The sequence below is a fragment of the Staurois parvus genome, unplaced genomic scaffold, assembly GCF_062004578.1.
Source record: "Staurois parvus isolate SC_StPar_1 unplaced genomic scaffold, SC_StPar_1.0 ptg000450l, whole genome shotgun sequence".
Classification (NCBI taxonomy): domain Eukaryota; kingdom Metazoa; phylum Chordata; class Amphibia; order Anura; family Ranidae; genus Staurois; species Staurois parvus.
In genome coordinates, this window is record NW_028318246.1 from 3300798 (window position 1) to 3372886 (window position 72089).

Genomic DNA, 72089 nt, shown 5'->3' on the forward strand with positions numbered 1-72089 from the left:
TTTTTTTTAGGATTGACTGGACAACTGCTTTAAACATTTAAAGTCATGTAATTGCTGTGGTTGTAGACACATATTGGGGTTGATTTACTAAAACTAAAGAGTGCAAAATTTGGTGCAGCTCTGCATAGAAACTATTCAGCTTCCAGGTTTTATTGTCAAAGCTTAATTGAACAAGCTGAAGATTGATGCTAATTGGCTACCGTTCACAGCTGCACCAGATTTTGCACTCTGCAGTTCTAGTAAATCAACCCCACTGTACAGGGTCATTTGCAGCATTGTGTCGTTGACACTTTTGTTAGCATGTTGGTTATTGTTTATAATTGTAGGAGTGCAGAACTGGATCCTTTTGGCTTCACTTTTGGTAAAACGTGGTTACAATAGATTGCTAACACTTTGCCCTGTCTATGGCATCCTGGTACAAGGCAGGTGTTCTTGCATCTTTTGTGCAAATTGCTCAGTGTAAGTAGTCACAAAAATGGTAAGTGGTTGTACAAAAATATCATATCCCAGAGTTGATTGCTGTAAAAAAATGTCCTGCTTATTTTTGTGAAAAAGAAAAGGTCTGTCAAGAGAAAATATTTTGCGTGCGTCGGTGTCAGTGTCAGTTTCTTGCCATTAGCGGTACGTGTGTATCACACCTTAGCTAAGCCTTACCTTTACAAATCTAAAACAAAAATTCCCACCTCACTTACCAGCCAGGCTGAGAGTCTCCCAAGTTGGAGCCCCTATAGCAATGGATAGATTAAGAGCTGGTGTGCCTAGAGGGAGCCCATCCCCCCCTCAAGGTACTGGGACACACGGGACATCCAGCAAAGACACAATGGCAGCTGAAGGTATCTTGTGTGTTCTTGCATAGATTCAACCAACTATACAGACAAATGCAACCACCCCATTCTATAACTAGCCTTTGTATAATAACATAAACTTCACTTGTCAAACATATACACGAAGAAGTCCCCCATACCTATGAAAAGCGATAAAATTAGTGAAAAATAAATCCAATATAGTGACATATAATATAAAATTCACTTATCATACATACAGTTGCAAGAAAAAGTATGTGAACCCCTTGGGATTACGTGGAGTTTTGCATGAATTGGGCATAAAATGTGCTCTGAACGTCATCTAAGTCACAACAATAGAAGAACACAGTCTGCTGAACATAATACTACACAAACATTAGATGTTGCCATTGTTTAATTGCACATAACATGTAAACATTCACAGTGTAGGGAGGAAAAAGTATGTGAACCTTTGGACTTAATAACTGGTTGACCCTCCTTTGGCAGCAATAACCTCAACCAAACGTTTCCTGTAGTTGCAGATCAGACCTGCACAACGATCTGGAGTCATTTTGGACCACTCCTCTTCACAAAACTGTTTCAGTGTAGCAATATTCTTGGGATGTCTGGTGTGAATCACTCTCTTAAGGTCATGCCACAGCATTTCAATGGGGTTGAGGTCAGGACTGACTGGGTCACTCCAGAAGGCGTATTCTGTGCTGTTGCAGCCATTGTTTTGTTGAATTACTTGTATGCTTTGGGTCATTGTCCTGTTGCATCACCCATCCTCTGCGGAGCTTCAGTTGGCGGACAGATGGTCGTACGTTTTCCTGCAAAATGTCTTGATAAACTCTGGAATTCATTTTCCCATCAATGACAACAATCCGTCCAGGACCTGAGGCAGCAAAGCAGCCCCAAACCATGATGCTCCCTCCGCCATGTTTTACAGTGGGGATGAGGTTTTGATGTTGGTGTGCTGTGCCTTTTTTTCTCCACACATAGTGTTGTGTGTTCTTCCCAAACAACTCAATCTTGGTTTCATCTGTCCACAGTATATTTTGCCAGTAGTGCTGTGGAACATCCAGGTGCTCTTTTGCAAACTTCAAACGTGCTGCAATATTCTTTTTGGACAGCAATGGCTTCCTCCGTGGTGTCCTCCCATGTACTCCATTCTTGTTTAATGTTTTCTTTATTGTAGATGTGTCAACAAAAATGTTAGCATGTGCCAGAGATTTCTGTAGGTCTTTAGCTGACACTCTGGGATTCTTCTTTACCTCATGCAGCATTCTGCGCTGTGCTCTTGCAGTCATTTTTACAGGACGACCACGCCTAGGGAGAGTAGCAACAGTGCTAAACTTTCTCCATTTGTAGACAGTCTGTCTTACCATGGACACATGAACATCATCGCTTTTGGAGATACTTTTGTAACCCTTTCCAGCTTCATGCAAGTCAACAATTCTCGATCGTAGGTCTTCTGAGAGCTCTTTTCTGCGTGGCATGGTTCACATCAGACAGTGCTTCTTGAAACCAGTAAACCCAAAACAGGTGTGTGTTTTTTAAGGGCAGGACAGCTGGCAGCAACACATCCAATATCATCGCACTGATTGGAGTCAAGGTTGGCTCACTCCTGGCTCCAATTAGCTCTGGGAGAAGTCATTAAGCTAGGGCCTCACATACTTATTCCTCCCTGCACTGTGAATGTTTACATGTTATGTGCAATTAAACCATGGCAACATCTAATGTTTGTGTAGTATTATGTTCAGCAGACTGTGTTCTTCTATTGTTGTGACTTAGATGACATTCAGAGCACATTTTATGCCCAATTCATGCAAAACTCCACGTAATCCCAAGGGGTTCACATACTTTTTCTTGCAACTGTAATCACATAGCCCCTAGAAGACGTCTTTTGATGACAAAACACGTCAGAAAAAGCCTCTCTCTGACGTCATCGTGCTGTCGGCCATCTTGGAAATGGTTCTTTTGAATGCTTTACAGCACTCTATAGTTTGTAAGTAGGATTTTATTTTGCACAAATAAAGGATTGTCAAACTTACTGCACTATGAAAGGCATGTTTTTTATTTTATGATATTATTTGGCATCGTTTTGGAGTCCTTATTTTGATTTAAGAGGCTTGGGATATTCCTGATTCAGGTATGGCATGGAGAACTGGATGATATCCTATATTGCAATGCTGGTTGAGACCCCTTATAGTTAAGTGGTCTTGGTTTCTGGTAAGCCTCCATTCATTTATTTGGTGGTGGTGCACATATTGATGAATATGTGGAGAATTAGAACCTATGACATCAATATTATATTCACAATATTGAAATACAGTTTCACTATTGGTCGTGGAACTTTATATCCATACGGACTGTATTGCGTGTTCATATGGACTATACGTCACTGTTTGTTTGTTTTCTGCTGATTTGATCACATTTTTCTTTGGCATATGTAATTTCATAGTGATTATGTATGATAAGTGAATTATATGTCACTATAATGAATTTATTTTTCACTAATTGTATCGATTTCATAGGTATGAGGGACTTCATAGTGTATATGTTTGCCAAGTGAAGTTTATATTATTATTATACATAGCGCAGTATTTTATTTAATAAGGTTTTAGAAGAGTGAATATCCTCTTTAATATTTGCAGCTTTGTATGATAGAGGTGCTGGGAATTTTCGCAGTTTGATCTGTCTACTATAAATCATCTATTACCCCCATTTTGCAGGAGGTTTTCAACGGAATATGGGGAGGGGGTTCTTATCTTCCACCAAGCCCATATCAAATTAATAGCAAAAAAAGGTAAAGACCCCTCTAGGCAGGGTCCTATTGTACAAACTCCTATTTAAATATAGACTCTAAGCTTCTATTCAAAATTATAGAGTTTCGACTCGCATCTATACTGCCGTCGCTGATACATCCCTCCCAGGTAGGCTTTGTAAAGCGTTGCTCAGCATCATCTAACATCAGAAAGGACATAACTGTCTTAGAATATGCAAGGACACATCTGTCAGAGGACCTGGCTATCATAACACTGGACGCCGAAAATGCTTTTGACAATGTGAGCTTTCAATGATTCTTCTTGGTCCTCAACCGGTTGGGTTTCAAGGGGGCCTATACTCTTCTCCATCAGCTAGAGTTGTAGAAGCAGGACATATCTCAGATCCCATAAAGCTTTATAAAGGCACACGTCTTTCCCCTTCAATTTTGCCATCAAACCCTTATCCCCCATGATATTATTTGGCATCGTTTTGGAGTCCTTATTTTGATTTAAGAGGCTTGGGATATTCCTGATTCAGGTATGGCATGGAGAACTGGATGATATCCTATATTGCAATGCTGGTTGAGACCCCTTATAGTTAAGTGGTCTTGGTTTCTGGTAAGCCTCCATTCATTTATTTGGTGGTGGTGCACATATTGATGAATATGTGGAGAATTAGAACCTATGACATCAATATTATATTCACAATATTGAAATACAGTTTCACTATTGGTCGTGGAACTTTATATCCATACGGACTGTATTGCGTGTTCATATGGACTATACGTCACTGTTTGTTTGTTTTCTGCTGATTTGATCACATTTTTCTTTGGCATATGTAATTTCATAGTGATTATGTATGATAAGTGAATTATATGTCACTATAATGAATTTATTTTTCACTAATTGTATCGATTTCATAGGTATGAGGGACTTCATAGTGTATATGTTTGCCAAGTGAAGTTTATATTATTATTATACATAGCGCAGTATTTTATTTAATAAGGTTTTAGAAGAGTGAATATCCTCTTTAATATTTGCAGCTTTGTATGATAGAGGTGCTGGGAATTTTCGCAGTTTGATCTGTCTACTATAAATCATCTATTACCCCCATTTTGCAGGAGGTTTTCAACGGAATATGGGGAGGGGGTTCTTATCTTCCACCAAGCCCATATCAAATTAATAGCAAAAAAAGGTAAAGACCCCTCTAGGCAGGGTCCTATTGTACAAACTCCTATTTAAATATAGACTCTAAGCTTCTATTCAAAATTATAGAGTTTCGACTCGCATCTATACTGCCGTCGCTGATACATCCCTCCCAGGTAGGCTTTGTAAAGCGTTGCTCAGCATCATCTAACATCAGAAAGGACATAACTGTCTTAGAATATGCAAGGACACATCTGTCAGAGGACCTGGCTATCATAACACTGGACGCCGAAAATGCTTTTGACAATGTGAGCTTTCAATGATTCTTCTTGGTCCTCAACCGGTTGGGTTTCAAGGGGGCCTATACTCTTCTCCATCAGCTAGAGTTGTAGAAGCAGGACATATCTCAGATCCCATAAAGCTTTATAAAGGCACACGTCTTTCCCCTTCAATTTTGCCATCAAACCCTTATCCCCATTTACAAAGCCCCCTGATCAGAACTCTCCATAATGTAGAAGGAGCTCCAAATAGCATTATTTGCAGATGATATCCTACTTTTTACTTCACCATAGAGCAGATATTTACCTCCTTCCTTCAGTGCTCAACATTACGCATACATTTCTGCAAGAGTGAGGTTCTCTCTCTCAACAGGAATAAATCTCTATCTTGGCTAGGTGTGAAAATAGGTACGGAACGATCTTCACTATACCATCTGAATTACCCACCATTATTCAAGAAAATTACAAATTAATTGAAAACATGGATGGAGCTCGCCCTTTCGCTCTTTGGGAGATGTCATCTTTTTAAGATGGTCAGTTTTGCGTGCCTGCTCTATCCCCTAAAAACCATACCACTCCTACTTTGACATAAGGACATTCAAATAATCAATAAAGCTCTTCTTGCTTTTTTTATGGCTCATGAAAAATCCTAGAATTGCTTTATGGAAACTGCATCTACCACAGTGCAAGGGGGTGTTGACCTCCCTAGAATAAGAGTGTACAACCTTTCTTGTCTTTTACAGCTAGGACTAGACCGAATAACTCAGGCCATCCTGCATAGCTCTACCTTACCACTACTACCCTCTCATTTATGACACAACTTGCTGACACAGCAGTTGCCTGGAGAGGGTCTAGGAAGATTCTAGGACTTTCACCGTTTATTTCCCAACACCTATCTATATGCGGAAATTCAATGTTCCCTCAAAGCCCTCAATACAAAGCCTTTCACCTCTGGCAAACAAAAGGTCTGACTCAAGTTGCTTTCATGTACCAGACAGACCCAGATACTTAAAATCATTTTCATCCCTGGTCTCAAAGTACGTCTTATCAAATCATCAAGTCTTTTTTGTTTTTCAAATATCAGACTTCATCAACAAGACCTGTCCTGCCAAGAACAAAAGATTCCAAGTCTCCTTCATGGACCATCTTCTTGAAAATAAGCAATATTCAATTTTAGACATATACTGCCTCTGAACTCATGTGCAAAGCCATTAAAAGATTTGATCAGGCAATACTGGAACAAAAACTTTCCTGTCCCAGATCTCTCAGACATTCTACTGGGAGGACTTAACAAAATTTGTAAGCTGTGGTCATAAATGGAAAACTAGGGGAGATGCAATTCAAGCAATTGCACAGAGCTTTTTTCTGTATAATTTCTCACATCCCTCACCTCAAGACCACCTACTGTATGTCTGCTCTATAAAACTGCCAAGCTCAGTTAATATCACCTATTTTGGTGCTGCCCCTTGATCTCATCCTTCTGGGACTCAGTTCTAACATTCATCTATAGAGCACTTCACAGGCATCTCCCAAAAGATCATTTACTTCTCCTATTTGGGTCCACAGCCACAATGTGTGCATATGATGACACTCTCTCAACTCAACTTCAGGAAAGCCCCCAGTGGATCCAACTCTCCCTATTGATGGCAAGAAAATCAATACTTAAATGATGGACTGCTGCAGAGGCCCCTAACATCTCGAATTTCAAGAGAGAGTTGAAACTTCTACTGTACAGAGCAAAATTGGATCTATTGCCCTCTAATAATTTATTATCTAAACACTTCAAAAACTGGTGTCAGGCTTTCATGGAATCAACTCTCTCGGCTTTGGAGAAATCATCTATTAACTCTCCTTCTTTCATTTATGAGGAGTGGTATACTAACCCACACAGTCAAAAAATATGAGCATCTCCTCAGTTTTTTTGAAAAATGAACAAATAAATTAATTAATCACCCTTACTAGCCTCACCCCCTCGCTGTGGGCTACATCCAGGTACTTTTTTTATGCCCCAAGGAAGCTTCTCCCCTTCATTCTCTACTGCTCTTCTTTATTTCTGTCTCTTTCTTTTTCTATATACTCTATTTGAATATTTGTAGACACCTTGAGCTCAAGGTATCCAGACACCTATGTCCTTTGTTGACCATTGCTGGTAGGCCTTTAGGCCTGTACTTTTCCAGTTGTGTATTAGTTAAACCTGTTGTGCTAGTCAAACAGTTGTCATAGGTTAGATGGGAGGTGTATTCTCCTGTTACCTGTCATTTGTCATCTAACTAAGATTGGGATCCAGATGAGGTACCATCCATGTTTCAATGATTGTTAAATTGATATGTAAGTTAATTATGTATCCGTATATTATACGAAACCACCTATTGCTAAAGCTGCTCATCAGCATGTTTTGTTGTAGTGGTGAGCACACCACCTCTCTCCATAGGTCTTGAGCTATATTGCGCTCTGTTTTAATACCACTACTTGAGATTTTATTTATGTCACTTATAATTTTCTCAATAAACATACAAAGTTACAAAAATCATTGGGGGATTAGCGCTGAGCAAACCTTTGGCGCTATATACATACTGTATAATAATAATAATAAAAATTATAATGTCACAGTCTGACACTGATTTTTGTAACTTTGTATGTTTTTTGAGAAAATTTCAATGAAAAAAAAGAAAGAAATCTACCTTTATTTATTTATGATGGTAAAAACAGTATTTCTGTCATTTTCATTAGAAACGTTGTTAACTAGCTGTAGTTGTTATAATGTAATCTTATTAATTGTGTCAGTTTTTAATAGTTTTATTTTCTCATTTTTGAACAAGAGCACTTTTGTTTATTGCTGGTTATCTCCCTATACAGTACACTGAAATTCACGCTTGCTGCACTTTTGTACCAAAATGAAGATCTTCCTGTTCTTTAGATATAGTCTGACTGAACTTGTTTAATAGGAAAATGAAGATTTCTTATTCTGAAAATGACTAGCAGTGTGACCATACATCGGAATATACTCAAGGGGGGAAAAAATCATTGTGCATGGAAGAAGATATTAAAACAAACTTCAATGTTAATTTTGCTGATAAAGATATTGCTTTGCGTGCGTCTCTCCTGGACCCTCGTTCATTATGCAAGACAGCAAAATATGAAGCGAGTAAGTGCGGACTGAGAGATGTAATGATTTCCCACACCTGCTCATCTGCGGCCAATTTAATTAACACTCTAAGGAGGTTTGTCAAGAGTAATCAAAAACAGTGTCACTTATAAAATCGTGGCAAGAAATCAATAGTTTTCATCAGAAGAAGGTATGGCCTGTCCTTACCCAACCATTTAATTACTTCATTCCAATAAACAAAAACTGCACATTTTAATGGCTTGGTTCTGTCCATTGATTTGTGCATCCAGACAAAGGGGGGCTGTTTAACCCTCCAGGGGCCACTGCTTTCACAGAAGCAGTTATAGGATAACTTAGGCGTGGTGTTATAAGAGAGGTTAGATAAACCGCCACAGGGAACAATTACAACAACATGGAACACATCACTTTAAGGGAATAGCTACACAAGCAAAAGGATTCATACTCATCAGTCCTGGCAATACTTATCTCAGGAAGGTAGGAGTGTCTTTCTTAAATCACTTGGACAGAGGCGGAGCTTTTGCAAGGGGTGGAGTTATTCACATCTGTGCAAATAGTAATTCAGGCGGAAGAATTTGCACCTTTCAGTCCTGGCAATAAGGCAATGTGTACTTCAAGAAGGTGGGAGTGTCTATCCTAATGCACTTGGACAGAGCATGCGTTATTACAAGCAGTGTTTTTATTTAACTGCAGAGCAGTTAGAGCAAAATTAAGTCTAGAGGATCCCCATTTGTTTAATGTATGTATTCAATATAAATCCTTAAATGCATCTTATAACAACCTTTTTATTAGCCTTGTATAGTCCTCTGTACAGCAGGACTCTGGCTGGGGGATAGATTGGCAGCACTGGAAGTCAGGTTTTACTCCATATCACAGTAGTGTTAACACTGGGGGCTTGCTGTTGGGAGGAAAGGACTTCACCTGTAAGCTGATGTGGGGGACGGTCCTTGACCATGTTGTATAGACTTCAATGCAGTGATCAAGGACCTAACTGTGCTGTCTGCCAGGAGACCCTGGAGCCCTGGAGCACTAGCTGAATTACAAGCCTGACTAAACATAATTACAAATCTTATTTATTTCACTTGTGAACAACTACTTTGCTACAGTTCCACTTTCTACAAAATCGTTTACTATTGTATATGTCTGGTATAAATATTAAAGTACTACTAAATACTTTGCAGTGTTTGAAAGAAGTAACCAAGAAAGATTTTTCAGAATAGTTACACTTAATAAAAACAGCTAAACCAAAATGAAACTTTTAATAAAGCTGCATCTATTAGTTGTTACAGTTGGTGTGAAGACAAGCGCATACGTTTAAGAAAACGTTGCCCATTGTAAAACTTTCTTTTATTATTCAACATCAGCTATTATGCTTAAGAGCACCCCAAAGCACCTTGCTGATGGACATCCATTAAAGTACAACCCATGGAAACTCACTAATGCGTGGTGCGATGCCAGAAATGGCGCATGCACCATTTTTGGTGAGTTATGGAGTATGGTCAGCATATTCATTTTGTCATAATGTGTATCAAAAATGTGTGTGTTAAAGAATATATTACTTCAACATTTCATATTCCGTATAAGTGTCTCTTGCACCATGTAGTTGTGTAAAAACTACATTTGTGTGAAATACCTAGTGATCTTGCCATTGCCCCTGCTCTACTATTTCAAACTGACCACTCTTGGCATTCAGCATAGAAGAACATCCATCTCAGCATGGTGAGATTTCTGGCTCTGCTGGGAGCACAGCCTGCCTGTTCTTCAATGGCCAAGACATGTGCTGACACCCCCGCCCCCTCCGCACAACCATTTACTGGGAAGATCAGTGTACTTCTGTTTCTTCACCCCTTGCTTTTTAAGCTCCTTATGCAGCTGAGAACAGAGATTATGTGATCACTTATAAAGAAAGAAATAAAAAGGTACATAATAATTTTATATATATATACACTGCTCAAAAAAATTAAAGGAACACTTTTTAATCAAAGTATAGCATCAAGTCAATTAAACTCCTGGGATATTGATCTGGTCAGTTAACTAGTAGTGGGGGTCGTTAATCAGTTTCAGCTGCTTTGGTGTTAATGAAATTAACAACAGGTGCACTAGATGGGCAACAATGAGACGCCCTCCAAAACAGGAATGGTTTTACAAGTGGAGGCCACTGACATTTTTTTGCCTACTCCTCTTTTCTGGCTGTTTTTCACTAGTTTTGCATTTGGCTAGGGTCAGTGTCATTACTGGTAGCATGAGGCGATACCTGGACCCTACAGAGGTTGCACAGGCAGTCCAACTCCTCCAGGATGGCACATCAATACGTGCCATTGCCAGGTTTGCTGTGTCTCCCAGCACAGTCTCAAGAGCATGTAGGAGATTCCAGGGGACAGACAGTTACTCTAGAAGAGCTGGACAGGGCCGTAGAAGGTCCTTAACCCATCAGAAGGACCGGTATCTGCTCCTTTGTACAAGGAGGAACAGGATGAGCACTGCCAGAGCCCTACAAAATTACCTCCAGCAGGTCGCTGGTGTGAATGTCTGAGCAAACAATCAGAAAAAGACTTCATAAGGGTGGCCTGAGGGCCCGATGTCCTTTAGTGGTCCCTGTGCTCACTGTCCGGCACCATAGAGCTCAATTGGCATTTGTCATGGAACACCAGAATTGGCAGGTCCGCCACTGGTGCTTTTCACAGATGAAAGCAGGTTCACCCTGAGCACATGTGACAGACGTGAAAGGGTCTGAAGAAGCCGTGGAGAATGTTATGCTGCCTGTAACATCGTTCAGCATGACCATTTTGGTAATGGGTCAGTGATAGCCTGGGGAGGCATATCCATGGAGGGACACACAGACCTCTACAGGCTAGACAACGGCACCCTGCCTGTAATTAGGTACCGGGATGAAATCCTTGGACCCATTGTCAGACTCTACGCTGGTGCAGTGGGTCCTGGGTTCCTCCTGGTGCACGACAATGCCCGGTCTCATGTGGCAAGGGTATGCAGGCAGTTCCTGGAAGATGAAGGAATTGATACAATTGAATAGCTCCCATGCTCTTCTGACCTAAATGCAACAGAACACCTCTGAAATATCATGTTTTGGTCCATACGACAACGCCAGGTTGCACCTCAGACTGTCCAGGAGCTCAGTGATGCTGTCAGGGATCGCGGCTCCAGGGTCGGGGATCGCGGCTCCAGGGTCGGGGATCGCGGCTACTCCCTTCGCGCATGCGCACTGGCGGCAGATCACGCCGGGACACAGGCACTAGGTCCCGGTGAGCCGCGGCTGACAGGACTTCGCGCATGCGCAGTAGGAGCCGCGGGCGCGCCTCAGGCGTCCAATGACAGCCGGGGGCGCGTCCTGGCCGGCCAATGGCAGTGCAGGGCGCACTATTTAAAGATGCCCTGCACTGTCACAGATTGCCGCAAGGTCTATCTGTGATCCTGAGTTCCTGCATCTGTTCTAGTGACCCTGATTGACCCTGACTACGCTGCCTTCTCCTGTGATTGACCCGGATTGCCCTGACTACGCTGCCTTCTCCTGTGATTGACTCGGATTGCCCTGACTACTCTAACTTCTCCTATTCTGACCCCCGGCTTGCCTGACCATTCTACGGACTGACTTACCCTGCTGATCCTGCTTGTGACCTGACTACTCTTTGCCCGCCGATTCGGTACCTCGCGTACCCCCACGGAACCACGGTCCATTACCACCCTGCTGGGGCCGCCATCCTCTTCACATCTGGCTCTCCCGGTACCTGCATACGTCCCCGGAGGCTTCCTCAGCCACTGGTGGGCCTGCTCAGAGGTTGTGACCTGGCCCGGGTCTGTTACAAGTCCATCCCCACAATCAGGGGCCCTGGTGAAAGCACAGCCCGGGCTTAGACCCCACGCTCTGGGTAGGTCTGTCAGTTGGCAGCCTGAGGCACCACCTGGTGGATCATAACAGATGCCCTGGTCCTGATCTGGAAGGAAATACCCCAGGACATCATCCATCATCTCATTAAGAGCATGCCCCGACATTGTCAGGCATGCATACATGCACTTGGGGGCCATACAAACTACTGAGTACCATTTTGCGTTGCTACAATGATATTTCAGCAAAATGGACTAGCCTGCTGCATAATTTTTTTCACTTTGATTTTCGGGGTGTCTTTGAATTCAGTTCTCTGTAGGTTGATCATTTTAATTTCCATCAAACAATGGGCATCCTTACGTTCCTAACACATTGCCCAGTCCATATCAGTATAGATATCCAGCATGATATGTTTCCCCATTGAGATCTGATGTGTTTTCAAAGTGTTCCTTTAATTTTTATGAGCAGTGTATTTACACTACTGGTCACTTTATTAGGTACACCTTGTTAGTTCCAAGAAAATATCCCCCACACCAGTACACCACCACCACCAGCCTGAACCGTTTATACAAGGCAGGATGGATCCATGCTTTCACGTTGTTTATGCCAAATTCTGACCCTACCACCTGAATGTCGCAGCAACCAGTCTGCCCATTCTCCTCTGACATTAACAAGGCATTTTCTTTCACACAACTGCAGCTCACTGGATATTTTCTCTTTTTTGGAGTATTCTCTGTAAATCCTAGAGATGGTTGTACGTGAAAATCCCTGCAGGTCAGCAGTTTTTTAAATATTCAAAGTAACTTTAATCCCCTTTCTTCCCCATTCTGATGCTCATTTTGAACTTCAGCAAGTCGTCTTCACTATGTCTAGATGCCTAAATGCATTGCGTTGCTGCCATGTGATTGGCTGATTAGCAATTTGTGTTACCAAGCAATTGAACAGGTGTACCTAATAAAGTGGCCGGCGAGTGTATATGCAATACAGTTAGAGTGTAGAGTTTCCATTAATTTATGCCCATCTTTGAGGTGATTTATAATTTACGTATCAGCCAGTAATTTATTATTAATTTACACTGCTTCTATGACAACATATGTGCTCAGGTAAATGCTACAACATTAGCAAATATAATAAGTTATTACATGATACATCATCGTCAATCTTCTGCAAGCTCATCAGCTATAGTCAGTCCCACCCCATGTATAGTCTCTGGGGGCTTATACATAAAATCTGTAATCTCAGTACTGATACTAATAAAAGCATGGAGGATGTTTCTCTATTTAATTAAAGTGTTGTGTGACCAGCCTGATGACGAGTATAGCAAAACACAATGTATAAAATACATATACATAATTCTGATGTGTATTTTTCTAATTTCACATACAGTATGCAGAAGTGTTAGGATGTTGAAGAATAATATGATAACTACTAATATTCTTTTACATGCCCTTCTTTTTCTTTCTTATGCATTTTTGTTTTATTACCGCTGTTATGTATCTTCTCTAATGTATTTCAATAGACCTTTCTATTAAACAGTACCTAATGTAGAATGTTATATGACACATTTTATTGTTTATCTCTGCAAGTGTAATGTTTCCATTGTTTTATTGATGCTACATATTCTTTTTAGGCAGGCCATAGATGATGCAATGCTTTTGGTTGCAGGAAAGAAAATTGCTCAATCCACTATCAACACAGTCAGTGTTGATAGGGGAACCCCTCCAGTGGAGGTATTGTGTTTTCCTGTGGGGGGAAAGGGGGGGAGCTGTCCCTGCCAGGAGAATAGAGTGACTATTGCTAATGGCTATAGCCACTGTCAAAATCTGACAGGCTGGTAGTACCCAAGTTGTACAACAATCAAATTGCTGCTGATCTGGCCAAGATTAGAACCACCAATGGCTGGCTAAACACAGGGAAATAAATTGTGGTCCATGGCCCAAAATACTTTCTACCTACTAATTTAAACCATGAACCCTTTGGCCTCTATAGCAATAGTTATCCACTAATATCAAGGCACTATCACAAAATGAGCAGTCATAATCAAAAGCACCAGAGAAAACCTTACCAATGCAGAGATGTTACCTGGGAGAGCAATGTATAGGGTGATAAGTGGTATGTGTTGCAGAAAAAAGGGGCATGGCTTAACCAGGGGCGGACTGACAACTCATGGGGCCCCCGGGCAATAGGGGATCATGGGGCCCCTGTATCCTTGCCCACACTCAAACCACACCCAAAAAAGCCTACGAAAGTACCAGGGGCATATCATGGGGCCCCCTACTGACCCGGGCCCTTGGGCAGTGCCTGAGTTCCCAAATGGTCTGTCTGCCCCTGGGCTTAACGCACCGCATAGAAATATAACTTTTAGCCCAGTTCAGGGTTCCAACTCAACCCCTTCCACGTCCACAGAGAACCCACCTCTTTTTATTTTTTATTTTATAGATTTTTAATACCTACCATTTTCCAATATTTTCAAGCCAGTCAAATGATGCTCAGATTCTTCTTCCTCTTCTGATATTCTCTGCTGATGGCCAGTCCTAAATGCAGAGAGCAGCACTGATATTTTCAAGTGTTCTTCTGACCAACGAGTTGAGTAAGCTGCAAAAAACCTACACAGTAAACACAATTGATCAGGATATAAATTCCCTGTTCAGTTAGCCCACCATCCCATATTCTTATAAGCTCTGATGAAGGAAGATTGTCTTGACCACCAAAACCCCTTGGCTACCTTTGTTTGTGACAGTTAAAGATCCAACTGGACTGTTTACCTCAGCCTGGCGCTCTCTTAATTCTACTCTTCTCTGGGGACTGCATTGGGGTTCATTGGGTACTGTGGGCTGACTTACGCCAAATCATTATACCAAACTTCAGTTGGATTACCAACACAAGCTAGGGTACAGTGCTCAACCTACATTCATTCTAGCAATAAAAACCTGACAGATGTTCTAAACCATCCCCACTCTATGTAAAGCTATAAAAAATGTTATAGCTTTAAATCAGCAGATAAATCCCAGCACCATTTTAAGTTCAAATTTGTATGCATGAAGCATATTTTAAAATATAACTATATCAACTCCATCTGTAGGCAGTATCATCTTTCCATAAGCTACGCGGTGGGAAGGCTAACGCTTTTCTGTGGACATGCACACTTCCTCAGAGCTCTGACTACATATCCTTGCTGCCTACAAACAGTGAAATCTGTACTGACTTCACCTCCTGAAACTTCTCCTTTCGGCACCTCTGCAGTTCAGAAGGCAGGCTCTGTTAAATGTGTGGCACCACAATCCCTACTCATAGAGCATAGTGAATACATGTCACAGAATTCGAGGAAGTAAAAAGATAAAAGAACATTGCACAGGATTGTGACCGGAATAAAAAAAAAACAACAGCTGCAAAAGTGACTGCAGAGCTCAAGCTGCTGAAGAGGATGGATCCAACTATGGTGTTTAGACCTTGAAACATAGTGGTAAACTTGCGTTGACAAGTTATTACCAGGAGGAGATTGTAGCAAGCATTTGTTTTATTCCAAGACATGGCTAAAGAAATAAATTAAGTTGATATGTGTCTACTCTGGATTTGTGGAAGCCGAATTCAGCACCAGTCTGAGTGGACAGGGTTTAGGAGATAAAGAACCTAGAGTCTTAAGACGATCAGCAGCTCAGTGCATCATCTGCTGCCAGAAGGTGGTAGTGAATGGACAGGTCCAGAAGATGTCAAAAAAGTGGCCACCCTCTGCCACACACCATCAGCATGCAGAGAAGAGGGTTGGGTTACATTTTTGGAGTCAGTGAGGGGTGAAAAGCAGTTGTTCCTGTACTGTATCCACCTCCTGAAACTCCTCCTCTCAGCACCTCTGTAGTTCAGAAGGCAGATTCTGTGAAATGTGTGACACAACATTCCCTACTCACAGAGCATAGTGAGTACATGTCACAGAATTCAAGGAAGTAAAGAGACAAAAGGACATTGCACAGGATTGTGACTCAGAATAAGAAAACAACTGCTGCAAAAGTGACTACTGAGCTCAGTCTTCACGGGACTGAGATTGAGCTCTGCAGTCACGTTTGCAGTAGTTGTTTTCTTATTTCAGGCCACAATCCTGCTCCATGTCCTTTTGTCTCTTTCGGTCAGTTGACTATATCGATCATGCTTATGCTTATCAGACGTTTTCCCGGAAACTGTATATGCCATCATAACCTTTGATGGTGCACCTCGTAACACAGCAAATACATTGGCAACTTCAGTAAGAGGCACCAGTGAAGCAGGCACCAACAATTTCCCCTCTTTGAAGCTCAGTAAGCTTTGACATGACTCCGTATTACTAGCAGCACGCACAGTGACAACGAAAGTGAGGATTCCCACCTGTTAGCTAGATGTTTCATCACACAGCGGAAGCAAAAGAATGTTACATAACTTCCCTTTGATGCGTTTCGTCATCCAACTTAGTCATAAAGGATCCTTTATGACTAAGTCGGATGATGAAACGCATCAAAGGGAAGTGACGTCAGACGCACATGAGAACAGGAAGTGGGGCGGCGGCCATTTTAGTAGTGGCAAAAGCACACCAAGCTATCTGGAGATTGCAGAGGATTGTTAAAAGGTCTGATATTACTGGATTAATGTGGTTTTAAGGCGTGTATATTGTGAGTACACTGAATAAAGATATTACATGGTACAGTGGCGGTATTACACTATTATATTCCCCATATATTTTGGCAACTTGGTGGAGTATGGTGTAAGGAGGAGTATGGAGCTGACTTGCTGATGGATCCTGAGGATAGAAGGAGAGAGGGATAACCATAAGGATCCTTTTCAAGGGCTATAGAACTTCCATTGCTATTTGGATAAGGCTTAATTATTTTGTTGCTCTGTTAAGGGTATTTATTCCTTACTTTAATAGAAGTGAACACGGTTTTTCACTTGTGTGGCACAACGCATGTTTCACTTATACACTTGCACTCTAATCACTATAGAGGATTCACAAATGTTTTTTTTTTTGGAGTGCATTCACTCAAAGTTTATTTATGTAAAGGGATAATACACTATGTTTTTTCTTTTCTTTTTCTTTGAGGTGATTTTCATCGTGCAAGCCTGTGGGAGGCTCTAATATTGAGATTACTGTGTGGAATCACATATGTGACAACTACAAACACTGGGGTTATAGTTTTGGACTTTAGAATTTTGGACATATTTAGATTTTTTTTTGGATTTTGTATGTTTTGAATTTATTATTTATATTGAGTGGCATTTTTTAATTAATAATTTAACAACTTCAAGGGTGAAGGTGGATTTATGCTACTGGGGTATATTTAATTATTTATTTAGTATATTGTCCGTGGTTTGGAGTGGTATTAATAATATTTATAAAGCGCCAACAGTTCGCTCAGCGCTGTACATTACAATGGGGGACAATACATGAGACAGTACAATAACAATACAATGCGATACACGAGGGGTTCAAGGGCCCTGCTCCTTGGAGCTTACAATCTAGGAGGGAGGGGATAGTGGTACAGGAAGAAATGGCTGTGGGGGATGGAGTGGTAGGAAGAGTGGAGGAGGGCGGCAATTAGCAGGGGGTGGGGTAGGCTTCCCTGAAGAGGTGGGTTTTCAGGGAAGCCTAAAGAAGAGGAGAGTAGGTGATAGTCTGATGGATTGGGGTAGGGAGTTCCAGAGGATGGGTGACGCCCTGGAGAAGTCCTGGAGGCGGGCATGGGAGGAGGAGACGAGGGAACTAGAGAGAAGGAGGTCTTGTGAGGAGCAGAGAGTGCGTGTTGGGTGGTACTTGGATATTAGATCGGTGATGTAGTCTGGGGCAGTATGATGGACATCTCTGTACGTCGGTGTTAGGATTTTGAATTTGATCCGTTGGGCAATCGGAAGCCAGTGGAGGGATTGGCAGAGGGGGGTGGCAGAAACGGAGCGGTTGGTAAGGTGGATGAGTCTGGCTGCCGTATTCCGTATAGGGGACGGAAGCCGGACTATAGGGGATCGAGGAGGTTGTTGTGGTTGAAGTGGGAGCTTAGGCGATTGTTGACTAAGCACTCGAGGAGTTTGGATGTAAATGGCAGCAGGGAGATGGATCTAAGGTTGTTCGGGTCATTGGGGTCCAGGGAGGGCTTTTTAAGTATGGGGGTGATGTGCGCGTGCTTCAGAGGGGAGGGGAATGCGCCGGAAGAGAGGGAGAGATTAAAGATGTGGGTGAGGGAGCTTAGGATGGAGAAGGAGGGAGGTCGTAGGAGTTGTGAGGGGATAGGGTCGAGGGGGCAGGTGGTGAGGCGGGCATTAGAGAAGATCTTGGTGACCTCCTCAATGGTAGTAAGGTCGAAGTAGTGGAGTGTTGAGGGGGCTTCAGTGTGAGGAATGTTAGGTGGGGTGGAGGTGAGAACAGTGGTGAGGCCGAGGGAGAGGGGTGATGAGGGGGTTGCTGTGTGAGAGGGGACGGGTGGGGAGGAAGTTTGAGCAGCTGCGATGTCCCTGCGAATAGTGTCAATCTTGTTTTTGAAGTGATTGGCAATCTCAAGGGTGGTGAGTGAGGTGCTGGGTGGAGGTGGGGGCGGAGAGAGTAGAGAATTAAAGGTGGAGAAGAGCCAGCGAGGATTGGAGGAAAGGGTCTTGATGAGGGTCAGAAAGAAGGCTTGTTTGGCAGCGTGGAGGGAGGAGGTGTAGGTGTGGAAGGCAGATTTATAGTGGGTGAAGGCTAGTTGGGATCTGGTTTTGCGGCATAGTCGCTCCAGCGCATGACTGCATCGTTTGAGAGCTTTGGTGTGGTCAGTCTGCCAGGGCTGGAGCGGTCGGGATATGATGTTTCTTGTGGTTAAAAGCGCTAGCGAGTCAAGGGCAGCTGACAGCGAGTTGTTGTAGGCACTCATGGCACTCATGGCCAGGTCGGGGCAGGGCAGGGGAAGGATGCTGTCGTAGAGTTGATCAGCTGCAGAGTGGAGAGGGGCAGGGTTCAGTTTGCGGAGGTTTCGGCTGGTAGTAGCATGACATTTGGAGGGGTAGGCGTTAGAGGACGAGGAGACAGAGAAGGTAATAAGGTTGTGGTCAGAGAGAGGGAAGGGGGTGTTTGTGAGGTTGTGGGGAGCACAGAGATGGGAGAAGACAAGGTCCAGGATATTCCCGTCGGAGTGGGTGGTGGATTGTATGCACTGTGCGAGTGAAAATGTGGAGGTTAAGTGGAGGAATTGTGATGTGGCCGGGTTGTCGATGTTGACAGGGATGTTGAAATCCCCAAGGATGATGGTGGGTAGCTCGGAGGAGAGAAAGAAGGGTAGCCAGGTGGAAAAGTCATCAAGGAAGCGGGATACGGGTCCAGGAGGTCGGTAGATTACAGCAATCCTCAGGGGGGTTGGGGAGACTAGTCGGATGCAGTCTCATGGAGCTATTGTGTTTTCCCATCCACAGGAATGTGAGGAGAACACAGTGATTACTGCTAGCAGCTATAACCGCAATAATCGCATGCTAAAAATCCAACATGCTGGCTATACCCAAGTCAAGCAATGGATCAACTTGGATACAATCAGCCTGTTGATAGATGGATTGAACCTTGGCTGGTCCCTGCTGAAGTTATCACATTCCTTCTGTTCTCAGCTGCATAGAGTGTTGGGGGTGGAAAAACAGCAGGACACTGGTCTTCCCAGTGAATGGCTGTGCGGGGGGGAGGGGGAGCATGTCAGCACAAGCGTGATCATTGGAAGAGAGAAGACACAGTTCCCAGGACAGCTAGAGAACTGACTATGCTGAGCTCTCATGCCTAGTGTAGTCAATTTTTAATAAGAAAAAGAGGGACTGGCAGGAACACCAGGGATTTCACACAGATATACAAATATATGGTATAGCAGGCACATATCAGTTATATGAAATGTTGGGTTTACATAATCTTTGAAGCATAATCAAGTATGTCGATGATGATCACAGAAGAATCAGGGAAAAATTACCTTTAAAGGCTAAGGCAAGCCAAGGATCATGCAATTTTCTTTCCTGTGTTGATGGGGGAATCCCATGCACAGGGACACTGGAAGAGCACAGTGATTACTGTTAGTGGCTATAACCCCTGGCAATAATCGCATGCTGCATATCCAACATGCTGGTTGTATCCAAGTCGATCAATGGATCAACTTGGGTGCAATCAGCCTGACTATAGATGGACTGAACCTTGGCTGGTCCTTGCTGAACTGACCGAGATTTGATCCATCTATGGCCATTTTAAGAGTCTTTTAATTCGTTGGACAGTTCGTTAGCGGAGGAGAGTGTATCCAACTATGGAGCTCAGATCCTGAAACTTAGTGGGAAACAAGTTGTTACCAGGAGGAGATTGTAGGAAGCATTTGTTTTGTTCTTTCTTGGACAACAGTAAATATCAAACTAAAGGTGCAATGCCCATGCTAGGCTTACTGTATATGTAGCAGCAGTTTATGTGCAGGAGTTAGTGCCCAGTCATACGGTGCAATTTGCAAACTGAAATCGCACCTGAAATCGCATCTAATGAATATGAATGTCAGTGTCTTAACATGTGCGATTTGCTGCAGCGTGATATCTAAAGTAGTTCTTGCAGTACTTTTTCTGCAGTTTTGTTGCAATTTCACATACATAAATATAATGGAAATTGCACTGCAAATTGCAAAAAAAGTAACAATAAAGTCTTCAGAAATCGCACCTCAAGTCACACTGAAGTTGCACACAAATCGTGCTCTTTTAAATCACAGCGGTGTGACTGGTGACTTAGTCATCAGTGACTTTTGTAGATTTGTGATTATTTAAAGAGTTTATTCACACTATGCATTGCATTAACATGAGTTGAGGTGCATTTCATCAAGGCAGCCCATTAAATTAAATGGGCTGGTGGTACGAAAATACATACTTGGACCTTTTTTTTAATTCTGCGCACAACACACAAATTGTTCATGTATGTGTCTAAAATGTAGAAAACAATCACTATAGTTACTGCTCTTAGTGCCACCCTCTTATATGCTTTACAGTACAATAAAATGAGCATTGTACTGTATGTTCCTACAACACATATACTGTATGTGAATAGGCCCTACATGACGTAGTCATCTGAAATAGAATTGTAAGCAGAGAACTAAGGAACAACGATTCTGCTGCAAAGCAAATTTTAATATCTTGACAACTGTGACTTAGTAATGGAGCTATCAGTGTATTCATTACTGTTTAAATGATAAATTCATTATTATCAATTTAATCTATGCTGAAGCAGTTTGAGAACAGCTTTAGAAAAGGAAACACTGCACAGATATCATAGTAAAAGTTATTCTTTCAGACAGATTAACCAATTGACTTATGGGAAAATTTAATTATCTAAAAGGAAAACCAAATATAATTTTATTTCTGGAGTTTAAAAACAAATTATATAGTACTAAAATTGTAGGCATTTTATTCTCTATAATCTTGTGATTAATAATTTAACCTCTTGACAGCCAGATGTTAGGCCTGCACATTATAAAGCACTGCCAAGAACTGCTCTTCAATTTGGTACCGAAAAGGTTATCCATCCTCTTTAAAGGAGCTTGGAGAAAATTGTAAGTCATTTTGATTCAGCATAAGTCCCCTCTTTGCTGTTATTTCATGCACTGATTCCTATGCAGAGCTGTGATTTATAGTGAACCACTGACCTCTGAAAAGCAGAGACTGGGATGGGTGACTGGTTTTGAATGGTGACACTGGCAGTTGACAAAATGCCCCAAGCAAAATGAATTTACTCCCAGTTTCCTCAATCATCAACAGACAACCACCCACCATCACAACGGCGACCCCCTCCCCTTTTTCTCAGATGACCCCCCAACTGACTTCTCCTTAACAAGATCAGCCTGCCAGCTTCTGCAAAATTTACAGCGTACTGTCGAAGTGTGTCCTACGCAATGTACTGTCACCCTCACTCAATCACAGCAGAGATGGATGAAAACTGGCAATGTCCACTGTGAAAGGATTGCTACAACTATATTTGTCTACTAATACAAGCTCACGTAAACTTTACTTTAATGGAATAGTATGTATGCTTATGTACAGTATAAGCTACATATAAATAGATATATGTGTATGTGGATATATACAGTATATACATATTATATATATATTTATACTGTAGTATTCAGGGGTATAGCTCCTCAGGACCATGTGCAAAGCCGTTTGTCTTAAACATAAAACAAGTGTTTATTTTTCTTTAAATGCAAGCAAAGCGGCAACATGGAAATCACCTAACTCCAGAAAATATAACAGAAAAGTCTGCTTATCTTCAGCACAAACAGCAAAAAGAAAGTTAATAGACAGGATTTACCCCAAGGTTAGTACAGTCCAACTCTGGCAGCTCCCAACACACATGCAGCACTCAAACAGGTCTTTCACAAAACTCCTACTCCCCACACCTGATATTCAGAGGTTCTCATTTTATCTGCTGCTTCCTGGAGGCTGCTTAACTTGGTAGGGACTGGAGTCCCCGTAGTCAGGAGTGGAGGTTCTTTTCCCAACAGAATGCCACTCCGAACCTCCAAACTTCCGGTTGCAGAATATGTCTCTGCTAATTCCAAGAGAACTGCGAGTCAGTCCTTTACATGAATAATCCCAGAATACCTCACCCATGAGTACACATCTTTTTTCCCCTTAAAGGAATCATAACCCAAATATTGGTGCCACATAGCACCCATCCAAGACACATCGTTGGCGTCCTGTACAATATATATATATATATATAATATTGCTCAAAAAAATTAAAGGAGCACTTTTTAATCAGAGTATAGCATCAAGTCAATTAAACTCCTGGGATATTTATCTGGTCAGTTAACAAGCAGAGGGGGTTGTTAATCAGTTTCAGCTGCTTTGGTGTTAATGAAATTAACAACAGGTGCAGTAGATGGGCAACAATGATATGACCCCCAAAACAGAAATGGTTTTACAGGTGGAGGCCACTGACATGTTTTCCCCTTCTCATCTTTTCTGATTGCTTTTCACTAGTTTTGCTTTTGGCTATGGTCAGTATCACTACTGGTAGCATGAGGAGATACCTGGATCCTACAGAGGTTGCACAGGCAGTCCAACTGCTCCAGGAAGGTACATCAATACAGTACATGCCATTGCCAGAAGGTTTGCTGTGTCTCCCAGCACAGTCTTAAAAGCATGGAGGAGATTTCAGGCAGTTATTCTAGGAAAGCTGGACAGGGCCGTAGAAGGTCCTTAATCCATCAGCAGGACTGGTATCTACTCCTTTGTTCAAGGAGGAACAGGATGAGCACTGCCAGAGGCCTATAAAATGACCTCCAGCAGGCCACTGGTGTAAATGTCTCTGACCAAATAATCAGAAACAGACTTCATGAGGGTGGCCTGGGGGCCTTGTCCTCACTGCCCGGCACCATAGAGCTCGATTGGCATTTGCTATTGAACACCAGACTTGGCAGGTCCTCCACTGGTGCCCTGTGCTTTTCACAGATGAGAATAGGTTGACCCTGAGCACATGTGACAGACGTTAAAGAGTCTGGAGAAGCCATGGAGAACATTATGCTGCCTGTAACATTGTTCAGCATGACCGTTTTGGTGGTGGGTCAGTGATGGTCTGGGGAGGCATATCCATAGAGGGACGCACAGACCTATACCTCTACAGGCTAGATAATGGTGCCCTGATTGCCATTAGGTAATGGGATGAAATCCTTGGACCCATTGTCAGACCCCACACTGGAGGCATATCTATGGAGGGACACACAGAGCTCTACAGGCTAGACAACAGCATCCTGACTGTCATTAGGTACCGGGATGAAAACCTTGGACCCATTGTCAGACCCCACTGGTGCAGTGGGTCCTGGATTCCTCCTGATGCATGACAATGCCGTTCTCATGTGGCGAGAGTATGCAGGCAGTTTCTGGAGGCTAAAGGAATTGATACCATTCAATGGCCCCCACATTTGCCTGACCTAGATCCAATAGAACACCTCTGGGATATCATGTTTCAGTCTATCCGACGCCACCATTTTGCAGCTCAAACTGTCCAGGAGCTCAGTGATGCCTTGGTCCAGATCTGGGAGGAAATTTCAGCAAAATGGACTAGCCTGCTACATCGTTTTTTCACTTTGAATTCAGCCCTTTGTAGGTTGATCATTTTCACTGCCATCAAACGATGGGGCATCCTTACGTTCCTAACACATTACACAGTCCATATCAGTATAGATATCCAGCATGATATTTTTCTTCCCCATTGAGATCTGATGTGTTTTCAAAGTGTTCCTTTAATTTTTTGAGCAGTGTGTATATATACATACCTAAATTAAATCAATATTTGGTGTGATCATCCTTTGGCTTTAAACCAGCTTCAATTCTTAGATTTGCACACTTCTTGTACACGTGCACTAATTCAGGGATTTTGTAGGACTGCAGTCCAGTGTATGATTAATCCATTATACTAAGCAGGTAGATTGAAACACAGTTTTTAACTGAATACAGAAACAGCTGTGTAGGAGGCTTAAAACTGAGTGAGGAACAGCAAGACTAAAGTGAGGTTGTGGAAGACAGTTTCATGTCAAAAGTGATACACCATAGCAAGACTGAGCACAGCATTAAGACACAATGTAGTTATACTGCATGGTCAAGGTCTCTCCCAGGCAAAGATTTCAAAGCAGACTAGGGTTACAAGATGTGCTGTTCAAGCTCTTTTGAAGAAGCACAAAGAAACAGGCAACGTTGAGGACCATAGGCACAGTGGTAGGCCAAGGAAACTTAATGCAGCAGAAGGACACATCATGCTTATTTCCCTTTGACACTGGAAGACGTTCAGCAGTGCCATCAGCACAAAACTGAAGGAAACCAGTGGGACCCAGGTACACTCACCTAGTGAAGGAATAAAACAAGAGCGCACTGACCTAGCGCCATATCCCAGATAACTGTTTTTGGTCATACTTCCCCTCTGGGTAACAGGGGTGCACTTTCTTTTGCACTCCTGTGAACCAGAATCAGTCGACAGCTGTCTAAAGCACACTTTCAGCTGACATCACAGAGCTGTGCCAAGCTCTTAGAAGGATCCCAACTATATTGTTGGGATCCACCCAGTTACCGGATTGACAGCTGCCTCCAGCTCTCAGGGTGTGACTGAAAGCCGAACCCAGCTGTACCCACCTCTCTGCAGCCTGGTGCTCCAGTGAGCAGTGGGGAGGCAGAGTGGAGAGCAGTGACTAACAGTCACTGCTCTCTGCTCTGAGAAGACCAAGCACTGAGCAATAAACTTGGTCTTAGAGCTGATGTAAGAAAGCCGCAGTATCACTCAGATGTGACAGCATAGCAGTGAGTATATATGTTTGGTTTTTTTAGGCATCTGTTTACAAGAGAAATTCTTGACTGAAGGACCTGTGGAACGTTTTGCCGAATGGTTCACAAAATATCGGCGTTTTTGTGGTGAAATTGGTCCCATAGGAATGAATGGCGGAATGTTCAAAACTAGAATGGGAGCTTACAAAAGCTAGAGTGTGAGCTGAAAAATCAGGACATGATTTCTAAACTGCCATCACTCCCTCATTTTCAAGCCCACATACACAAATCTTATATCAAAACGTTCAGCTATCCCTGCTGCCACTAAAAATGTCCACGGGTAAGCCATAGTCCTGATAGTTTTTACAATATGACCATTTGTTTGCAACTCACGCCACCCATTGACATTCATTGAAACTCCACTCTTGCCACCTCAAATTTGAAGGGCAATTTCTAAACTGCGACTGTGCCTACATTTTTAATATTTCAGAGACATACTATGCATCAAAATGTAGGTCTGGGTCTTGTGATTCTCACAATATAAAGCTCTTCAGTATAGGATTTATAATTTTTAAACTACAACCGTTTGAAGTGAGCAAGAGTTGGAGCAGTTTTTTTTTAACCGCTCTTCTCTGCCCTTGCTGTAGAGTGAGTTGCCATAGGAACCCAGGTGTGTGAGCAGGCAGCAGAGTGGCAAGCCACTCCACCCAGTTACTCTGCCCACTCCAGTTGTAGACTACTGGTGGAGGCAAGAACACTTCATACAATTTTCCCAGAAATTGTAGCTTTTCTAGTTGCTGTATGTTGTTGATCTTGTTCCGGATTAGATTCCAGGTCACTGATAGTAGGAGGTATAGATGTTGGGTTGCTTTTATGTTTAGGTTGTATCCAAAAGGTATGCTCTTGGTGTAGCTTCTGAAGTTTTTTTTGCTTCCCATTCATGTCAAGTTTTTGTGTTTGTCTTTGTAAAGTTTCCAATTCATTCTTGATATGGTTAATGTTGGTAGGGTCCATTGATGTTAGGGTTTCAAACAAAGACTGCTTTTGTATCCTGATAGTTACCATTTTTCCATACAGTTTGTGAATGAGGTTATTCCTTAATCTCTCGCTGGTGCGTCTGCAAAGTCCTTCTCCATAAGCAGAGTTGATTGTACTCAATTGTTTCTGTCGCAAATGTACTAATACGGCTACAATCACCTCAAGCACCCTTTGGTGAAAACAGAAAGTAGAGATGCTATAGTAGCAAAGGTCATAAACATCTGGTAATATCCTACAATCCCTAGAAAGGTTCTAACCTGTGTTTTTTACACTGGCTGGGTCACTCTTTTATTGTTTCATTCTTGTCCTCTTAACCTGACTTTACTGACTAAATCTAAAACTGTCTGGACCCTCTGTAGGTTGTGTGAGGAGTTTCTCAGCTTCAATCTGAGCAGAGATGTTCCAGCTCACAGGATAAAGATCTTAAGTCCCAGTAGATTGAGCATAATTGTTACAGGGTCAGAATTAACTAGGCAGTTAGCCCTTTAAACACATATAGTTGCCCCCACAATGTTTTTTTTTAAAACACACACCATTCACAGCATCCATTGTTGTAATTCTGACCTTAAAAAATGTATATATCACTCACTGTTAACCCCAGATAGGAATACAATTTAAACTACAGTTGGTTCTTTAAGGAAGCAGGACTTCTTTTATTTCAAGTTAAGACATTCCCTAAAGATTTTTGATTATCATTTCAAGGAAAAAAATAAGGTGCAGGAAATATTTACTGAAAAGATATTGCAAAGCAAATTACTTGTAGAGTAAGCCCAATCTGATACTTCATAGTCACTGGTTCTCACAAATAACACTTAGTATTCCTTTTTTTTGGTACCACGAGAGTCCAGAGCTGCCAACACAACAACTCTTCTTCACCCTGTAGAAGTATTAAAGATCTAATTTAAATCCAATCAAAGGGTCTGAGGGATGTGGTATAGTTATGCTCTTTTATTTTCTGATTTTCCAGCGGGAACACCCTTTTAATGCCAAGTATCCTGTGCACATATCCCATATATTTTCCATATGACGAGGTTTTACAATCTGAAGACCAGCATAATATTTAAGAATATGTTCACATTTTGTAACAAAATAATGAATGCACATCTTTTTGCAAGTAAAAAAAATTGTACATGTATTATTACACTGGAGCCTGTAAACAGGCCAGGCTCCTCTAAGTACACTGTTTGCCCATACCTCCTGTACAGCCAGGCAGTTACAGAACTGCAGGAAAAGTCAACGAACTGCAAGCTCATAGTTCATTGAGAATTACAATCCATTGGCCGAGGTGGTCAACAGTATTTGTAGTTCTTTCATTCACTGATCTCTGTGAATGAATGACAAGGTCATGTGGGCAGAGACCTACACAGCTACGTACATTGTTTTTAAATTGTGACAGTGGGTATGGGGAGAAGATCCATTGTCACAGGGAGGGAGAGGAGGCAAGAGCTGGAACATGTTCTATTCTAAATACAGGTGCAACATGTAACATCTTCCAAAGGTGAACATAGCCTTTAATCTGAATGAAATGATGATTTATTAGATCCTATTGCTAGGTCTACTATGTCTTATTCGCCTCCCAGACCTTCTGGCCTAAAGTAGGCATATCAAAATCTGTCTTTTCCTTTCCTGTCTGTTAAGGTGATCTGCAAATACCCTTTAGTCAAATTAAGAGTGTTAAAATACTTGGAATGACCCAATTTTTCTATCAACTATTCCACCCAGGACAGGCAATAAGCATCAAATGTAGTTATTTCTGTATCTCAATATAACAGCTGCACCCTTAAGGGAATTTCATAACTACCTTAAAACAGCTACAAATGTAAATAGAAATCCTTTACAGTTAAATACTATAGCAGGGGTCTCCAAACTCTCTAAACAAAGGGTCAATTTAATATCCTTTAGAAGGGCCAAACTGGGGCAAGTGATAGTAGAAAATGTTCTGATGTTGGTGTCCATGAGAGCAATAGTGCCCCATCATTGGTGTCAGTGGGCATAATAGTGTCCCAATATTGGTTTCAGTGGGAGGAATAGCGTCCCATCATTTGTGCCAGTGGGAGGAATAGTGTCCCATCATTGGCGTCAGTGGGAAGAATTGTGCGCCATCTTTGGTGTCAGTGGGGGGGATAGTGCCCCACTGTTGGTGTCAGTGGCAGGAATTATGCCCCATTGTTAATGTCAGTGGGAGGAATAGTGCCCCAAGGGCTGGTTAAAGGCAAGCAAAGGGTCGCATCTGGACCCCAGGCCACAGTTTGGAGACCACTGTACTATAGTGTTACATGTGTAAACAGAAACAAATTGTGCATTACATGACCAAAACAAATCATCACGAAATTAAAACCCAAAATGTAAAGTGTTTAAAAGAATTCAATAACATACCAAACAGATCCACCACAAAAAGCACAAATTTATAACCGTTCAGTACCAAACACCTTTGGTTTGAAAAATAGCTCACCATATAGTTTTGATACCCCTGTATGTTGAATCCTCAAGTTAGATGGAATCCCAATTCTTGTATTTCAACATTAGACTTTATCATCCCTGATTTCTTTTATACACTTTACACATACAGTTGTGTTCAAAATAATAGCAGTCAGACATCACTAACCTGATCAATCACTGTTTTTGGTAGAAATTATATTTCTACATGGCAAATAATTTACTAGTAGGTGTAGTAGAGTAATAGAAATCCAACAGACCCAACAGTCATGACATGCATGCTGCTGATTCTGTGTAATTGAATCACTAATAGAAAGGGGCATGTTCAAAATAATAGCAGTGTGGAGTTCTATTAGTGAGGTCATTCATTCTTTGAAAATCAGGTGGCAATTATTGCCCTTATTTAAGGATGGAAGGCAGCAAATGTTGCACATGCTGGTTACAGTGCATTTCTCTCTGAAATTCTGAGGAAAATGGGTCGTTCCAGACATTGTTCAGGAGAACAGCGTACCTTGATTAAAAAGTTGATTGGAGAGGGGAAAACATATAATGAAGTGCAGAAAATGATAGGCTGCTCAGCTGAAATGATCGCAAATGCTTTAAAATGGCAACCAAAACCTTAAAGACGTGGAAGAAAGCGAAGAACTACCGTTCAAATGGATAGAAGAATAGCCAAAATGGCAAGGACTCAGCCAACAATCAGCTTCAGGAAGATCAAAGAAGGTCTAAACTTACCTGTGAGTACTGTTACAATTAGAAAACGCCTATGTGAAGCCAAGCTATCTGCAAGAAGCCCCCGCAAAGTCCCACTGTTGAAAAAAAAGATGTGCTGAAAAGGTTACAATTTGCCAAAGAGCACATTGACTGGCCTAAAGAGAAATGGCGCGACATTTTGTGGACTGATGAAAGTAAGATTGTTCTTTTTGGGTCTAGTGGCCGGAGACAGTTTGTCAGACGACCACGAAACACTGAATTCAAGCCACAGTACACTGTGAAGACATTGAAGCATGGTTGCACAAGCATCATGATATGGGGATGTTTCTCATACTACGGTGTTGGGCCTATTTATCGCATACCAGGGATCATGGATCAGTTTGAATACATCAGAATACTTGAAGAGGTCATGCTGCCTTATGCTGAAGAGGAAATGCCCTTGAAATGGGTGTTCCAACAAGACAACGACCCCAAACACACCAGTAAACGTGCAACATCTTGGTTCCAGACCAACAAGACTGACGTTATGGAGTGGCCAGACCAATCCCCGGATCTTAATCCAATAGAAAACTTGTGGGGTGACATCAAAAATGCAGTTTCTGAGGCAGAACCAAGAAATAGAGAAGAACTGTGGAATGTAGTCCAATCATCCTGGGCTAGAATACCTGTTCACAGGTGCCAGAAGTTGGTTGACTCCATGCAACACAGATGTACAGCAGTTCTCAGAAACAGTGCTTATACAACTAAATATTAATCAAGTGATTCAAAGGAAAGCAAAATCTTCAAACATTTTTCAGTTTATATAGTGAATGTTTGAGTTTGTAAAGAAGAATACAAACACTGCTATTTTTTTGAACAGTCTAATATCCACTTTTCTTCAATTTTTTTTAGAGGAACACAAATTTGATATATTTTTCTTCATGTCTTGATTTGGAATAGAATGTGTAGTGTTCCCAATGCATTTGTGTGTATGGAAATAAAAGCTATTAGAAGGATTTTGAACTTTATTCACTTTTTTCAACACACTGCTATTATTTTGAACACAACTGTATGTTTGATTTGTTTTATACACCTTGCATCTTGGTTTTGATAATATTACTATTATTATTATATTATTATACAGTGTTTATATAGCGCCAAAGGGTTTGCTCAGCGCTGTACATTAGCAAGGGGGACAGAACATGAGACAATACAGTACAATACAATACACGAGGGGTTCGAGGGCCCTGCTTTTTCGAGCTTACAATCTAGGAGGGAGGGGATAGTGGTACAGGAGGAAGTGGCTGTGGGGGATGGAGTGGTAGGAGGAGTGGAGGAGATCGGTTGTTAGGTGAGGGTGGGGTAGGCTTCCCTGAAGAGATGGGTTTTCATCTGATTTATTTATTTTTGCTATAACACAATAATACGTTATGTTTACCTTTTTTATACTGTTAACACTATAGCACTTCCTTGAAATGTTTTCTTTTTAAATTTGGATATTTCATTTTGTTTCCCGCAGAACTGTACTTCTTTGAAATGTATTTTCTCTGTGCTTCAGGTATCCGATAAGATCTTTACTTTAGTTTGATATGAGGCTTAGTTACAATGTCTTGGTAAATTATGTTAGTTCAGCCAAGTAATTCTTAAAGTATAAAAATTAATACAGTATAAAGTATAAATCATATGTGAACCCTTACCTTGTAAAATGAATCATTCAGTTTAAATAAAAATGAAAGGCACAACTTTTGTGTATGTATTTAGAAAAAACATTATATATCCATTTTATTTTTTCTTTAATAAGTGCCTTGTAATACAACTACTGTACATGGCACAAGATACACAGGAATATGAAATGTCAGGGTAATATATATGTATACAAATTTTGATGCATGTTATGCCAATATGTGCTGCATTAAGGCAGCACGTTCAAAATGAATGGGCTGCCAGTGCTACACAACTCACCAAAAATGGTACATGCACTGGTGAAAAGAGAGCTCATTTAAGCAGTGGAGAGAGGGTGCTAATGAGAGCAAGAATGGGGGAGGTTGTAGAGATGCAGTGTAGAAGGTTGCAGCATAGAGAGAAGATGCAAGGCTGCAGTTGCCAAAGAATTCATGCACAGTGTTGAGAGCAGAGGTGTAAAAGTGTGGTAGGTAAACAGGAGGGATTCAGTTTTTAGTGATAGGAGCTGTGTGAGGGTGGATTATGTGGATCAGATGTTGCTGGGAGGTGCTGAGGGTACTGGCCTGATGGTGAGAGCAGGGGAGCAGTGTGTAGGTTTAACAGTGGGAACAGAAGGAGCAGTATGCATGTAGGTGTTGGTCGAGAATTTGGCAAAGCTGTATAGTGGCATGCAGATATGGGGTGTAGGTGTGGACATGCACAGTAATGAGAGATGCATTGGTTAGAGTGGGGGGAAGCATGCACATGTGTAGTGGTGAGAGATGGGGTACGTTGCAGTGGTGGAAGAGAGAGTGCAGACACTGTAGATGTGTAGGTGCAGGTGTGATTGGTGATTAAAGAAGAGGGATGCAGGCATGTGTAGCACCCTCTAGTGTGCTACTAGAATAACTAGATTTAACAGGTTGGGACTCTATTGCCGTTCACCTGGTTCTGGAGGAAGATGGGAACCTTCCAGAAGCCAGTAGGTGGAAGAGGTGGAGACTTAATTTGCATGTTTGTGGGAGTCTAACTAATCCCAGGTTTGGAGACACTGGTAGAGTGGTGGACTAGCCCATAAATATGGGATAGTCGGGCTGGCTGGGGAGTCGGGTGGAAATTGTACATTTCTCTCTTTTTATAGACATACAGTGACTACACTCAGTCATAGCATAAACATGAGATTCAGACCTCGGCCAGAAGAAAATTTTAGTGACCGGACCTCCTTGAATTTTAATTCAATACCTCTGGCGTAGACGGTATTGAGAGAAGGGAGGGGTGCAGGCACAGTAGTTGCTAAGAGAAAGGTAGCTGTAGGTGCAATGGGTACTGAGAAAATGGGGTAGTAAAGACAAAATGGGTGCTAAGAGAAAGAGGGTTGCACCTTCATCTTTAGCAGGCTTAATTACCACCTTATTAATAGGTTTACACATAGTGTTATTGGACTGCACCCATACACTGTCATTGTATGGTTCAAGCTCACTCTGTTACACCACAGCAGTTCCAAAGCTGTCCTGGGCATCCTCCAGGTCCAACACATGTAGTCCATGTGAGATTTTCAGGGACAAATCTGTGGCTCTGCCTCTGGTGCCAATAGGAGGCATCCCAATTTCATCACCAACATGATTACTCACATCAACAGTGATTGTAAGAGAGTTCCTGCAAGAAGAATCACGATCGGGAACGCGCATCCGCGAAAGAGATCCCGCAGAAGAATTGCCGGTTGTGCGCAGGCTTGCAGGAATGCATGATCGCGCACATGCACGCACACGTGCACACGCACGGTGAAGATTGGCGCAAGACGGGCTATTTAAGGTGCACCTCTGCTCAGATTCAGTGCTGACTGGTCTTCAGCTCCCCCCCATGTCCTGCTTTCTCCTGTTCGTTTCCTTGTTGCTGACCCAGCTTGTTCCTGACCCCACTCAGTACTCTCCTGCACCCGGTTCCTGACTTCGGCTCTGATTCTGACATTGGCTTTTCCTCCTGATCCTGTACCGCGCTGCCCGACTGTTATGACCCTGGCTATCCTATGACTCCGCTTCAGTCCTGTGTCCTGGCTACAAACCTGGCTCTGCTGTGCATCTGGAAATCCACTGTACCTGCCTGGTCTATCGCTACCGTACCCAAATCAGAGGATATCCTGCCTACCAAGGTCATCATCTGCAAGATCCGCAAGCAAACCTCTGGCGCTCTTGTCCCCCTGGTCCCTAGACTCCCTCTGTTCCAACTTCAGTGGGGTCTGGGCTAGTGACACAAGTGAGGCCGACCTCGTCAATTCAGTCTCCCATCAGGTACGTGACAGTGATACCTTAATCAACATCATCATCATCATCTGCATTCCCAGAATAACAGCAGTGTTGTTGGTTTTAACAGGTTGTGTTTGCCTCTTATCCACTGGAGCCTGTAACCTGTTTATCACATCACCCTTTGTCTTTAGCAAGACACTCTTGTCCACTAGGGTGGCTCCACAGCTGTCATGGGAAATTTTGAGCTCTATCGCTGGGGACTCATTGGAGGTTTCCAGGGTCATCTCTGTAGCACCTGATGCTGTCATTAGGGAAGATAGCACTTATACCTTCTTGGCTACCTCTAGTACATCTTTCCCAGTACCCTGCTGGATTATCTCATAGTGAACCCTTGCCCTTACTGGTCCTTTGCCTTGCGGCAGGTTGAATGTTAACCTATGCCTCACCACTTCCCAGGGTACTACAGTGCAGCAAGTCCATGTCCATAGTGGAGCTCCCTGCCAAACTCACTCCCACGTCAGTCCCATAGCCAGTCCTTTGCACAATGGCAACAGTCTTACTCTTTCATGGGGTTGGTGTTATAATCTTCATTTCAGAGAGTTGTCTTTTCTCAGCTGCACTTTCACAGGCCAATTCCCCCATGTGGCCAAGGGACAGAGTTTCAGCCTTTCTGCGCTCTCCAATGCCCCCTGCAGGCCATACAGGTTTCCTGATGCCAGGGGTAACAACAGACCCAAGAATACAGTCATACCTCTTGCAGAATGATGTCACACCAACAATACTTGGCAACTCCTCAATGGCACATCTTCCTCTGTTTTTATGGGATATTCCTCTTTCTTGGACAGAACTCTCTGGCTCTTCCAGACTGCTTGGTCCCTCTATTGAGGACACAACTTGTCATGATCCTTAGCAGGCAGTCTCTATAGTTCCACAGGACTGACTTCACTGGCATTGCTACTGATAACCTCTTTCCACTGTTGATGCTGGTCAGCCTCCTGCACTGCACCCAAGGACAAAAGACAGTGAGCAACAACATGCCCCACTCGCCATAATGTGGACAAAACACTGGACTCCTTGTATCATCCAAATTTTTTATGCTGGTTTTCTCTCCATACCGGGGCACCCTTAGACTCTTGTTGACAGAGACAACATCTTTCACTACTTTTTCTGCTATGGTTACTGCAGCCAGGTGCCCCCTGCCCAAATCCCTGGCATTCTCACACAGGAAGTTTCTCTGAACTGGCTATCTAAAAAAAAGACATCCTCCACAGCCTTGCACACTGGCTTGCTACACAGTTCACATCAGAACTTTTCCTCTCACAGGTACACCACCTCTGCATGGAGAATAACCTGTTCCTGACACAATCACACCATTGGAGCAAAAACCTAGATGATTCCACCATCTGCCACCCGCATCTGAACACCACTTTTAATATGGGGGATGTTTAGTGCAGTGGTGGTGAGGGTTTTCAGTGAGTCATGCCAGTCCAAACTGTAACTAAGGGCTCTCTTAAGTCAGTATTTCCAACACAGCGGTTTCAGCTTCAAAAAGCACTGTAAGCAAAACCAGGTAATGAAATATACTAAGCCACCTGGCTTACTCTTAAGCAGCACCACTACTCTTGCCCGGATCCTTCAGGCCCAGTTCTCTGGCTCTCCTGACTTGCTCAGCCTTTAGTTACAGCACCTCATTGCACAGGCCCATGCCTGGCCTCTTGATAGTGGATCTCCTGGCACCTTGGGCTCTCTCACTCCCCTGAGACTTACAGACTCTCCATCCCTTGGACTCATGTAATCGCCTGAACTCTTTCTGCCTCCCAGACTCGCTCAGCTGTCCCAACTTTCTCAGTCCTGCTACAAATCCTTCCAACATGGAATGTAGTCTCTCAAGGGTATCACCTCTCTTAATGGAAGCACAACTGTTTCTGGCTGGAGCGCATAGCACTTTCCTGACAGGACCCCTGAGCTATGGTCAGGCTTTGCTTATTATGAGCATGTACACTTGCACATTCACACAAACTACTGGTCTCTAATAAGACATGGACACATGATTGAAGGCTTTGTCACTTGAAGCCTTCAAGCTCAAAATCCTGATCTGGGATTTTAAAACCTGAAGAAAGCCAAAAAAAACAATTTTATCTGCTCAAATATTCCAATCTCCGCATTTTGCATCAGTGAAAATTCTGTGAACCTTTATTTTATACTCACACCGTGGCACCTAGCACTGTCACACAACCTAATTGGAGAACTGAGGCTCTTGTGAACATTGCTGGAACAGGGGGGCTCAGGTAAGTGTTAGGGGCGCTGCTACACACAGAAGGTTTTTTACCTTCATGCATAGAACGCATGAAGGTAAAAAACCTTGAGACTTTAGAATCACTTTAGGAAACATTTTCAGTGACCGTATCATGGATAGAGATTCCATAAAGCACTTAGATTTTGTCTTTGTTTCATCATGCATACTGTATGTTGTTGATGACGACTGTTTGATGTTTGTTTTTTTAATTATATTAATTAAGAAATAGAAATTATATTGACATTGCCATTAAAGACATGAATGCTGCCTTCTCAATCCATATTATCTTTACAAAATCAAACAAAAAGCAATTTCTTAAAAAAAATTATGTCTGTCTATTTGTCTTTTCAAAGATAAATAGATAGATAGATAGATAGATAGATAGATAGATAGATAGATAGATAGACAGACAGACAGACAGACAGATAGACAGACAGAAAGAAAGATAATGTAAATAGAATTTGTTTTTGGATTGCAATCAGTGTATTTATCTTATGACACACTTTGTAAGAAATTGATGTGGGCTATAAGGCCTTTAAAAAGTGTTTTACAGCTGTGTCGTCAGTTAGCAGAAGGCTAACGCAAATAGTTTGCGAACACCCCCCTTTCTTTCAATTTTCCACACCTCTGGTCTACCTGCTTCACAGCTCCTTGCTATCGTCTTTTACAATCTGTCCCAAGAGTATAAGGAGTTATTATCCTTGTCTACAGATGAAAGAAAAGATGTTATAAGCTGTCATAGCTACAGCCCGGACTGCACTGCTGATGTATAGCCTGGGAAGACCTAAGGCACCTGACTGTTAGCATTGGTGCCAGATACTAATATGAAGGACAGTTTCAGAAACTGGTGAGCCAAAGCAGCACAACCTTTCACCTGAGACTTCAATTCCATCGCATTGGCAAGCGAGGATGTAAAAGACTGAGTACTTATCATAAATAAATACATTTACACAAATTAATGAGTGGAAATAAACGCTTTTATCTTGTGGCGCAATTTTATTTAGCTGCAATAATTATTGCTTTAAAATCTAGCATCCAACTACAGCTTCCCAGGAACAACTTTACTTATAATGGCCAACCTCTCTAATTTAAAGTTCAGATTGACTGTTGGTATCAGAACAGCAAAGACAAAAATAACATATATAAAAACAATTTATGTAATCTCCAAGATTTATAAGTATCTTCCACAATTTGTATACCTCTTCCGAAAAATTATTAAAATTAAAACATAGTGTCCATATTTAATCCGTGACCATACACTCCTTCAAAGTATTGTGGACAAATCAATTAGTCCTTGATCCACCTCTGATGTGTTATCATAACAACCATACGTGCACCTTCACCAGTTGTGCTTTCACTTGGTAAATATGACCAAACTGTTAAGTGAGGTCATAAATTGCTTGTGTCCCTTAAGAGGACTGTGGCTGGATGGGATTGAACTTTAAAAAAGCCAGAAACCACTTATCAACCACCACCTCCCAGCTTATTTTGAGGACACGGAAATCTTCGGTGTCCACACCGACTCACAAGAGAAATTTCCTGTTTGAAAAGCCGCACATGCATATTGCACTCTTTCCACTCTCCAGCCACACATCCTCAATAGGATTTTCTCACCTCACCTAGTGAGGATGTGTGGCTGGAGAGTCTTTGCTGCTGCTCTCTTGGTGCAGGATTCAGAACTGAACATGGCGGACTGCTGTTCTTCTCCAGAAACAGATTGTTGGCTACTACTGTGGGACTACTGTGAATGCCAGTTCAGCAAAGCGGTGATGCTGATCTTCTCTACGTCTCTGCTGGGAGTGGTATTTATGTTCTGGGAGCACATGGGTTCTTCGTCTTTCCTAGGAGTGGATTGCACTAGCCAGGCTGGAGGCAGGCTGCCTCACCTGGCTCTTGCTGCTGTGTGACCTGCCATGTAGGGCATAATGTGTATAAGTGAAAGGAGCTGAACCCTAGACATTTTGAACTGATGACCATCTGGGAGAACGGGGTTGTGAGCCATGTAACAAAATGATACATTATATGCTGGCATGTTTCTTACATTTTGTAAGTGTTTTTAATCTGGGCGCTAATAAATTGTTTTCTAAATAGAGAGCACTGCTTCCACTTTTCTGTTTTCCTTAATACATATTATATGAAAGCGTTGGCTGGAGGAGTGTATACTGTGGCAGTGCCAGAGAGGAGCTGGAAGATGAAAACAGAGGGTGTAAGTCAAGTCAGTCCACATGTTAATATCACGTACCTGGTGATGGAGGCCAATGGAGAGAGGGCTTCCCTTGCGGCTACGTTCCGGACTCCCCTGAGAGTGGGACAGTGGGAGTCAGGCCCAAAGTTGCACAGGTCGCCTGTAGGAGTGCTGGTTGGTGGTCCACTCAGAAGCACAGCTGGTGCACGGAGATAGGTCTGCAGACAGGAGGCGCCTGTGCGTGGTATGCAAGCCCTTCTGGGATTTGGATGTTTACTGGATAGTCGGTACAAGCCAAGGTCAGGTACCAGGTGGGAATTAGAGTGGACGTAGTCAGATGGGAAAGCCAAGGTCATTCACAGAGGAGCGAGAGAGAGAGAGTATCCGTAAGCCAAGCCGAGGTCAGATCGGGTAAATCAGAGTAGACAGTTTCAGGAGCAAGCCGAGTCAGTAACAGGAAATCAAAAGTCAGAATCACAGGAAACAGGAACCAGGAACAGGGCACGGGGAGCTAGAGATCATCCAGCAACCAGAGGAAGTTATGAGCCTCCTTATAAAGGCCGTCTGGCACCACACTGAGGCTGATGTGTACCTCTGCGGCCATGTAGAGTACCAGCAGAACTGCCAGATCTCCCAGAACTTCTGCTGTGGAGGACCCTGACAGTTGAGCGCATAATTACCTATTGATGAGGTCATAAATTGAGGTGAGCAGGTTTTTCACCTAATGGTGTTGGCACGGTTGGCACTGAGAAGAGAGAAGATTTATCTTATACACATTGCCCAGTGGTGTTATAGGAGACTTTTTTATGGGACTTTAATTATTGCTTAATATTTATATTTATATGAGATATTAGTCTGTTGCGCTACACTTTATTGTTAAGCATTATTAAGTGGCTCCTGCAGGGGTTGTGCTACACAAAGAAAGCTGCAGGAGAATCAGAATAATGGGAATGTGCATTTACACAAGGTAAAGCAGAGAGGAACAAATCCATTATTTATTCATCTCTACTCAAGGGGCAGTACTGGTATGCCAATCATTAGTATGGCATTTTTTTCCACATTATCAGATTATATATCCATATTCCTCTGCAGTATATGTAAATAGAGGCTAAACAATAGGCACTCATTTGTGGGTATTAGCTATAAGACCAGCTGTTGGCCAGAATTACGGTGGTCCTGCCACACCAGTTACTGGACTGAAGCTCATTTCAGATATGAGTGCACTGTATGTAGTGCACTCAGCCCCAGTGGAGGATACAGAGCTGTCATTAGTTCATTAACAAGACTGTCCACGTGCTGTACCCTCACCTTATTAAAAACATGTGTTTCTGAACCTGCTAATGCTGGTTAGTTACTTTAGCTCTGGTAGATCAGTGTTTCTATAGAATCTGTCTCTGCATTATGGTGATATTTTGCTCATTATAGTTACCTTCCTTTGTTTTCAGCTATACACAATTACTCCACAGCAATTGGATCTTCCTTTTTAACTTACTTTTGTAACACTCTGCCATGATACTGCTTGCAGGATGTTAATTGGTCACAAGATAACAGTGTCCTGCAGCCCACTTCTACCAACCATGTTGCAAAGCTTTGTGGGATTCGTGGGACTCTGCTGTTTGACAGCGGGCTAACAAACTACATTTCCCAGAGGATCTGGCATGTGGGCGGAGGCAAATAAATATTGAAGTCTGGAAACCCGGGACAGGAAGTGAGGGGTGAGAGTGGGTGTCAGGCACCGCCCGGCGGGATCTCTAGTGACCCACAGAACAGGATTCCCCAGGGCGCGGAGTCTAAGCCCCAGTCTGCCTTTTCACCAGAGCCTCTGATGGTGGGGATGGACTTGGTGCGAGACTGAAACCAGGTCGCGACCCCTGAGTGCACCCAACTGTGGTAGAGGGGTCCCGCCGAGGGTACGTGCCGGGGGGGTGAGCCTGCTGTGAAGAGGCTGACAAGTCCACGTCCCGAGCGGGATGGATGGATGACAGTCAAAAGGTCCAGGTCCCGAGCGGGATGGATGGATGACAGTCAGGAGTGAGCGTAGTCAGACTAGCCAGGTCGGTAACGGTGGAGGCAGGTAGGTACCAAACAGTAGACAGAGAGCAGCCGGGTCATGAGCCAAGGTTCAGCAATGGGAGGTCCAATAGTAATATACAACAGGCAGGAGAGTAGTCAGGGACGAGCCGAGGGTCAGAGCAGGAGAAGGTCAACACAAATCAGGACAAGCAGGATCGGCAACAGGAACACACTTCAGAACACGGGTACAGGAACTAGACCTTGCGGCAACCTAGTCACCGTCTGGCCAGTTTAAATAGTGCACCCTGCACAGTCATTGGTGCAATTACCGACGCCGACGCCCAGGTCCTAGTGCCTGCACATTAGTGCACCTAGGCAATCTGTGTATGTGCAGACCTGTGCGCCGCTGCGAGACCCGCAGTCCCTGACATGGCCCCCCCCCTACGGGCAGCCTCCGGATGCCCAACCGACCCCTCCTAGACGGCTGCTTCTGAAAGAATTCCCGAACGAGTCTTGGGGCGTGAACATTTTGGGCTGGCTCCCATGAATTCTCCTCAGCCCCCCACCCCTTCCATTTGACCAAGAACTGAGTTTGGCCTCTCCTCTTCCTTCAACCTAGGATTGCCTCTACCTCAAACTCCTCTTCTCCGTCGATGCAGAGGAGAACGACAGCTTAATTCCGAGCGTTTCACATAGAGCCTTCCAAAATCTAGATGTGAACTGAACCCCCCTGTCTGACACGATATCCTTAGGAATCCCATGGAGTCTCACTACCTCCCTGATAAAAACCTGTGCTGTTTCAGAGGCTGTAGGTGTGTCTTTTAAGGGTACAAAATGGGCCATTTTGGACAAACGGTCCACGATCACAAAGATCGCCGTATGGTCCTGAGAGGGTTGAAGTTCCACAATAAAATCGATGGAGATCATACTCCATGGTCTGTCAGGAATTGGTAATGGGCGTAATAGGCCCCAGGCCTTGCTCCTAGTAGGCTTATTCCTTTGGCAAATGGTGCAAGTCTTAACATATGACTCGCAATCCTTGGCCATATTGGGCCACCAAAATGTACGCTGCAACAGTTCCTGGGTCTTGCGTACCCCAAAATGCCCTGCTAACGGGTGGTCATGGCAATATCCAAGTATCATAGTATGGGCTTCCTCGGGAACCACAATCTGATTTTCTTTCCAAAGAAGCCCCTCCCTATTCAATAAGGGGATACCGGGTGGACCTGGCATACCTACGGATGCGGTCTGCAGTCTAGAGTGGAGCTCGGATTGTAGGGCCAGAAAATTTCCCGAGGACAGAATGGTGTCAGGTTTGGGAGTCTTGTCAGGGTCCCCGAACATGCGGAAGAGTGCATCGGGCTTAGTATTTTTTGACCCTGGCCTATAGGTGATGTGAAAGACAAATCGTAAAAAGAAGAGTGCCCACCTGGCCTGACGTGGTCTTAGGCACTTGGCTGTCCTCAAATATTCTAGATTCTTGTGGTCTGTAAATATTAATATTGGGTGTAAGGCCCCCTCTAGTAAATACCTCCATTCCTCTAGTGCTACCTTAATCGCCAGAAGCTCCTGATCCCCGATATCGTAATTCCATTCTGCAGAAGTCAGTTTCCTAGAGAAAAAGGCCACCGGTGCATGAGCTCCTTAATGCCCTTCCTCTGTGACAGAATTGCCCCAACCGCGTTCTCAGACGCATCTACCTCTAGGATATAGGGTAATGGTGGGTCAGGATGGCTCAGAATAGGGGCTTCAGTGAAAAACGTCTTTAAGGATGTGAAGGCTTCCTGCGCTTCCGGCGTCCACTGAAAACGGACCCCCTGTCTGGTCAACTGGGTGATTGGGGAAACCAGGCCAGAAAAGTTCTTGATAAACTTTGTATAGAAGTTTGCGAAGCCAATGAAGCGTTGGACCGCCTTCTTGTCAGTAGGTACTGGCCAATCCAAAATAGCCGAGACCTTTTGAGGATCCATGGCTATTCTCGTGGTGGAGATGGTCAGACCCAAAAAAGAGATACTATGCTGTTCAAAACAGCACTTGTCTGCCTTGGTGTATAGGCCCTGTTGGCGGAGCCGCTCCAACACGCACCTCACGTGACCTCTATGGACCTCCAATGACGGGGAAAAGATCAGGATGTCGTCCAGGTAGACGACAACGAAGATGTCCAGATAGTCCCTGAACACGTCGTTTATGAAGTGCTGGAAGGTGGCGGGCGCATTACAAAGGCCAAATGGCATGACAAAATATTCAAAATGCCCGAACCTGGTATGGAATGCTGTTTTCCATTCGTCCCCCTCTCTGATACGGACTAGATTGTATGCACCCCTCAAATCCAGCTTAGTAAAGACGGAAGATGACTTCAATCTTTGAAAAAGTTCAGGGACCAGAGGTAGCGGGTAACGATTTTTGACAGTCACTTTATTCAAGTCTCTGTAATCTACACAGGGTCGTAAGGATTTATCTTTCTTCTCCACGAAGAAAATGCCAGCTCCAGCTGGTGATGTGGAGGGCCGAATAAACCCCTTGCGGAGGCTCTCGTCTATATATTCCTTTAGAGCCCCTAACTCCCGTTCGGACAAAGGGAATATCCGCCCAAATGGTATTTCCGAACCTGGGAGAAGATCAATCGGGCAGTCATATGGGCGGTGCGGGGGCAGGACATCTGCCCCCCGCTTACTAAACACGTCCAAGTAGCTGTGGTAGGCTGAAGGAATGATTTGGGCCAGTCCTGCATCTACATCCAGACATAGCAAGGCCTGCGGCACCGAGGGTGTTCTAGGGAGGCAATGCTGCTGGCACTAGGGTGACTGGAAACTAATTGATCCCGCCTTCCAATCAATCTGTGGGTCGTGGGCTTGTAACCAAGGGAGTCCCAGGATAACCGGGAACAGAGGGGATGCAATGGCATCCAGGCGGAGGAACTCCTGGTGATGGTTTGCCACTGTAGTGCAAATAGGTGGGGTTTCACGGTCCACCACCCCTGACCTAATACGGGATCCATCAGCTAAAAATATATTTAACCCCACCTCTCTTGTCTGTAAGGGGATCTGCTGCTGAGCTGCAAAGTCCAGATCTATAAAGCAGCTACATGCTCCAGAATCTACAATTGCCGTGGTTACCACAGTTCTCCCCGGCAGCTGAAGTGAAATAGGCACTGCTAAATAACTGATACTGCTTCTATTTTTACAAGTAACCGTAGAAAACACAGCAGAGCACTTACCCATCTTGGCTGGACAGGTACGCACTATATGGCCGGCTTCCCCACAATAGAGGCACAGACGGTTTACCTGACGCCTCTGACGTTCCTCAAGCGTAAGTGGAGGCCGAATACTTCCCGATAACCCGAATCCCGATGTATCTGCAATCTCCTGATTCCGGTTGACCCATAGTGACTTAGGCTGGGCTGCAGCATGAGGTGATATCCAGGTTGGTCTCTGATCTTGGTTGGACCTTTCCTGCCTGCGCTCCCGCAACCGGCGGTCAATCTGAATGGATAAGGTTATCAGGCCCTCAAGAGTATCGGGTATGTCCACTCGGGCCAACTCTTCCTTCAATGTTTCAGCTAAACCCATGTGGAACTGGTGATGCAGGGCCGCCTCATTCCATTGGGTGTCACTACCCCAACGCCTGAATTCGGCTGCGTAGTCCTCCACTGCTCGGTGACCTTGCCTCAGTGTATGTAGGGACATCTCGGCCGTTGCGGCCTGTTGTGGGTCATCGTACAAAAGCGCCATCGCTTTAAAAAATAACGTTACCGTTTCTAACTGTGGGTCTCGGGTCTCTAGTAGTCGGTGGGCCCAGTTTTGTGGTTCATCCTGTAATAAGGAAATAATGAACCCGACCCTCACGGTTTCTGACAAAAACGTTTGAGGCTGGAGGTCGAAGTATAACTGACAGGAATTACGGAAACTCCTGAATTTACCTCGATCCCCGTTAAAACATTCCGGTGTGGGGACACGGGGTTCCGGTGCAGGTATCGAAACTTGTACTCCCCCAGAGGGGTCCCCAGACTTTCTGGTAGGTGTGGCTAAAGTCTGTATGTGGTCACCCAATTCTGTATAACCCTCCTGCAGGGCCCTAACCCTCTCTGTGAGGGTTACCAAATGTTGACGTATGTCATCCAGAGGGGAAGTTCCCCTTCCAGGCTCAGTCATGGCCGCAAGGTACTGTCAGGCACCGCCCGGCGGGATCTCTAGTGACCCACAGAACAGGATTCCCCAGGACGCGAAGTCTAAGCCCCAGTCTGCCTTTTCACCAGAGCCCCTGATGGTGGGGATGGACTTGGTGCAAGACTGAAACCAAGTCGCGACCCCTGAGTGCACCCAACTGTGGTAGAGGGGTCCCGCCGAGGGTACGTGCCGGGGGGTGAGCGTGCTGTGAAGAGGCTGACAAGTCCAGGTCCTGAGTGGGATGGATGGATGACAGTCAAAAGGTCCAGGTCCCGAGCGGGATGGATGGATGACAGTCAGGAGTGAGCGTAGTCAGACTAGCCAGGTCGGTAACGGTGGAGGCAGGTAGGTACCAAACAGTAGACAGAGAGCAGCCGGGTCACGAGCCAAGGTTCAGCAACGGGAGGTCCAATAGTAATATACAACAGGCAGGAGAGTAGTCAGGGACGAACCGGGGGTCAGAGCAGGAGAAGGTCAACACAAATCAGGACAAGCAGGATCGGCAACAGGAACACACTTCAGAACACGGGTACAGGAACTAGACCTTGCGGCAACCTAGTCACCGTCTGGCCAGTTTAAATAGTGCACCCTGCACAGTCATTGGTGCAATTACCGACACCGACGCCCAGGTCCTAGTGCCTGCACATTAGTGCACCTAGGCAATCTGTGTATGTGCAGACCTGTGCGCCGCTGCGAGACCCGCAGTCCCTGACAGTGGGAGAACAGGTGAGGAGGAGAAGGCCGTGTAGGATGCTAGACTGGGGCAGGCCGCAAAGAGAGTGAAGGGAGGAGAAGAAGGAGTTGTTGGTCGCTGATGAGCCTGGTGAGCTGTCCTGCGAGCCTGTGGTCCAGAGTGCTGCTGTCCGAAGTGATCTCTGAAGGAGGAACCGCAGGAATACTGGGGGCCTCAATCTGCAGAGACCAACAACTACCTGACCGATGCCCCAGATCAGGTGAGAGAATTCCATTCTCAAGCCATTCAAGTTGCCAATGACATTGCTCAAGTCTGCTGCTTTCTGCCTAGTTTAACTGACTCTGTTCACAAGTCACACATGAGGTCTAGTTCACTTGGCCCACTGGTTACTACACCTTCAGCATAATCCAATCAAAGGAGCCCACTGCTGTGCCTTTCCCTCCGCAAGCTAAGCCATATTACTGCTTTCATCGCAGTTGGTCCCACATTCACCAAAGAGCTCCTGCCTTGCTGCAGTTTGCCACTGGGGTCTTAAGATGAGTTAATCCTTACAGAAAGGGCTGCTGCTCATATTTGTTTATCCTTGCCTAAATCTGCATTTTACCCTGTGTGCGTTATAGGGGTACCATCCAAGCCACCTACCATTTAAAGGGGAAGCTCCTTTCCTTTTTATTAACCCCTTTTTAAGGAACTTCTACCTTTGCTTTCAGAGAGATTTGAATTCTTAAAGTGCACCAACTCGGGCCCCATCAAGCATGCAGAATATCTCATACTGCAGGTTAAAGGGACATTGACCTATTCAATTAAGCCTCAGAATTCTTTGCCTCAGAATTGAACCCTGTCACCTGCCTCTGAGAGCCCAAAGTGAGATAGCTGCTCTGTTTGGTGTAGTTTTTCTAGCTCACTGGGGAAAGACATCTCAGAACTGAAGTTACTGGCTAAATTCTGCATTGCAGAACATCCATAACTAATTGAGATTTTGCTGGGTTTGACTTGTACTTGAAATTACTATGAGTAGTAGTTATTATTTTATGCACAAACATTTCTGTTGTTTTACTGTGCTTACATTTGATCTCAATACAATCAAGATATCAGTTCACTCTAAACTGTCTGTGAGTCTATTTTGTGGTTGCGGCCAGAGGGTTGGTCTGACTGGAACTTTAAGGTGGTGTCCGCAGGGGTTGGGCTTCCAGAGCTGGGTCAGGTAAGACAGGGAACCTAAAAATTACTCAGCGACCCCTGAGCGGGTAGTGCTACGCTGATATACTGTATTATACAGAGATCACTATACTATGTGGAATGTATGATACTTCACTGGCTGCATGCTTGTTTGCTCACTAAGTAGGTAAGCTTGTACCTGCAAAATCACAGCAGCAGTGCCAGTGCCTTTATGTATATCCTGACAGGTTCCCCTTGAAGGCCTACAGTAAAAACAGTGTCACCCAATGGTTTAATTTTCGAATGTGAGCTGGAAATAGAAAACCTGATGCGTAATTTGAGCTTCATTCTTTTTTTTTAAACATGCTTTATGTTAAAAAAGATTAACACTCTTTAACTGAAAACCTTATGAAATCACACCATTGATGTTCCAGATTATGGTGCTACAGAGTAAAAGTGAATTCATTGTTCTTGAATGTTGGTACTGCAAAGCTTTGCCCTTCTCAGCATGTTCAGAATATCTGCACTAGCAGCATCATCACATAACCTCTGTGGCCCAGTTATAAAAGATAAATGTCAGCACCTCTGGGATTGTATTTCAAATGTTTTCTCTCCATTTTTCTTGTTAAGTAAGTGATTCTCCAAAAGTTCTCTATTAATTAACAAGGATCATTAACTCCTTTCCTGCTGGGATAAATCAAAGTGGCCCTAAACCTTAAAATTGAAGATGTTCTAACCTTTTGGGAAAATCTTAAAATTTTAATTGTGCCTTGGCAGTAATATGACAAAATTAATATTAGTCTTGAATTTCTTCTTTAAAATAGAAGATAGCTTCCCAGTATGTAAGGGTGCCTAGGCCTCTGTCCTACAGCCTCTTAGTTGTATATCTGTGGGGTGAGAGGCACTGCTTGCTGTTATTGATATTCTCACAAGATCTGAAGTGAGACATGGTGATCTCAGTAATGTGATGCTCATTGTTCTTTTTGCTGGAGAGAAAGCTGCAGTATTATGATCTCCCTGCTTCTGCTTCAACCAGTCATAATATTCCCCCAAAAGTAATTGGATCACCATTCATCAGGAGGCAACTTTGACATGAGGAAGAAAAGCCCTGCTCTACAACCAAGATGGATGTGGAGCATGTGATCACTTACATTCATGACATTTTCTTTGCCCCTCCCCCATGCTGCTACAACAGCTTGTCTGCCTCTAAGCGTTGTTTACATTCCCATTGGTTAGAGCATCACTCCCTTTTCTTGCTGGTCCCATCGTCTGCTTTTTTTTTTACTCACAATAGAGAGTGGTGAAATCAGTAAAAATGACTCCCATTAGTGTGTGGGATCGATAGGGCCATCCACGTAGCAAATTTGAAATAGTTCCTCACCAACTGGCTGATATTTGAATACGTTTATCACTGTTACTGTAACAATCATGAACAGAACAAGTGGTAGCTAGTAAAAGGGAACCAGAAACTGAAGAGGAACACTGTCTACAATGGAGACAAATTATGGAACTATAGTGGAGTGCCCATCACTCACCATGCTCAGGTGCACGCCCCTTTAACTTCATTTCCCACAACTCCCAGGGTTTCTGAAGACACCAAGGGAAGATAGTTTCTCTGCTTCCCTCCCTCAGCATCTCAGAAAGTACACACCTGATAACGCAAAGGGAGCTGGGCAAGTGACTTGCAATCAGGTGACAGGCCCTACACTATCAGAACCTGAGTGCACACTTTCAGGCCAGAACCTAAAGGCTTCTCTGGAAGACTCAGCTACTGTGGAGCTACCTTCCGCAATTTCTACCAGAGTACTTTAGCTCCAGTGGGGTTTCCCTTTGTCCTTGGGCTGTGTATCCCTCCAACTGTTTGTTTGTATTACCCGAGCTACCCAGGATTTTCGCTGAAAGGGATGTTTATGCAAAAGTGGCTGTTTGTGTTCTGCACTGTTTTACTGAAGTAGTAATTTTCATCAAGACTCTCTGTTTCTTAGAATCTTATAGCGACTATGCTCTGCTTGCACGTTACCATGATTGAGAAGAGATATTGCTGTGAAGAGTCCATGTTCGTGCATAATCTGTTTTGTATTGCTCTGCATACATGCTCTTTGCCAATCTGACCCTGTTTTACATTAGTGAGTCTAATTTTGCACCTGTTAGAAAAAAAAACTGCAAGAGACAGTTACTCCTTGTCTGATCATGTGGCTGATTACCTAGTCTGTTGAAGAACTACGATGGGTAATACCTACCAGGGATTCCTCAGATTTTACCCAATAAAGTTTTGGGTTGGCTCAGGGGTGGACTGACAACTCATGGGGCCCCAATGTGCCCACACTCAAGCCATGCCCACACAAAGCCCCACCTACATATTGCAACTCTGTATAGAGGGGGCATTTAACCACATGCCGCCCAGCCACTGTAGAAATACGGCGGCAGGGCGGCACGGCTGGGCAAAACCACGTTTTAAAACGTGTGTTTGCAAAACAAGTAGGGGGCGCGCATGAGGTGCGCCACCGCCCTACCTGTCCCGCTGATCACGGCCGCGGATTTTAGTCGCCGGGTCACAGCCGGTCGTTACCGGCTGTGTCCCGCCGATTAGCGGCAATCACTGACAGAGAGCAGGGCTGCAGTAGCTCTGCTTTCTGTCAGTTCCCTGTCAGCTCCTGACATGCTGAGATGGAGAGAAGAGTTTATCTCTCCCGATCAGCGTGTCCCCCGTGCAGTACACACCCCCGCCCCCTAGTAAACACTCCCCTCACACAGTTAACCTTTTCAGTAAATAAAAAAGTTAACCCCTTCCTCCCCAGTGCCATTAGTAGAGTGTCAGTGGTTTTTTTTTTGCACTGATCACTGTATTGGCGTCACTGGGGATGTCAGTGACCCCAAGTCAGTTCCCCCCCAGTGTCAGAATGACTGCCGCAGTCCTGCCATAAGTCGCTGATCGCCGCCATAAGTCACTGATTGCCGTCATAAGTCGCTGATCGCCGCCATTAATAGTATAAAAAAAATGTTTAAATCTCAGTATCTTTACCGCCATTGGTAAACACTATAACTGTCATGTAAACCAATTAATTTACACGTATTGGGTTTTTTTTTAGCAAAGACATGTCGCAGAATGCATTTTGACTGAAATTTATGACGAAATTTGATTTTTAAATATTTTTTACTGGACATGTTTTATAGCAAGAAGTCCAAAATATTGTTTTTTTTTTCTCAAAAATTGTCAGCATTTTTTTTTTTATAGCGCAAAAAATAAAAACTGCACAGGTGATCAAATACCACCGAAAGAAAGCTCTATTTGTGTGAAAAAAAGGACATAAATTTCATTTATGTACCGTATTGCATGACCGCACAATTTTCCGTTAAACTAGCACAGCGCTGTATAGCAAAAAAATGGCATAAATTACAGTATCTATACCATAGTTTGTAGACGCTATAACTTTCACACAAAGCAATCAATATACACTTATTGGGATTTTTTTTACCAAAAACATGTAGCAGAATACATTTTGGCCTAAATTTATAACCAACTTTGAGTTTACTATATATTTTTTATAGCTGAAAGTAAAGAATATCGTTTTTCTTCAAAAGTTTTGGTCTATTTTTGTTTATAGCGTGAAAAATAAAAAACGCACAGGTGATCAAATACCACCAAAAGAAAACTCTATTTGTGTGAAAAAAAGGACGTAAATTTCGTATGGGTGCAGCATTGCATGACCGCGCAATTATCAGTTGAATTAGTGCAGCGCCAAGTAGCAAAAAGAGGCCTGGTCATTAAGGGGGGTAAATCTTCAGGAGGGCAAGTGGTTAAATATCTACTGCAGCAGAGCCTGCATAGACGTTGGCAGCTTCTTTCTGTTGAAGCTGCTGGGCATTTCCAGGTTTAAATATGGCTGCTGTGAGGTAGCCATCTTTATGACACAACCAAGGGCATTTTCTAAAAGCAGTGGGCCTGTGTGTGAAATCATAATTTGGGCCTTAATACCAGAGAAAGAAGTGCATCTCAGCAAATATTTGGTGTGGTTTTTGGGCGCTGTAGGAGTTGCCTGCTGGATACATAGTACAGTAAAGCTGCCAGAGGATTGAGAGGTTAAATGCCTTGTGCAGCTTTTTGGTTCCAACTCAGCTCCTTCCTGACAGTGTTGCCAACACCCCACAACTTTTTTTTTTAACTGACAAAACATGGACAATCTTCTGAAAGAGTTACTGAGAACCTAAAAGAGAGGGGGGGGGGGTTGAAAGAGGGAGAGGGCAGTGAGACACAGAAAGAAAGGGGGTGAGAGAGAGGGGGGTGAGAGAGACAGCATGAAAGAGAGGGGACTGAGAAAGGGGAGTGTGAGAGAGGGGAGAGAGAAGGGGGGAATGAAATAGACAGGGGGTGAGATCACTGCATTAGCTATGATGAAGGAATCAGTGTCCAGTCATGTCACCTAATATCACAGTCTCGTTTCCTTCTTACCTTCCTGCGACTCGCCGACTCCATCAACAGCTGCATGTAGCAAGGCAAGATTACAGCCTGGAATCTGACCTGACCAACTCTTCCACTATATCACACCTGAGCTACTTCCGGGATCAGGGCGGAGGCCACTGCCGCCTCCTCCTTTGCTCCCCTCACCACCACCGGCAGTCCTCTGCTCATCTTGCCTCCCACCCTGGGCTCCCCTATCCCTCCTGCCAGGTCCCCGATTTCAGGCGGCCGCATTTTTCAGACAGACCTAAATATACTGCCCCTGTATGAAATGTGTGGAGCCTCTCATGAGACCCCCTACTGACCCCGAGCCCTTGAGCAGTGCCCAAGTGCCCAAAAGGTCAGTCTACCTCTGGGTTGGCAGCATTCAACATCTCCATTTTAACCTCCCCCAATTTTAAGAAATACACACTAACACTTAATATGGTTGTTACAGTTTCCAGTGCATTGCATCCTCTAACTTTACAGCAATATTTATCAGGAAAACCTTAAAGAAGGTTCTTTTTTATTTTTGGCTTTGAAGTAGAGCATGTTCACTTTGCAAAGTGAAATCTTACTAGTGAATATATTTTTTTTGCACGATTGTATCTTGTGCACAAACGTTTCCCATTGTTTCACCTCATTCAGTAAGATAAGTGAAAAATCATGCTCTTTAGTATATCACCCAAATTACTTATTTTAATGTACAGCTTGTTCTGTTTTATTAGGCTTTACAACCAGCAGTGAAAAGCATTATTATATGTGATTAATATCTAGTTCCAAATATTATTCTTATAATAAAAAAAACTTAATTATGTTACTGACCATTATAATGATTTGTTTATGTATTTTTGTTTCGTGACACACACAATGCCTTGTGGAGATTTACACAACCTTTAGCTGGGCCTTTACAATAAATTAAACAATGGTTTCCTAAAATTCTTCTATAATATTTGGAAAATAACTTTTTGGACGCTCATTTTAGATGATTCTACAGAGCTCAAGTTCGTAATTTAATTTGCAATTAGTCTGAGCAAAAAAAAAAAACCTTTAAAAATCTAGTGGTTGACCTGTATTATACGTATGATAATGTGAGGTATATCCAAGGGAGTAAGCCTTGAGGGAGTCCTACTTCCAAGACCCAGGCATCTAATCCAAAGACATGAAAAATACACTTTCTTGGTAACGTCTTGATAAATCAGCACCAGAATTAATGCAAAAGTCTCGGGATTTGAAAATTTTTTATTAGGCTTATTAAATATTCATTGAATCAGCCATCGATTGGATTTTTTCCCTACTGTTGCCTAACATTTCCAAAGCAACTTAGGTTTTGACGAGGCCTCCTGATTATTAAGCCTTTTTTCCGCTGATTCCTATGCTACAAGAGTCTGATTTAAAGAATCTACTTAATAAACAGAAGGAAGACCACAAATAGCTGCTGGGCCTATTTAACGGATGCTTAGTTACTGATGTCCCTAATCACCAAAACACTGCCAATTAAAATGTTTAAAAATAGCAGGCTGATTCTCATTCAATGTGTAATAATGTATCATGAAGCTAAAAATGAAAATAAGACACAAATGAACAGTTTTATTTGTACCACATATTTCATTTGTCTGTTTTCTTATCACATGCTGCAGCACTTTACTAAAAACAGAAACTTTTACATTACTCCCACATTATACACTCTGCCTGTACCTACCATAGTCATACAGATATATAGACAATAGAAATATGTGACATAAGTGAAGCTTCACCACATTCACTAAGCTCTGAGGAAAATTAGTGGAACTTGCAAAGTGTACAGTCTTTAGTAAATCAAACACTTTTCTACACATAAAAACAGGAAGACACCAAGCCTAGTCAGCATTGTTATTGGTTTAAGCTCTCATAGGCCAATCTACCTATATAGACACTTAACAGATTTCATTAAATGTTCCCTACAGTGCATTTGCAGCGTAAACAAGCTCTGTCTAAAGCAAGCCAAAAAGGGTGTGATTTTCTTTCCTGCAACCATTGGTTGCAGGCAGGGGCAGACTGACAACTCATGGGTCCCCCGGGGCAATAGGGGATCATGGGGCCCCTGTGTCCTTGCCCAAACTCAAAAAAGCCTATGAAAAAGGTACCAGGGACATCTCATGGGGCCCCCTACTGACCCTGGGCCCTCGGGCAGTGCCCGAGTTTCCAAATGATCAGTCCGCCCCTGGTTGCAGGAAAGAAAATTGGTTGATTCCCTCATCAGCACAGTCAGTGTTGATGGGGGGATCCTCCCCACAGAACTATTGTGCATGGTGGGATTGGTGGGAGCCATCCCTGCTGGGAAAACACAGTGATTATTGCTAACAGTTATAGCCACTAAAAATCCGACAGGTTGGTTGTACCCAAGTCACACAAAAAACGAATTGGGTACAATCAACTTGGCCATAGGTGGCTCAAATCTCGGCTGGTCCCTGCTAAACCTGATGAAATTTGACCTTCTTTGGCTGGCTTAACAGAAATTCATACAAATAAGCAAAATGTGCACTTGCATTGAGCTGCGTGTGTTCTTATTCTCCCATCTAGTTGCATACTGTTGTAAAACATTGACAGTGTGGAAGGAAATCCTTTCCAAAAACATTGCAGTGTAGAAGGAAATCCTTTCCAAAAACATTGACTGTGCCCCTGAAGTAGGGATAATATTTGGGTTGTCACACACCCTTTATTCAGAGACCATGTTTTGCCCTGTGACCATTGCCCTGTAAGGTATCTAGCAAGAATTCTGCATGTGCCTTTCATGGCATTCCATTTGCTCTTTCCATTCTTTTGACTTTTTTAAGTCTTCCCATCTCATAATAAATTTGCCATCAAATGTTACTATGAACATTGCCCATAGACTTTTGCCTAAGTAAGCTTCTGGATTAGTGGCTGCAGGCATGTTGTCTGCCACATTACTCTATGCACCAATTGGGTTCTTTTTTTTTTACATGTGTATATGTTTATTACCCTTTTCCTCAGTGGCACAATAATTCAGTATTGACAGATGTACACCAAATGCAATGTAGAAGAGGCTAGTAATGTACAAGCTTGCACTCAAATAGTATAAATGACTTTGTTAAAGGTTTTGGTTCAGAAAAAAATGTGAAGTTCATAGTATGGGCAAGTACAAAGAATGTTGCATTAGTAACAGAGAACTGAAAAACTATATATGCTATCAGGACAAATGCAAGATGCAAGAATTCATAAATACTGCTTTTGCCCGCTTAACTTATTGAACCCCACGACCCTAATTAACCACTTGACCTCTGGAAGGTTTTACCGCCTTCATGACCAGGGCATGCAACACTGTACCCAAATGAAATTTTTATAATTTTTTCACACAAATAGAGTAGAGATGAGCGAATTTTTCAAAAATTCGATTGGGCTGATTCGGCGAATTCCAGGAAGAAATTCGATTCGATGCGAATTAATTCGCTACGAAGTTAACTTATAAAAAGGGTTTCTAGGCTTCAGAGAGCCTTTAAATTAGTGCAGAACACTGTACCTTTAATTTAAATGCCCTTGGAGATGAGGAAGGAGAAGGAGAAGGAGAAGGATGAGAAGAAGGAGAAGGAGAAGGATGAGAAGAAGGAGAAGGATGAGAAGAAGGAGAAGGATGAGAAGAAGGAGAAGGATGAGAAGAAGGAGAAGGAGAAGGAGAAGGAGGAGAAGGAGAAGGATGAGAAGAAGGAGAAGGATGAGAAGAAGGAGAAGGATGAGAAGAAGGATGAGAAGAAGGAGAAGGATGAGAAGAAGGACAGTTCTGTGACAGTTTCTGTCTATTTCTGACAGTTCTGTGACATTCACTCCATACAGCGGTTGAAACATTGTATCTATTTGTTTCCATAAATGACATTCTGCAGATACACTTAGAGGAGCTCTGCAGATACACTTTTTGCCGGCTTGGAATTATTCTTATTTTCATCCTACTTCTTCTTCTTCTTCTACTTCTTCATCCTCATCCTCATCCTCTTCTTCTTCTTCTGAGGATGAGGATGAGGATGAAGAAGAAGAAGAAGAAGTAGGATGAAAATAAGATTAATTCCAAGCCGGCAAAAAGTGTATCTGCAGAGCTCCTCTAAGTGTATCAGCAGAGCTCCTCTAAGTGTATCTGCAGAATAGAGGAACTCTGCACATACACTTTTTGCCGGCTTGGAATTATTCTTATTTTCATCCTACTTCTTCTTCTTCTTCTTCATCCTCATCCTCATCCTCTTCTTCTTCTTCTGAGGATGAGGATGAAGAAGAAGTAGGATGAAAATAAGATTAATTCCAAGCCGGCAAAAAGTGTATCTGCAGAGCTCCTCTAAGTGTATCAGCAGAGCTCCTCTAAGTGTATCAGCAGAGCTCCTCTAAGTGTATCAGCAGAGCTCCTCTAAGTGTATCTGCAGAATAGAGGAACTCTGCACATACACTTTTTGGCGGCTTGGAATTATTCTTATTTTCATCCTACTTCTTCTTCTTCTTCATCCTCATCCTCATCCTCTTCTTCTTCTTCTGAGGATGAGGATGAGGATGAAGAAGAAGAAGTAGGATGAAAATAAGATTAATTCCAAGCCGGTAAAAAGTGTATCTGCAGAGCTCCTCTAAGTGTATCAGCAGAGCTCCTCTAAGTGTATCTGCAGAATAGAGGAACTCTGCACATACACTTTTTGCCGGCTTGGAATTATTCTTATTTTCATCCTACTTCTTCTTCTTCTTCATCCTCATCCTCTTCTTCTTCTTCTGAGGATGAGGATGAAGAAGAAGAAGAAGAAGAAGAAGAAGAAGTAGGATGAAAATAAGAATTCCAAACCGGCAAAAAGTGTATGTGCAGAGTTCCTCTATTTCTGACAGTTCTCTGACAGCTTCTTCACATGTACAGCGGTTGAAACATCTGTATCCTAAATGGAAACTAATAGATACAATGTTTCAACCGCTGTACATGTGTTCCTTCTGTCAGAGAACTGTCAGAAATAGCGGAGCTCTCTGCAGGGACACTTTTGCCGGCTGATCGGGAAAAATCCGATTCGCGCACCCGAAGTAGGCAAATATTCGGATTCGCCGCGAATCGAATTTTTCCTGAAATTCGTATCGAATTCCAGTTCGCCTGGTTCGATTCGCTCATCTCTAAAATAGAGCTTTCTTTGGTGGAATTTACTTTAATTTTTATATCTTGCTATATAAATGAAAAAAAAAAGTTTGGAAAAAGACATGTCTTTTTTTCTATTATAACATTTTGCGAATAAATAATCTTTCTTCATAAATGTAGGTCAAATTGTATTTTGCTGCATTTTTTTGGTAAAAATAACCCAAATTGGTGTATATTAGTTAGTCTGTGTGAAAGTTGTAGTCTAAAAACTATGGTATTTGAAAATTGATTAGTCCTGATTTACTGACTGCTTCATTTCTTGAGTCCCTTAAAATGCCAGGACAGTACAAATAACCACAAATGATACCTTTTTGGAAAGTAGACAGTCCATGGTATTTATTAAGAGGCATGATGAGTTTTTTGAAGTTGTAATTTTTTGTCACATTTTTTGGAAAATGAAAATATTTTATTCAATTTTGTTTGTTTTTTTTTTCACTATTTTTTTTACATACTCTCACCTGTGCCGTACAGTGTCATCATATCAGTGCTAGCTGCTACTGTCTGGTGACAGTATGTACACTATATTGCCAAAAGTATTGGGACACCTGCCTTTACACACACATGAACTTTAATGGCATCCCAGTTTTAGTCGGTAGGGTTGAATATTGAGTTGGCCCACCCTTTGCAGCTATAACAGCTTCAACTCTTCTGGGAAGGCTGTCCACAAGGTTTAAGAGGGGGAATATGAGAATGTTTGACCATTCTTCCAGAAGCACATTTATGAGGTCAAACACTGATGTCAGGCGAGAAGGCCTGTCTTGCAGTCTCCACTTTAATTCATCCCAAATGTGTTCTATCGGGTTGAGGTCAGGACTCTGTGCAGGCCAGTCAAATTCCTCCACCCCAAACTCGCTCATCCATGTCTTTATGGACCTTGCTTTGTGCACTGGTGCACAGTGATGTTGGAACAGGAAGGAGCCATACCCAAAGTGTTCCCACAAAGTTGGGAGCAAGAAATTGTCCAAAATGTCTGGGTATGCTGATGCCATAAGAGTTATCTTCACTGGAACTAAGTGGCCAAGCCCAACCTCTGAAAAACAACCCCACACCATAATCCCCCCTCCACCAAACTTTACACTTGGCACAGTGCAGTTAGGCATTTACCTCTATCCTGGCAACCTCCAAAGCTAGACATGCCCATGGAATTGTCACTCCAGAGAACATGTCTTCACTGCTCTAGAGTCCAGTGGTGGTGTGCTTTACACCACTGCATCCGATGCTTTGCATTGCACTTGGTGATGTAAGACTTGGATGCAGTTGCTCGGCCATGGAAACCCATTCCATGAAGCTCTCTATGCACTGTTGTGCTAATCTGAAGGCCACATGAAGTTTGGAGGTCTTTAGCTATTGACTCTTCAGACAGTTGGCGACTTCTGCGCACTGTGTGCTTCAGCATGTGCTGACCCCACTCTGTCATTTTACGTGGTAGACCACGTAAAATGACAGAGTTGCTGTTGTTACCAGTTGTTTTCACTTTTTTTTACTATTTTCTTTTACATACTGTCATCAGAGTAGTTCAGTGCCACCATTGTGACACCATACTAAGCTGGGTACACACGGTCCGAATAGCAGCAGGATCCTGCCGCCATTTGGACCATATGTAGAGCTGTCCTTCCTACAACAGCCGGTCTAAGAAATGGCTTTTGTCAAAGGGACATACTGGAAAACCAGCATCAGCATTGCTTATAACCAGTGCTCAGGTTATAAGCATTATGTTACTGCCATGAATGGCTTTCCAAACATGACAGCTTGCTTTCTGTTGACATGATGTGATTGGCTACAGCTAATCACATGGTACTGGGTGTCAGGTACCATATGATAGCTGTGGATCAATCACAACTTCACAACACTAAGCAAGCAGTTATGATTGGAAACTATTCATTACTGTTTTGTTTACATTGTACTTATGTGATTGCTATGATTGATCATAGAAATCACGTGATATCTGCTCACAGCAGGCGCGTACTGAGCACCATGATCCGAATTGCCCAAAAGACACAGCGGTCAGGGTATTGCGCTGTTGCTAGTTTGCTTGTACTTAGCATCGTACAATTACGTCACTGAGCCTGGCTGTGTCACCCTCTAGTAGTATATGCACTGTTAGTGGCTGGCACGTGCCCAGACTACGAGCATGAAAAGATTTACATTTTCCCAACATGCTGCAAGAAAAGCTTTAAAACTGTATTGTATTGTGAAGTAATTCATTCTCAATATAGTCAAGTTTCAGTTGTTTATAACAGCTTACAAACATTTGTTGTTTGATTACATTAGAGGGCCAGCAGACTGTAAAGTTTCTGAAGCAATGGCTGTGCATTATTAATTTTCTAAATTAACAACACAGGATGAGAGCTTTCCCCTGAAAATTCCCACAGTGGCCCGCAGTGCACTGCAACCTTCTACAGTGTCCCCTTAGAACTCCCAGCTCCCATAGTGCTCCCAGCATCCCACAGTGTCCCCCAACCCTTGCAGTGCTTTCAATTTCCACAGTGCCTTCAGGACTGCTGCAGTGCCCCCAGATCCCCCCCCCCCACAGTGTCTTCAGCCTCAGAGGCAGACTGAGAACTCATGGGCCCCCGGGCAATAGGGATCATGGGGCCCCTTTGTCCTTGCCCAAACTCAAAAAATCCTATTAAAAAGGTACCAGGGGCATCTCATGGGGCCCCCTACTGACCCTGGGCCCTCGGGCAGTGCCCGAGTTTCCAAATGGTCAGTCCGCCCCTGTTCAGCCTCCAACAATGCCACAGCCCACAGTGGCTCCCAACTTCTCACGGTGGCCTCAAGCCCCCAAAGTACTTTCCAGTGTCCCACAGTGCCTCTGCAAAGCACCTAACCCCAGCCCCATCCCAAGCCCTTAGCACACTTCAAAGCCTCCTATATCTGTCCCTCCACTTACACCAACATCAGGTGCATCTTTTCCTCCTGGCTACATATGCCAAAGTGCATATTTTCCATTCATTTACTTTCCTTTTGTGTATGAGTATAAACTTTTTTTTACTGTTGGGGCATAGAAGGTTTTGTTCTCAGTAATGTTGAGAAGCACCTAGATTAAAATCACCTTCTTGTGCTACCTCCTCCATTTTTCTGAATTTCATCCAGATGCTTCCCCTCAATTATCTGCTCTGTCAGGGTCCTGTCCACGGCAGAAGTTCTGGAAGATCTGGCATTTCTGCCAGTACTCTGCATGGCCGCAGAAGGACACATCAGCCTCAGTTTGGTGCCAGACGGCCTTTACAAGGAGGCTCATCACTTCCTCAAGTTGCTGGATGATCTCTAGCTCCCCATGCCCTGTTCCTGTTTCCTGTGACTTTGACCTGTGATTTCCTGTTATCGACTTGGCTTGCTCCTGGACCTGTCTACTCTGCCTTACCCCTGATCTGACCTCGGTCTGGCTTACGGATACTCTCTCTCTCGCTCCCCTGTGTATGACATCGGCTATCCCATCTGACTACATCTGCTCTGATTCCCAACTGGTACCTGACCTTGGCTTGAACCGACTACCCAGTAAACATCTAAATCCCGGAAGGGTTTGTATACCATGCACAGGCGCCTCCTGTCTGCAGACCTTTCTACGTGCACCAGCTGTGCTTCTAAGTGGACTACAAACCAGCACTCCTACAGGTGACCTGTGCAACTTTGGGCCTGACTTCCGCTGTCCCACTCTCAGGGGAGTCCGGAACTTAGCCACAAGGGAAGCCCTCTCTCCATTGGCCTCCATCACCAGGTACATGATATTAACATGTGGACAGACTTGTGTACACCCTCTGTGGTCTTCTTCCAGCTCCTCTCTGGCACCGCCTGCTCATTCACTATCCCCTAGCTCTCCCTTAAGATGACGGGACCCAGCAAGTGGACAAAGGAGGCCAGATTACGCAGAAAAAAGCTGAGAGCTGGTAGGGACACTGGAAAAGAGGGGCAAAAAGGTTTACATTGCTACATATTACATGTGTTAAACTCTGTTCACATTGTAAATGCAGAATTTCTAATACTTTCACAACATATTGCACAAGTACACACAATTCAGAACTCTCTCCCTCTCTTTCTCTATGTGTGTGTGTATTTTTATTTTTATTTAAAAATTTTATATATATATATATATATAAAATTTTTAAATAAAAATAAAAACACACAGACCATTTGTGTAAGAAACTCATGGTTTTTATGGTTATATTAAATATGTAACACATGAACTGCTTTCATAAAACACATACATTTCATGTATGTACAAACCCAGGGCGGTAGGGAAGGAGGGGCAGATGTAAGTGAATTCTGTTTTGACTTATTTAAATCCTTTTTTTATGTTAAAATTTCTAAAATATTTTCTTGTCTGTCTGACTTATGCATAATAAACTGGTGATGATGGTGGGTGCAGTTTGGCATCCTTTTCCTGGGCACTGTATGACCTTGTGTCCACACTCCCTTTAAGCATTTATAATGGACAGTTTTGTATCTTTGTTGTTAAAGCAAATAACCATTTGTTCAGCAAAAGCATATAATTGTTACATCCAAAAGCCACAGTTTGGATAGGCAGCCTTTATTTCAAAACATCTACATGTCACCTATCCTGACGATGTCCCATCGGTTTAACAAACGCCATATTTAATATGATCCTTTGCCTACAGGCACAGAATATTTGACCTTTTGTGACCCATCTCCTGCCAGACAAAGTTTAAGATTGCTTTGTGAAATAAAGCTGTCGCCAAGATCAGCCTCATAAAAAATGGATTGTGCTTGAAAACCTGTGGTACGAACAGTGACAGGCCTGAAATATGGAATTAAATTGAAACTAGATTAGTTTGGGAGAAGATATAAGGAGTGAAAAACATATCTTTGAACTTTGGAGTTTTAAAGTTTTTTTAATGAAAATATTTATCATTTTGCAAGCATTTTTTTATCTTCGTTATCTTTGCTCCGTAACCTTAAAGCCAACTCTTTGACAGTTTACGTTGTAAATAAAGTACTATCTTTTATATAAAACTCCATAAGCGGCATGAACATGTCCTGCTGGTAACTGCAATATAAAAATTGTCACCTTTTATAGTGTAAAGTTAAGAGATCCAATGTATTAAGCTTAAGCAAGATAAATTGCTGCAAGTGAGTTAAAAAGACTGTTATGTTTGTATTAATCTATGTATTTGTCACATAATATATCAACTGTGGTTGAAGGGATCTCTGAGCAGATTCTTCAGTGAAAATACAGTATTAAATTGAAGCTGAACTCAGAGATAAGCAAATATTATCTAAATACACATGTGTGTTCCTACTTGAATCTTGATGTGCTTTTTGTATTTCTTCCAGATCTCTGCAGAAATCCAGTGTGCAATGTTTCCTCTGTGCAAGAGTTTCCTGTAATAAAGACCAGTCACTGTTGCTCTTTCTCCTTGTGTAGAATGACTGGTCTTGTATCCACCCCCTCCAGTATTTTTCTGCAGGCAGCTTGTAGTGGATTGGGACCTGCTGGGCCCCTCCCATAGCTCTTCTTTCTGCACAGGCTGCAACACAGTAATGACATCACTGCTACTTTTGCAAGGTAATACCTGGCTTTGCAGAAGCATTTGGTGCACAAAAGTTGATTTATACCCTATGTGGCTCTTTAGGAATATATTTAACCACTTCAAGACCAGACCTTTCACCCAATTCCTGCCCATGCCATTTTTCAGTTTCAGAGCTATCACACTTTGAATGACAATTAGTCACGCAACACTTCACCCAAATGAATTTTATATCATTTTTGACACAGAGCTTTCATTTGGTAGTATTTATTCACCACTGGGTTTTTACTATATTAAGATATAAAATAAAGAACATTTTTGAAAAAAAAAAAATTCTTAGCTGTTGTATAAAATTTTGCAATTAAATAATCTGTCTTCATAAATGTGACCTTTTTTTTCAAAAGCAGATAGTTCAAGGTATCTAGTAAGAGGCATTATGAACTTTTTGAACTTATCATTTTTGTCACAATTTTTTGGAAAATAAAGAAATTAAATAAAATGTGTTTTTTCACAAAGTTGTCATTTTAACAGGGTATTTCTCCCACACAACATAAGTATACTTACAAATGCATCCCAAACCACATTCTGCTATGCCTCCTGAGCATGGGGATGCCTCATGTGTGAGACATTTTCACAGTCCAGATACCTAGAGGGGCCCATACTCTAGAGAGCACCTTTGAGCTTTCAAGGAGCATAAATTAGAATTGGCAGGACAGAAACACCAACAAGATTACCACAGTATGACAACATTTTGGAAAGCAAACACCCAAGATATTTTATAAGTGAGTGTTTTGAAGACTTAATATTTTTGCCACAAGCTTTTGGAAAAATGCGTAATGGAAGTGAAAACATATTATTCTACACAAAGTTGTCAATTAATAAGATATGTCTAACACCCCGGTCACATCAAGCCCGGCTTTGAAATCATGTGACTTACAGTTAAAGCGCACGATTTCATAGTCGAGGGACATGCCGATTTCAGGTGAAATTTGCAAGACATCTGACACAGATGTCTATGCAAATCGCACCAAAATGGTGCATGTACTACTTTAGAAGTTGGTGCAGATCCGACTAAGTCCCCTGTAATTGTGGATAATAGGATGCGACTTGGCATACGATTTGCAAGTCACACGGCATGCAAATCGCACACAAAGTCGCACCCAGTGCGACTGGGGTCTTAGAATTTTACCCCACAACACAGTCTGCTACTTCTTCCAAGTGAAGCGATACCACATGTGTGAGACTTTTTCACAACCTAAACACATAGAAAAGCCAAAATTCAAGGAGTACCTTAAAGTGTTACTAAACCCATGACTCTGCATTCACTATATCTGGTCTCCCACAGTACACAGTAAATGGAAATGCAAATATTTTAGTAAATATAAAATGCTAAATACCTTTTCTTATCAGCAGTATATAGCAGTCTTGTGACTTCTATCAGTGTCCAGCCCAGCACTGGTTAAAGCTGGTAGGATGAGTTTTCATTCTTCACTGACTGTCCTATGAGGCTGCATGATCCTTGACCCTCTGTCTGGACAGTGCTGATTGGCCCTGTGTTAATCACATGCACCCCCCCCCAAAGAAAGAAAAAGCTCTATAGCCATACACACTAAACTGAGCAGGTACATAGTGACTCCTAGAGCTCTGTACTATGAGCAGATGGATTGGGGACAGAAGAAGAAGGGGAAGATCAGAGAAGACAGGATCAAACATCCATTTTACACAGTGTGGAGAATTTGCCCCTTAGGTTTCAAAGTGAGTATAACAATCATGTTTTACTGCATATGTAGACTAATTTTACTGTTGTGGGTTTAGTAACACTTTAAAGGATAAGGTCATGTTTCCACAAAAAAAAATTAAATGCACTTTTTTTGCAGGTAAAAAAATGTGCATTTATTATTTTTTGTGTTAGAAGCCTGTAAAGCATTGGACCAGTGATCAGTAGATTTATGATGCCATGCAGGTTTCCTGCACACTGTCAGTGTATCTGCTTGCTTGTACGGGCAAGCAGATACTTGCTGACAGGAAGACTCAATGAACTACCACAGAACTCACAGCACCGCATTAGTTCATTGAGGACTACAAGCTGACAGTCGCTAAGGCTGTCGGGGACTTGTAGTCCATTAATTCATAGAACACTGTGAATGAATTACGTGGTCGTGTGGATGGAGAACCACGTGGTTGTGCTGTTTTTGAAAACTGACAGCTAGTACAGGGAACTTCTCCTAGTATTTCTGTCACAGGGAGGGGGGGGGGGGGGCAGCAGGTGGTGGCTTCAGGATCAGGAACATGTTACATGTTCCACCCTAAAAATGGATGGAATGTGTAACATATTCACAAAGGTGAACCTATCCCTTAAGGCTTTCTAGGGGCATAAATTGTGCATGTAATTTCTTGACAACCTATCACATTTTTGGAGGCCATGGAGCACCAAGGCAATAGAAACATCAACAAAGTCAGCAGGCTTTGGCATCAGAGGGTGGTATGCACAGTAGTTTTTAGCAGTGCTTTTTCTTTCCTTGGGTTTGCAAATTTGGCTGTCAGTCACAAAACCAGCTTACTTCCAGCTGGACCTTTTGTTTTCTACTACACTATTGGAGGTATTTGTTTTCTGAGTTTTTAATGTCCATGCACTATACATGCTGTACCTGGAAGGTGGAGGAGATCTCGTTTGGAGAGCTGGGCTGACTGTTTGGCTTGACTTATGTGGATGCCTTCTTTATGCGCAATTGACCACTCATAGCATGAAGGTCCACATGCTTTGAGAGGAAACTAGAAGCATAGCTGCTGAGAGAAAACCTACGACCATAGTCTACCAACCCTTCCATTGCGTAGGGTTTCTGCTTTTTTCAGTAGCAAGCTGCTTGGAGCATTACCTTTATCTGGAGGAGAACCTGGGATTGTGAATCTATCCACCATTTGTGTACCGAGAGTCTTGTGATCATGCAACTGGGGGTAGTCATCTCTGATCCCCTGGATCCATATCTCTTATTAGGAGATCGGGAGGTCTGATTCAGGAGAGTCTGTTGCTGGTAGTCAATATTTATGATAACACAGCGATATTTGACCACCTTAACCGTGGTCATTTTTTCTGGTTAGTGAGGAATTCATTTATTGTCTGCACGTGGTGAAAGAGCATATTTTTGGTCTATGGGACTACATCTTTATGGGACTGTCACTATACTATATTATGTTCACTATTCATCATACCATTTGTTTGATGTTATTGTTAATGTATTCTATTTTTCATCTTTGTTATGGAATCATTGCAGCACCTACCCATTCACATATTCATTTTTTTAAGTGCATTTCACTTTTTAGGGGCAACTGTTAACTTTTGCCGGCTTAGAGCGGGCAATATCCATTATTGTTTGAATTATTCACTTATCTAGGCGCCACAATATTGTTTTTTCAAAATCTTAGAACTAAAACCCAAAACACATTCTGCTACTCCTCTTGAGCATGGCGATATCACATGTGTGAGATGTTTTCACTGTTTGAACTGATTATATACTGGTCATTGTATCTTGTGTATCACACACACCAATCAATTACTCTCTGAGATGGAACTGCTCCCCCTCCTCGCTTCTCTGTAAGCAGCTGTCTTCTCTCCCATGCAGACTGTCTGACTGTGCAGAGCCCTCCCCCCTTTTACATCAGCACAGGAAGAGAGGCAGAGCTCAGCAAAAAATGCAAGAAACAAGTTAATTGTTTACCTCCTGGCTCGGGCAGCAGCTGTCTCACTAACCAGCATTTCAATCTACTTACAAATCAGGAACCAGGAGGGCACACAGAACACAAATGTAGTAGCTAAATGGTTAGCACTTTTGCCTGGCAACACTAGGGTCATTGGTTCGAATCCCAACCACGGCACCAACTGCCTGGAGTTTGCATGTTCTACCTGTGCTTGTGTGGGTTCCCTCCCGGTACTCTGGTTTCCCACTCCCAAGACATGCTGGTAGGTTAATTGGCTCCTGTATAAATTGGCCCTTGTATGTGTAAGTATGAATGTGAGTTAGGGACCTTAGATTATAAGCTTCTTGAGGGCTAAGGACTGATGTGAATGTACAATATATATGTAAAGTGCTGCATAAATTGATGGTGCTATATAAGTACCTGTAATAAATAAAATAAAATGCAGTGTGAAAACAGTAAATTACATTTGAAAAAACACACGTAGAGCTATACTGCATGTTTAATAGTGATTAAAGTAACAAAATGTGAATTTCTTGTCACTCGAAGGCTTATTTTACCTTCCATCATGAAGGGGTTAATAAGTTTTATTTCTCTTCTCTTCAAGGCCCTGTACTCACAGCTTGCAATTATTCATTTCTGCTCCTGGGCACAGAATCTCCAAGTGTCTACCTAAGAAACAATAGCTCTATATTCTGAATTTATGTATAAAACTTACCAATAATGACAACTGAATGCAACTAAAACCCTACAATATTCCAATATGCTTTCAATAATTTTCAAAATACCAATGACTATTAAAAGTGTCATTTGCAGAGGCATATTAAAGGGTCATATATGTTACAGTGTTGACTAGTAATATATACTATTAAAGTGTAACTAAAGGCAAATCTTTTATTTGCATTTTAGATAGAATAAGGGATGGTTATGGCCCCTGTTAGTGTGTTTTTGCCATCTATGTACAATTGGAGAGATTTCCTTTTATTTCTTGTCCCATAGCCAAAACAGGAAATTAGGATATTCTTCCAAAGCGAGGGATGCCAGGACTGTCACCAGAACTAGTCTCTCCCATTGGAAGATGTCCCCTATATTACTGTTCTGATATCAATCCAAAATTTGGGATTTTCATTTGCTTTCAATTTCAATAACAGTAAACAGCACTAATAGAGTGGATGAATTTCCCTAACAGGAGCACAAATAGCAATAAAATTGACAGGTGGTCCCTCTCCACTCTATCCAAAACTAAAAATATAAACAGTTTGCCTTTAGTTACACTTTAAATCATCATGATTACTTCTACATGATTACATCATATTAGGTACCAACTGTACAAAAAAATGGCTACTAAAATTTCCAGAGCCTCTACAATGGGAACATACACTATATTGCCAAAAGTATTGGAATGCCTGCCTTTACACGCACATGAACTTTAATAGCATCCCAGTCTTAGTCCGTAGGGGTCAATATTGAGTTGGCCCACCCTTTGCAGCTATAACAGCTTCACTCTTCTGGGAAGGCTGTCCACAAGGTTCAGGAGTGTGTCTATGGGAATGTTTGACCATTCTTCCAGAAGCGCATTTGTGAGATCAGGCACTGATGTTGGACAAGAAGGCCTGGCTCATAGTCTCCGCTCTAATTCAAAGGTGGTCTATCAGGTTGAGGTCAGGACTCTGTGCAGGTCAGTCAAGTTCCTCCACCCCAAAATCGCTCATCTTTATGGATCTTGCTTTGTGCAATGGGGCGCAGTGATGTTGGAACACGAAGGGGCCATCCCCAAACAGTTCCCACAAAGTTGGGAGCATGAAATTGTCCAAAATGTCTTGGTATGCTGACGCCTTAGTGCTGATTCAAATATGTGCAGTGCGGATTGAAGCTCAGATTTTCACAGCTAATTGACACAGTAGCTGTTCACCGGTTTAGATCAGGGTTACATCAGGTTCAGGACACGATCAGCTCAGGATTTTATCCTGTTCACACATGTCAGGTTTAGAAACAGTTCCCATATAAATCAATAGCCTGTAATCCGCACCTGAATTGGAATGCACTGCTCAGAAATTGGACATGACTCTTTTTTTAAACTGCACTGAATCTGCACCGGCAATGCACCGGACATATGTGAACAGGCACCATAGGAAACAATCTTATTTCACATGTCATGCAGATTGGATGCGGTTCAACTGCATCCAATCAGCATATATGTGAATGGGCACTTAAAAGTTCCCTTCACTGCAACTAAGGGGTCAAGCCCAATCCCTGAAAAACAACTCCACACCATCATCCCCCCTCCACCAAACTTTTTACTTGGCACAATGCAGTCAGACAGGTTCCGTTCTCCTGGCAACCGCCAAACCCAGACACGCCGATTGGATTGCCAGACAGAGAAGCGTGATTGTCACTCCAGAGAACACGTCTCCACTGCTCTAGAGTTCAGTGGTGCCATTTTTTTGTGCAGTTGGCTGAATTGGGTGTAAAGATGCACTGGATGCCTTTACTGTCATTTTGCCATAGCTGCGCATCACGTGCATCCCTGTAACTTTAAGGAGGGGTGGGCTCCCTCCAGGCACACCTGCCCGTAACTTATCCATTGATATATGTGCTCACATTGTTTAGGCTCTGGAAATTTTAGAGTGAGGACCGCAGTATACAGAGGCCCTTTGACGAGGGACATGCGGCTTATGCATATATTTGCAAATGTGTGCAAACAAAACCCTTTGTTTTTAGCGTAAACTGTTAGAAAAAGCCAACTTGCTTGTTTTGCAGGCTGGTTAGTAGGTGTGCTAGGAAATCCTTTTTTTGTTTCTGATATTAGGGTACCACCTGAATTTTCCACTGAATGCTAGGATCCATGCTGCGATCCTGAGATTTTTTTGTCATTTGTTATGTAAGTTTAACAAAATGCATGTCCTGGTTGTAAGTTTTGGTTACTGACATTAGCAACAAAGACTGGCACTCTGGGAAACCAGATTTACCACCTACTGGGCTGCCTAATTCCTTAAAGCAATAGACACTGGATGTCCTACTCAGGGATACCTCCAGACAGCTGGGTAAAGAAGAGGAGTTTATCTGGGGTCGGGGGTGGAACTACAGGATATACTGGCTAGCTCTCTAAAAGAAACTGTGTTCCAGTAGAGACTTGTAAATTGTTCCAGGAAGTTGTTCTCAGTTCATCGGTTCCATTGGGCATCCCATATATCCCCCCTACCCCATTCAAGTTGAAATCCCCCTAATGAAACACCAAAAAACAAGCTCAAAGACTGATTACTGACTCCTGGATGCTAATCTGTGTAAAATGTGTCTTGCCTGGCTGTGTAGGGCCATAGGAGGACCCAAATACTCAGCAACTTCTAATGGGGTAGTGCTGGATGTGAGGGCTCATCAGTTAAGGATCTCCTATAGCAACCTGTATGGCCATGCCCCTAACAACCAGAATCCAATGAGCTAGAAAAAGTGTCACGGAGCTTGGCTGGAAAGTGGAGTGTACTGCCGGGACTGTGATCGCTATTGTATGATTAAAAGACTGTCGCTGCTGTTGCTGCCCTTAACAACCATGTCAGTCCTTTCTAAAAGTCTTCACTCTGCTCTCCAGGTGGATCTTCACAAAGACTGCACCCTGTATCTCAAAAGTGATAGAAGGGAGCTTACTCAACATATATGATATACTGAACTTAAAAACAAAGTAATATATAAAGTTCACTTATGTGTATTTCTCAACACCAAACAAAAACTAAAAGTCCTTTAAGAGGATGCTGGATCATGCCAATTTTCCAGAAAATGTTGCTTCACCACTTGTGTTTCATAATTAAATTACACACTCACCGGGTTGAGTTAAGGATGGTCAAACAGCAATAGGTCCCCCAAACATTCATCTCATGAGGTGAATCTCCAGGCTCCCCTTCATTCAATTGTATATTTTTAGATGGACTCAATAAAGCTGCAAACATCCATAAAAGAGCATTTAAGTGTAGTATTTATTAAGAACCAATGTTCCAGATAAAATTTGATAAAATCTCACTCACATGGTGCCTTTAATCCTGGCACCAGTTTATACAGCCTGTATGCATAAAGATGTCACCGCATCTCTTATAATAGCTGGTGTGCATTTTAATCCTCGATTTGGCAGGCCGGACGTGACGTCATATGGAAGCCGGACAGTCCATGCTTCTACATACTTTTCACCAGGCAGCATCTTCAGGAAGCGACGAGCCACCATTTTGTAGGATTTATTTATAGGGGCAAGAGTTTTTTGATTGGGCAGCTACACCAATATGGTGACTGCTATAGATGTCAATCATGTACTATAGATAACTAATTTGGCTGGTTGTATATACTGCTGCGGTTAACAAAAACCAAATACAACCCAATATATTCCTGAATATAGAAATGAATACGTATAGAAATAAATATTGTATAAAAAAAACACAGAAATTGGGGAATATAATTTAAATAGATCCCCAATTGACACAAATAAAACAAACTAAACGTATGGATATATGTTGACCATTCCAACTCCCTCTGGTGGTGATCCCCATATTGGTCCATAAGTGGAGCCATCAACATTAACATATTAGGTGGATAGCATCCACCCAGGCTCCCTAAGAAGACAAACAAAATGGACCAATAGGGGATAACCAAACATTGGGGGGGGACTTTAGGGACCCATCTAATGCTTATACTTTAAACATGTATATTTAACCTGAAATAATTAAATAAACATCCAATAAAGTGCAAATAAGTTGCTTCGCTATTCCAGGACATGCAGATGGTGCAGTGCATGTGCAAACAAAACCGATTTAAATACTTGAATGGCTAAAATGCCCCCTCACTTCCTTCATACGACCCAATGGGCCAATACGCCTTTTGGATCACACCTGGATCCTTCACGAGTAAGATCTCCTTGCAATCCGATCTCCAGAGACTCTTTCCTCAATGGCGCCACACACAGCAAAAAGATTTCCCTTCCACTGGATAGGTATGTAGGTAACCTCAATACAGCCAACTTACTCACATGTAGCTCATGAAAGAATAAAACAGATCCTCCATAATGCAACACTATTTATTCCATTATATATAGATGAAAAAACGCCAAGTTTACACTTGCATTTAAGTAGTAATATACAGGCATTTACACCACATGTTATGGGTGTACTTTGCGAAATGAAAATTAAAAAATATTAATATTAAATCTATTTATTAAGAAAAAAATGTATATAAAATAAATTAAATACCAAAATAAATATATAATACTATTGGGTAATAGGTTTCCACCATTATGTAGAACTAATAGACTTGCTGACTGGACTGCCAGGACTTTGCTGGATGTTCCTGCAGGTCACAGCCTGTTATAATACCTACCTAAGTCATACCTACCTAAGTCCTACCACCAAAATTCTCCTCACCATGGCCTAGGACCAGGGCCAAGAATACTGATCTGCAGACATGGGCTATTCGTTCTCCTCAGTCCTGTGTACAGCCAGGTTTAGGGGACAAAAAGTACCTTCCTCACTTTTCTTCAAAGAGAAGTACAGAAGAGGGTAGCTTTGAAGTGGGGATTGGACTATCCTTACCTCCCCCAGGATGTCATGGACACAACTGAGGAATCCAGACCTCAGTGGGTGGATGACTTAATCTGGCACCACAAGCATGTCCCCAGACACTTGAGAGGGCCTCATCTGGAGGAAGCTTGGGCCCGCTTTCAAGATATTAAACAGGAGTGGAGCAAGGGTCAGGCTGTCTATAAGGACTGGGTGGTAGTTGTTAAGGCTGGGCAGCCTAACCGTAGCTATTCAGTAGCTACCCAGAAACCTGATGAAATTATGATGAGAATACCTAGCTCTTGAAAGTACTACTAGGACTGATGCAGGACTCCGGTCCAGAAGGCTGCTTGTGCCATTTGTTATACAGACTGTGCCGGACTACACTCTGATACCCCAGATGTGCTGGTCTGGGGTGATTACTTTGCCAGGAGACCGCTTAGTCCCCACCACATTCTTAGGAGGGACACCTCCTTAAATTAAGGACTCAGAGGAAAAATTCTTAACAATATGCTCCTGAAGTGTCTTATGTAGATAGTTAGTCAGTGTGAGGGCTACGTTATGTGCTCTTCTTCTTTCCCCACTGTTTGCAGGTTCTCCAGGATGGCTGTCTTTCCTGCTTGGCATACAGAAGACCTTATTGAGTTCATAGAGGGTTTGCCATGAGGGGGAGACACTCCATTGTATGTGAATATTTAAAGTTTTTTCTTTATCCTTAGCTGCAGGTAGTTGTAGCTAGGCTGTATATATGTAGATCTGTATAGTACATTTATTTTTCTACTGCTAATTTATTTGTAAATATTTTATTTCTCCCCTTCCCAGTTTTTGCGCCCTTTCCCCCTCCCTTTTTTTGGATGGGATGCCCTACTCTTGGGCTCAGGAGCCCTTTTTGTTTTGTTCCCCCAGCCCATGAGGACATGACTGTTTTTCAGCGGCGAGTGAATGTAGCACCCTCCTTGTCATCTAGGGGGAACTAGTTCTCAATTATTAGCTAGGAAAGCTGAGTAGCAACCTGGGTGTGATAGTTAGCTGGCATCAAACTTTAGTCAGAGCTGAGAGGCTCTGCAGACCAGCCCTCTGGAATTTCCCCCTGCTCTAGAACTTTGGAGAAAGGTCTAGAAGCAGTGGATGGATCTGAGGAGTGGCTGATCTTTTGAGGGAGCATGGCCAATCAGGAGGCTTGGCAAGGGCCCAGGACAACCCTTAAAAGTGATTGAGCCTGCTCAGTTGCAGGAGAGTTTGGGTGGAAGACAGAGAGAGAGAATGTGAGCCTGAAGGCATGAGCCTGGGAGGGAGCCCAAATGAAGAAAGGGGCTCACCTACAGGCAGTGGAGCTGGAAAGGATGAAAACTCAATCCCTCACTGGCCCCCAGAGTGAGGATTACCTGTGTAGCAGGGAAAGAGCAGCCCAGCTAGAAAGCCTGGTAGAAGCCACCAACCCACAAACCTTAGAGAATGACTGGGTGAGTAGGCCTGTACCCCCTGGGCCAGATAGAGGAAGGAGCACTCTGGTGGGAAATCAGATTTGCCATTTACTTGGCTGCATAATTCATTAAGGTGATAGGCACCAAATCCCCTGCTCAGGGATACCTCCAGACAGCTGGGTAAAGAAGAGAAATTTATCTGGGGTCTGGGGTGGTACTACGGGAGATACTGGCTAGCTCTCCAAAAGAGACTGTATTGCAGTAGAGACCTGTAAATAGTTCCAGGAAGTTGTCCTCAGTTCATAAGTTTAATTGTGCATCCCATATACCCCCCTACCCCATCCAAGTTGAAATTCCTCTAATAAAACACTACAACAAGCTCCAGGACTGATTACTGACTCCTGGATGCAAGTCTGTGTAAAATGCATGTTGCCTGGCTGTGCAGGACTATAGGGGGACACAAATACTCATCAACTCCAAAGTGGGTAGTGCTACATACTGGTGTAAGCTAAAAAGGGCTTTTCAACCCAAATGGTTCTATTTCAACATGATGAATTTGCTGCAGATTTTTATCCTATAAACCTGTCCCAATTCTGCAAAAATAATTGC

The 72089-nt window shown here is 42.9% G+C and overlaps 1 pseudogene; it reads right to left on the reverse strand.

The window, feature by feature from the left end:
* Positions 1–6054: 6054 nt before the first annotated feature.
* On the reverse strand, positions 6055–43472 carry LOC149453161 (uncharacterized; annotated as a pseudogene).
* Between the last annotated feature and the right edge of the window lie 28617 nt (positions 43473–72089).